The sequence below is a fragment of the Oryctolagus cuniculus genome, chromosome 13 (genome assembly GCF_964237555.1).
Source record: "Oryctolagus cuniculus chromosome 13, mOryCun1.1, whole genome shotgun sequence".
NCBI lineage: Eukaryota > Metazoa > Chordata > Mammalia > Lagomorpha > Leporidae > Oryctolagus > Oryctolagus cuniculus.
This window is the reverse complement of record NC_091444.1, coordinates 17,239,824-17,299,920: the sequence shown is the minus strand read 5'-3', so window position 1 is coordinate 17,299,920 and position 60,097 is coordinate 17,239,824. Positions and strand designations below refer to the sequence as shown.

The 60,097-nt window shown below is 61.3% G+C and overlaps 1 protein-coding gene across 1 annotated transcript; it reads right to left on the bottom strand.

The window, feature by feature from the left end:
• Positions 1–28,402: 28,402 nt before the first annotated feature.
• On the bottom strand, positions 28,403–58,544 carry IGFN1 (immunoglobulin like and fibronectin type III domain containing 1). The gene is made up of 25 exons (XM_070056216.1): positions 58,407–58,544; positions 56,328–56,386; positions 55,722–55,841; positions 53,965–54,101; positions 53,101–53,200; positions 51,803–51,847; positions 51,549–51,591; positions 51,099–51,276; positions 49,912–50,025; positions 48,139–48,307; positions 46,507–46,779; positions 43,364–45,970; positions 40,469–42,115; positions 39,928–40,052; positions 39,228–39,369; positions 38,564–38,863; positions 37,776–38,075; positions 37,343–37,516; positions 36,447–36,575; positions 34,490–34,792; positions 33,749–33,837; positions 31,705–31,900; positions 30,904–31,200; positions 30,337–30,663; positions 28,403–28,813 (listed from the first exon to the last, which is right to left on the bottom strand). Exons 2-25 carry the CDS (start codon positions 56,332–56,334, stop codon positions 28,800–28,802), a joined length of 7,836 nt encoding a protein of 2,611 aa, XP_069912317.1. The 5' UTR covers positions 56,335–56,386; positions 58,407–58,544; the 3' UTR covers positions 28,403–28,799.
• Between the last annotated feature and the right edge of the window lie 1,553 nt (positions 58,545–60,097).

Sequence of the window (60,097 nt, the reverse complement as noted above, 5' to 3'; positions counted from 1 at the left end):
TCCGTGCGCACTGATTATGCAAGGGCCCCAGTGTACTGTAAAGTATGCATGGCAGCATATAAAATACAGGCCATTGTATCACACATTCGGCCTATCTAGCGCCTTCTGTGCTGGCTATAATAAAAGTTAATTAAGTCTTTAAATAGTGATAATTTTGCTGCCTTCCAGGATATAGAAAGGCCCTCAAGGAGGCGATTGGAGTATCCCCTGCTCCTATAAAAGGCAAGCCCGTGGAAGTGGACACTGATCACCTTTAAAACTATTGCCACGTGAGAAGCTCAGCTTTTTTTTTTTTTATTTGACAGGCAGAGTGGACAGTGAGAGAGAGAGACAGAGAGAAAGGTCTTCCTTTGCCGTTGGTTCACCCTCCAATGGCCGCCGCGGCCGGCGCACCGCGCTGATCTGATGGCAGGAGCCAGGTGCTTCTCCTGGTCTCCCATGGGGTGCAGGGCCCAAGGACTTGGGCCATCCTCCACTGCACTCCTGGGCCACAGCAGAGAGCTGGCCTGGAAGAGGGGCGACCGGGACAGAATCCGGCGCCCCAACTGGGACTAGAACCCGGTGTGCCAGCACCGCAAGGCGAAGGATTAGCCTAGTGAGCCACGGCGCCGGCCGAGAAGCTCAGCTTTAAAAACGATTTCCTGACTCTTTGGTCAGGAAATACCGGTGCAGTTGCCAGCATTTCTTATGCTCCTACTAACACCATGCCTACAAGCGGGTGGTTTACGCCAAGTGTGGCATTTGACTCTGAACGGTGACTCTGTGACAGGCGTGCTGACAGCCCCATCTTTTTTCCAAATAGGGAAACTGAGGCTCAGTGCGCTCACTCTGCTGGTAATTGGCAGAGACAAGCACAGGAAACCGGGACCCGGGGCCTGTGCACACCCCGTGGCCGTGCCAGTGTCAGAGCCTCATTGGCACGGCCAGCCTGCCTCCCTGCCGCTGCCTGTGACGGCAGTGACTTCAAGCCTCTTGTGTGGATTAACCTTTTGGCAGCACCCATTTCCATCCCTTGGCGTGAATGTCCGGCCAGCTGGGCTCCGGTTCCAGCGTGCTGTGGACTAGCTTTGTGGTGCCAGCCCCGTCCTCGGTCCCGCACCAGATCTGTCGAGAGAGGGAGTGGATCTGATGGCTGCAGAGTGCACGCTGGCCTTCACACCCTGGTTCTCACGCACGTGTCGGGGTTGCAGAGCAGGAGAATCTTTTTACTTTTTATGATTTATTTATTTTATTTGAAAGGCAGATCTTCCATCTGCTGGTTCATTCTCCAAAAGCTCACAATGGCCAGAACTGGGCCAGACTGAAACCAGGAGCCAGGGGCTTCTTCTTCAAGCATTTGGGCCATCTTCCGCTGCTTTCCCAGGTGCATTAGCAGGGAGCTGGATTGGAAGTGGAGCAGCCGCGACTTGAACTAGTGTGCATATGGGATGCTGGCGCTGCAGGAGGCAGCTTTACCCGCTATGCCACAGCGCCGGCCCAAGCAGGCCCACTGTGCACACACTGCCCTGTCTCATGCCCTCAGCAGTTCTCTGGAGGTAACTAGCAATGATTTTTCAGGTGAGGGAGCTCATCGACAAAGGTGAAGCCGAGATTGGGCCAAGGTCTGACTTCTGACCTAGGAGATGGGGTGAGGGCGGAGTTGGGGGGGGCAGGCCAAAGTCACGCACTGTGGGCCCAGGTGAGGGGGATGTGTTCAGGTGGAAGGATTGGTTTAGGGCTCAAGCGTATGCTGCAGAGCCAGCAGGCTAAAGCTCTTTCCATAACCTCTGTAAAAAATTTTTGTTTAAAAGTTTATTTTCCTCTATTTGAAAGGCAGCTAGAAAAGGGGAGGGGGGAGAGAAAGAGAGAGAGAGATTCTATCTCCTGGTTCACTCCTCAAATGCCCACAACAGCCAGGGCTGGGCCAGACTGAAGCCAGGAGCCAGGAACTGCATGTGGGTCTCCCATGTGGGTGGCAGGGGCCCAAGCACTTGAGCCATCTCCTGTGGCTTCCCAGGAAGATGGAACCAGCCCTCCGATATAGGATGTGGATGTCCAAGCACCAGCTTAACCCACCACACCTCGCCTCCATCAGCTCTTTGTTCTGCCTGCCTGAGCCCTCCTCCGTGTGTGGCAGTGCCTCAGAAACCAGCCAGAGGCGAGGGGAACCCTCCTAACGTGAGGACAGACGTGAAGGAGGTGCTGCCACAGGAGCCGAGCTGTGAAATGCCGAGTATGCACTGAAATGGTGAAAAATTCCAGTGGGTGTGGGTGAATTTGAGTTTGGAGGGTGCAGGGGTGGCCCAGACTCGATTCTGAAACAAGACTCGCGGCACGAGGGCCCCCGTCTCCGGAGGGTGCAGCCTCCCATAGGCCCAGCGTTCGCTCAGCTGAGGGACCTGGATTCTGCCGGTCAGCGAGCTCTTACTGATCCGAGGCACCCAGGAGACAGCGCTGGAGGAGACAGACCTCCCGCCCTGTGGGGGCACCTGCTGGAGACAGGGGCCGGGGAGGGGAGGGAGGACCAGCCTGGTGGAGGCGGATGGGAGGACTCTACAGGTCCTGCTTCTTCCAAGAAGTGTCTCCTAGATCAGTTTCCAGTCCCCCTGTCTCCCCCATCGGGACCCCAAACTGCTACCAGAGCTGGAAGAGGGCGCCTCCCCATCTGGATCTCTGTGCTTGCCAGGACGGCCCCGTGTCACTGCCCAGTCCCTCTGCAGCTGACCTCTGCTCCGGGCGCCACTGAACTTCCAGGACAGCCCCTCGCCCCGCCCCCGCCCCGCTGTGCAACCTTTCCCAGCTGAGAAGCCTGGGTCCTGTGGCAGCTTCATCGAGGCTGGCCCACCTGGGAATCGGACAGCCTTCTCCATGGCCCTGCACCTGCCCTCCCCACTCGCTCATCAGCCTCGGTGCTGTCTCCCGCCTCCTTTCCTTTCCCTGCCAGCCCTCACCCCCTGCTGATGCTTGCCAGTGCCCGTGTGGACCCACCCAGGGGGTCGCTCACAGATCGAGTGCCTGAGTGGGCAGATATCACACTGGCCCCTGGGGATAAAACAGTGAGCAAAGACTGGATCTTATGCAGGGCTCGTGTTTGAAAGGGGTGGACAGGGAGCAAAGTCACACGCGAACTACTGGGATGCTCACGCCTGGTACCTAGTGTGTGAAGGAAACAGAGGAGAGGCGGTGGAATGCAGAAAGGGACATGAGACCTGAAGCGGGTCAGGGAGCTGCCCGTCCGAGAGAGGGGAAAGGTGCTCGGGGCAGAGGGCACGGTGAGTGCAAAGAAGCTGAAAGCCTGGCATGACCTCTGAGGCCACTGGCCAGCGCACAAGATGGGCAGGTGGGCAGCAGGGTGATGCACGGCCTTCTGGGATGACAGAGACGCTCTGTGTGCGGTGCTCAACTCAGCCAAAATGATGGGACGGGAAATTCCTTTCTTCGACACACCAGCCTCATTCCAGGGGCGCCATGTCCACATGTGCACTGAGCGGAGCCGCCGTCTGAAGTCTGAATCTTATTCCAAGAGCAACAAGAGGCCATTGAAAGGCCTTAAACACGGGGACAGGACCTGCCCACTTCCTGTGCCCTGGCCCCTGGTCCCGGCTCTCAGTCCTTCAATCCTCAGCACCTGGTCCATTTCATCAGAGCCGCGCGTCCCTCTGACTTGAGCGACCCCAGGGACAGGATTGTGTGCTCATCTTTCCTGCCTGCCTGGTGGAGTGGGTGCCCACCGGCGTGTCTTGCCGGACTGAACCCTCCTCAGGCTTGCTCTGGAGCAAGGCTGGGGTTAAGTCCTCCGGGCTCAGTGCATCCTGGCCAAGCCTTTGCCTCTCTGAAGGTCAGCCTCTCCTTGGTCCTGCCGGGAGGGGCAGCCTGGAGGTGCACACTCAGCCCATCCCTCCACCTTTCTCACTTCTTGAAGGACAGCGACCCCAGGAAGTTAGGATTCGTTCAACCTCCTGCCCCGTCCCGGATGTCCCAAGAACACCAATGTAGGAAGCCATCTTCCCAGGGATCCCGGCAGCCGAGGCCTCAGAGCAAGTGGCTCCTGTCTCCACCCTGGACCCTCTCTGCCATCACAGTACTAGGGCCAGGAATGGACCAGACTCCCCCACATCCTTGATGCCCTCCTGGTGTGACCCTTGGCCACCTGGGCTCCATCGAGCCTGGAAGTTACAGAGCAGTGCACGGAGAGGCTCCCAGCCATGGGCATGGCGGTGGGGGGTGGGTAGGGGAGGGGACCAGCAGAGGCCTCTCCCCCAAGCTCTTTGGGCAGCACCCCCGTTGGAGCATCACAACCCTAGTCCCTTCTTCCGGGTGGGGGCCCTAGCCAGAGGGCTGGAAGGAGCTGGGGGCAGGGCTGGCAGCGGAGGGACAGACAGCAGAGGAGCTGGGCATGGAGGCCCAGGGAGGAGTGGCAGGCGTGTTGGGCTGGGCCAGCTAAGGGGCGAGGCTGGGGTGCGCCCGGGGCTCCCCCGCCCGACCCACCAGAACTCTCAGGCTGCAATTCTGGTCTCTCTGGGCGGGGTGGGTGGGGCTGCGGGGACGAGGAAGGCGATGAGTAGCGCAGCGGGGACCCAGCCCCTGCTGCAGGACTGCTGTCAGCACCAGACCGGCACCGAGCCCCACCCCTCGGCCGCCCCACGATGTCCTCGCCGTCAGCTCTTTCTTTCTTCTTCTTCTTCTTTTTTATTTTTAAGGATTTATTTAATTATTTGAAAGGCAGAGTTACAGAGAGGCAGAGGCAGAGAGAGAGGTCTTCCAACCACTGGTTCACTCCCCAGATGGCCACAATGGCCAGAGCTGCACCAAGAGCCAGGAGCTTCTTCCGGGTCTCCCACGAGGGTGCAGGGGCCCAAGCACTTGGGCCATCCTCCACTGCCCTCCCAGGCCACAGCAGAGAGCTGGATCGGAAGTGGAGCAGCCAGGACTTGCACTGGCGCCCCTTTTGGGATGCTGGCACTGCAAGCAGTGGCTTTACCTGCTACGCCACAGTGCTGGCCCCAGCTCTTTCTTCTTCTGTTTTGCAAGTACTCAGGCCCCAGGGCCCTGCTCGGTGCCCAGCTCTCTCTGGGCCCACAGCCACTGCAGCACGGAGTCCGGCGAGAGCCAGGCAGGTGGCTGGGGCCCATGGAGGCCGCAGGGCCAGAGCCAGGTGTGCAGCCCCACTCTGCCACTGCTGGTGCGCAGCCTGGAGTGTGCACCTCACCTCTCTGCACCCCAGAGTCCTCATTATAACGCTGAGTAGTAGCACCCACCTCACATGGACAGGTACGAGATATAAACTGCCGAGCCCGGGCTTCTTCCTCCCTCCACAGCTCCCAGCCACCTGCCTCGTGGCCCTCTGTCCACACTGTGCACTCTGACATATTCTCCAGGCCTGGTTCCCCAGCCCAGGCCTTCACACCTCCGTCCCCACCTCCCTCTGCTCCCCAGCAGTCCTGGGCACAGGTGTGTCTCTGTTCTTCCTGAAATTGCCAAGCTGGCCTTGGAGGTGAGTGTTCCTGGAGGCAGGCTCATGGCTAGCCCTTGACTCGTCAGAGTGAGCACCTCAGTGGGGAACGGCCTGGCGCCTTGGCCTGGCTAAGGCCTCCGTGTCTGGGCCCTGCCTCCCCCACTGTGGGGACTTGGGTTCCTCCTCCCTCTGGGGCAGGTGGACGGGGTGGGGTCTGGGTGACAGGCTTGAGGTTTGAAAGGGAAGCTGAGGCAAGAGAGGCCCCAGGAGGCGGCTCCTGGAGGTGTTGCCCTGCCCTCCCGTGCTGGGACAGCGGCCAGGGTTTGGGGGCGGAGCGGCAGCCCAGGGGCAGGCTGTGGGAGCCGCATTGCAGGGAAGGGGCGCGGGGTGTGTGGCTCTGAGCAGGCCGCTGAGCCCTCAGTCTCACCGTCACCTGCCAGGCCGAGCCCCAGCCCGGCACAGCTTCCATGGTAATTTGATGAGTCACCCGCCCTTGCTCCAGGGCAGGACAGCCACACCCGGGGCCCTGGCACCCTGTGCACTGTTTCTGCTCTGAGCTGCTGGGCAGGCAGCCTGCCAGGCCGCAGATGGGCACTGATGGGAGGTGAGACGCTCCAGGGACTCAGGCCAGGAGAGGGACCTGCCGAGTGGCAGGGCCTCGGACTGCACGGCCTTGGCCATGGCCACAGCCAGGGCCTTGTTTGCAAGCCCTGGCCAGGGACCTTCTCAGTACAATGGCCGGGTGTCCCTGTGCTCAACAAGACCTGGGCTTTAGGCCATCCCCGAAGGGTCTGTAGCCACCACCACGTGGGCCTGAGTTGGGGAGCCACGACCGGACACCTGAGCTGTCTCTCGGCAGACCCAGCTGCTTCCTTGTCCTGGCCCATTCAAATCCAGCACAGCGCTACCCTCTGGAGCCAGCCTCCACGCTCTGCCCTCCCCCACGGCCTCCCAGCTGGCCCAGCTGGCGGGAGCTCCTCCCCCTGACCTCCTGGGTGAGCTGTCCCACTCTCCCGGGTGCGTGCGGCACCAGCCCATCTTTGCATCACCAGCAGGCCTGCTCCAGTGCCCTCAATGTAGAAATGGCTCCAGAAAGGCCCACCTAGCCAGCCTGCATTCCATGCCCGCCCTCTGCCACGCCATCCCCGGGGCCGGACGTCCCTTCCTGTCCCTGTCTCCCCCTTTCCCACACCTTCAGGCCCTGCTGGGGGTCGGGCTGGGCCTGGAGCTGTTTTGTCAAAGATCCCTTGAGGAGTTGGGGTCTCTGGCCTCAATGCTCCCTCCACTGGTCACCGCCCGCGCCAAGGAAGCGGGGCGGAGGGCAGGCAGCTGGGGTCGGGCCACCCTCTCTCCTTTCCGGCGGGGCCGCCAGATGTGCCTTGCATCTGCCAGTCCTTCTGCAGGGGAGGCCGGGGGCCTTTACTACAGGGCATTCTGACCCCTGCCACTGTCCCAAGAGTCGGTCAGAGAAACAGGGACCACTGGGAGTGGATGGACAAGAGGGCTGGGCGTGGGGCACCCTTGGGAGCCCCTGGAGCCCAACTTAGATGAAACCATGCCTGCTCTCCGCTCGGGATCTCAGACTGGGGATAGGGAGGGCAGGCAATGGGACAGTGGGGACAGGACTCAGAGGCCTGCCAGGGGCCCAGAAGCAGTGGGACACTGAAATGGAGGCACCACGTGTTTACCGCATCCGAAGGACCTGGGCACCGCCTGTCTTGAGTGGCACCTTGGGCACCCTCGCGGGTCTGATGCTTTGCCTCTGCTGCCATGTCTTCCCGCACAGACTCACGGGAGTGCTTCGTGTCTGTCTAGTTCTCCACAAGGCTTCCTGCCCTCATCCCTTGGGATCTGCCTGTGGCCTCCTTGAGAGTATGGCTGCCGCTGCTATTGCATCATTTAAGGGTGAGGTGGCTGGGGCTCAGGGTCGGTATGGGAGGCACCCAAGTTAGCGGGGAGCAGGGCTGCCCATGACCCCAGGCCATGGGTTTTTTGTCCCTGCCGCAGACGTGTCCTGGGTGGGAAGGGCTCGGGGTGCAGGTGACACTTGAGTGGGTTTATTGGTGTCCCCCTAACGAAGATGACTCCACGCCCTGCGCTTCTGCCTGCAGATGTGATACGTCAAGGGTGCTGAGCTGAGGTCACCCTGGATTCAGGGTAGAACCGAACTCCGATGGCCGCTGCCCCTTCCGAGAGACGAGCAGGGGGAGATCTGAGACACAGAGGAGGCCGTGGTGAGAGAGAGGCAGAAGCTGGCACGATGCTGCCACCCGCCAAGGAACGCTGGAGCTGCCAGAGTTGGAAGAGGCAGGTTAGGGAGCCTCGAGAAGGCGCTGACCCAGCCGGCACCTCCACCTCGGGCTGCCGACATGTAGAGTGGTGAGAGAATACAGTCCTGTTGTTGTAAGACGCCGAGTTTATGGCCATTTTTTTGCAGTGGCCCTAAGAAACCAGCGGAGACATCAGCTCCGAAACTCAGCCTGTCTCAGCTCCCGCACTCGGCACGTGGCTCCCGGGGGTGTGAGACCTGTGACCGGCCGGGGAGGGGGCGGCGGCCCGGGGATGACACCCCTGCCCTGCGCTCTGCCGCCCACCTCTCTGCTTGGTTTCACTCCACGCTGAGAAGACAGTGGCTTGGGGAAGAGGGAAGCGGCTGGGGGAGACGTCACTCTGTGCCAGGAGGAATTTACGAAGCCAGTTACGCCTCTGCCAGGAAGTCGGAGGGGCCCGGGTGCCCCTCATTTTCATACTTCCCCGCTTAATGGGATGTCTGCAGGCGGTCAGAGGCGGCACAGTCACAATTAAACACCACAGGGAAGCATAATAGGACTGTGTCTTATCCCGGGGCCGCTCCTGCCAAGAGCTCGGGCAGTTTTATGAGCCTTGGGAGGCCCCGGCTACTCCCTTAGAAATGGGTAAACTGAGGTACTGCAGTCCAGGAAGACAGCCGGGACAGGGCTCCGGGGAGCGGGGCTTTCAGGGTTTGCTGTGTCTTCTCTGGGACCTGCGGCTCCCAGTTTGCTGGGGATCCCTGCACTGGCCTGGCGAGGCTGCCAGCCGCCGTGCGACTCTGACAGCTCTCCGGCTGCCATCTCCCTTGCCGGTGCAGCGAGGGGTTGGAGTAGATGCTCCGAGTCAGGCCGGCGCAAGTCTCACTGTGCGATTCTCATTCTGCAGGCTGGGGTGGGTCCCAGGCTCTGCACCTCTACCGCACAGGCAGCCCTCGGGGCTGCTACCCACGGGGGTGTGCAGGACGCCGTCACCTTGATGTCCCCCGGAGCTGCTGACAGATCAAACGGGCTCCCGTGGAGGAGCACGCTGTAGATGTGAGGGGCCCTACAAACTCGTGTGGTCTTAAAAACACCCCCGGTAATATGATGTAGACACGGTAGTTGGAGCCAGTGGACTTCATTCAAGACCAAGTGTTAGGGGCCGGTGGTGTGGCACAGGGTGTTAAAGCTGCCGCCTGCAGTGCCGGCATCCCATATGGGCATCAGTTCTAGTCCCGGCTGCTCCACTTCCCATCCAGCTCTCTACAATGGCCTGGGAAAGCAATCAAAGATGGCTCAAGTGCTTGGGCCCCTGCACCCACGTGGGAGACCTAGAAGAAGCTCCTGGCTCCTGGCTTCTGATTGGCTCAGCTCTGGCCATTGCAGTCATTTGGGGAGTGAATCAGCAGATGGAAGACCTCTCTCTGTCTCTACCTCTCTCTGTAACTCTTTCTAATAAATAAAGTTAAAAAAAAAAAAAAAAAAGACCAAGTGTTAGCACTGCTCAGCAGCTGGGCACCCACTGAGGACAGCATTTCGTCTCCCAGAGCCCGAGAGAGGGGACAGGGAAACAGCTCCCGGGCCTGTTAGGGGCATCAAGTAAGACCACTGGGAGTGGTCATTGCTTTCCTCCCTAAGCCATGTCCAGTTTGCAGGGTGGGACCTGGCCAGCTTCTGCCTAACTAGCTTGCTGGGCTGTGGGGTATGGCAGCACCTGCTCTCTTCCCACTGTCCTTGAGGGGGACCTCCAGCCCCCGCCCTGGTCCCCTGATGGCGCTTGTGCCTCTGCTTGGAGCAGCTGGGGAATCTGGATGCCGGCTGGAGGCGGCCGCGTGGCTCAGCTCCCGGGAGCTGCATCTGGGTCCCCTGGGAAGGGCCTGGCGCCTGCGGGTGCTCGGGCTTTGGCGCAGTGGCGATCAGTCTCTGCGGGTGCAGGTAGAGTTCCCAGCCCCAGCCTGGGCCCAGCAGGGGGCTTCCTCTGAGCCCTGGCTGTTCCTCCCTCCTTTCCTGCCTATCCCCCCACCTCCTGCCCTGGCAGGAGCCTCAGAGGTGTGTCTGTAGGGGGTGGGTGGCAGTGGGGGGACAGCAGAGAGGGCTCCAGGTTCAGACTGTCTCCCAGCCCATGGCGGTGAAGCCCGGTTATGTCCAAACAGAACAATTACCCTAATTGCTGTTTGTGCGAATTATCCTGTCATCACAGGTCCGACAATGGGACAAGCGTTGCTCATCCCGCCCGGCAGCCGCAGAAGAGCAAGTGGCCTGCTGCAGGCAGAGCCCGAGCCACTGGGCAGGGAGGGCCGGCGCCCGGCAGAGTCCGCTCAGAGCCCGGATCTACAGCGGCTCAGTCTCCAGGCCTTGGGGGGGTGGTCTCTGACCTCGAGGAGGAGGCCTGTTAGGTGGTCTGTATGACGGTGGAGGTGTGCAGAGGTGCCAAGTTGACATCATACCTGGCAAAAACATCCCCGACTTGCCCGTGGGGGTCATGGATCACTGGGGAGCTTATTTAGGTCTCTGGGCTCTGTTCATCCCAGGAAGCGATCACGTCAAAGCTGCAATTCTGTATTGTGTCCATGGGAATGGGGCTCTGGCCTGTGGGCGCGTCGGGTCTACCTGCTGGCCTCTGCTCTCTGCCCAGGACAGAGGCGAGGCTCTGGGTGGCTCCCAGAGACTGTGGCCGCCTCCCCTGCCTGAATGGACCCATCCCCAACTCACGCCTGCTGGCCCTGGGGATGTCCTGAATCCTGGCTGTGACAGAACTCCACCCCATACTGGGTGTGCCATGCTGCAGGCTGCTGACTGCTTTGCTGGCCCCGATCTTGACTCCCTGGTGAATCTGCCAGTCAGCACTCTCGGGCTCTTTGGCAGAACTTTCTAGACGCCCTGCATGTCTTGCGAAGGTCTCAGGCTCCTGCCAGAGGCAAGAGCTCAGGACCTTCCCTCTAGATCCCTTTGTCAGCCATTTAAAATGTTTAATTTATTTATTTTAAAGGGAGAGAGACAGAGAGAGAGAGAGAGAGAGAGAAAGAGAGAGATCTTCCATCCCTTGGTTCACCCCTCAAATTCATGGTTCATGCCCACAACAGCAGGAGATGGGGGCCAGGCCAAAACCAGGAGCCAGGAGCTCCATCTGAGTCTCCCCTGTGGATGACAGAGACCCAACTGCTCAAGCATCACCCGCTGCCTCCCAGGTGCCTCCCAGGAAGCTGGGATCAGAGGCACAGCTGCGGGGCTGGTGTTGTGGCCCAGTGGGTTAAGCCACAGCCTGCAGCACGGGCATCCCAGATGAGCGCAGTTAGAGTTCTGCCTGCCCCATTTCTGATGCAGCATCCTGACAATACAGCAGATGACCCGAGTGCCTGGGTCCCTGCCCCCCAGGTGGGAAACCAGGATGGAGTTCCAGGCTTCTGGCTTTGGCCTGGCCCAACCCCGGCCACTGTGGCCATTTGGAGAGTGGATCAGCAGACGGAAGATGGCGCGCTTTCTCGCTCTCTCTCTCTGTCTCTCCCTCGCTCTCTCTCTATGATTCTGATTTTCAAAGAAACAGAGAAATCTTAAACAAATGACAAAAACAAAGAACAGGAAGCAGAGCCGGGACTGGAACCCAGGCACTCCAACATGACATGCGAGAACGCTCACAGGGTCTCCCTGCTGGGCCAGCGCTCATCCCTCTTACTGATAACCTCATGCCCTGGTTCCTTTTGCCTCCAGGCCCGTGGCGACCACTAGACTCTCCCGAGAGGCTTCGTTTTCCTGGCCCAGCTCCTGACAAGCCAGAGGCAATACTCTTGTGCAGGGCTCCCCACCCCCGGCCCCTGCGAGTGTCCCCACCCCTAGATGGTACTTCCTCCTCCCCTTGCCTTGAACGCAGCAGTGGGAGAGGAGTGCAGAATACCCACCGTCTGACCCCTTGGTCTTTCTCCTCTGGCTGGTCCTGTCCCCTCTGTCCCTCTTCCTGACATCACCCCCCTTCTACATCCTCCTCGTGGCTCTAAGCCTCCTGGCTTCGCCTAATCCCACCAGAGCTGCAGGGAAAGGGAGTGAACTGAACCACCCGCAGGAGAGCTGAGAATCCCAACCACAGCACGCAGACAGCTCGTCACCGCCTGCGGCAGAGGGACAAGAGGGACCTGGAGCCAGGAGGACTGGTTTATGTCCCAACGCCGCTGTAGGCAGCAGGAGCTTGTGCAAAGGGGACACGTGGGATGTCTGGGGACACTTGGGGGCTAGGAGGGCCCGGTAGAGCTTGGAGAGCTCTCGTGAGCCGGGCAAAGCAATGTGTGCTCGGGAACCCAGGAGCCGCCCCAGAGTCTCGGGGCCATGGCGCTCCCGCCCACCTGGCTGTGTTTTGAGAGTGCCTCCCCGCTGCCCCTGAGCTCACCGGGTTCCGGCTGCAATGGGGACACCAGGAGCCTTGCTCGCGGAGTGTGCCTCTGCTCCCATCTCACATCCAAACGTAACCCTGGTTACGGACTTGGGGGTGCCCGAGAACAAGTGGTGGGAGACCATCTGCCCGCCACGTGACCAAGCACTCAGAGAACTGGGCAGACTCATGGAAAGGAGAGAAGAGAGAGAAACCAGGCTGGCGCCGCAGCTCACTAGGCTAATCCTCCACCTGTGGCGCCGGCACACCGGGTTCTAGTCCCGGTCGGGGCGCCGGATTCTGTCCTGGTTGCTCCTCTTCCAGTCCAGCTCTCTGCTGTGGCCCGGGAGTGCAGTGGAGGGTGGCCCAAGTGTTTGGGCCCTGCACCCGCATGGGAGACCAGGAGAAGCACCTGGCTCCTGGCTTTGGATCAGTGTGATGCGACGGCCGCAGCGGCCATTAGAGGGTGAATCAATGGTAAAGGAAGCCCTTTCTCTCTGTCTCTGTCTCACTGTCCCCTCTGCCTATCAAAAAAAAAAAAAAAAAAAAAAAAAAAAAAGGAGAAACCAAAAGTCCCTGCATAGCACCAGCCCCCTGCACACCGCCAGCCCCCTGCACACCGCCAGCCCCCTGCACACTGCCAGCCCCCCGCTCTGTCCCAACAGGTAGCCTCTCAGCCTTCTAATGCTTGGGGTCCCGAATGAACATTGTTTCAAGGGGGCATTTGCCTGTGGGGAATAAAACAAGGACATCGGCGCCCCCAGGGGACTGCGCCCTCCTGGCCACTGGCCAGTGGCCTCCCTTCCTAGTGCTCCCCGTATGAGACTGCTATGAAGGATGAGCCGTGCCAGGGCCCGGACGTGGGAGAGCCAGGGCACGGGGCAGTCTGACAGCGAGGGGAGGAGAGCCAGACAGCAGACCCTGGGGGAGCAGCTCCAGGTGGTGCTGACTTGGGTCAAGGCACAGCCAGTCCTCTCGCAGCTTCTCCGGTTCCCAGGGTGGGCAGGCTGCCCAGGGGAGGGTCCAGGGCCAGCAGACGTGGGGGGACTCTGGACTTTTCCAAGTACTCCTCCATCCCAACCTGTGGTTCTCGCCCCAGAGAGCATAAGGCCATCTGGCAGGCTTTTCTTAATTTATTTATTTTTATTTTGACTTCTTTGAAAGGCAGAGAGACAAGCCGAAGAGATGACAGAAGGATCTTCTATCCTCTGGTTCACTTCGCAGATGCCGGCAACAACTGGGGCCGGGCCAGGCCGAAGCCGGGAGCCAGGAGCTCAGCCGAGGAGCTCAGCACTTGGGCCCTCACCACGGCCCCTCAGCAGGAAGTTAGGATTGGAAGCAGAGCTAGGACCTGTCCACAGGCACTGCTGTACAGTCTGTGGGCTCCAACTGCTGCCCCCAACGCCCACCCCGGTTCTGAAAGACCCATCTCAGGGCCCAGCATCGCGCCACCATGGGTTAAGCTGCCTGCGGCCCCAGTATCCCATTTCAGAGCACAGTTCGAGTCCCGGCTGTTCTGCTTCCCATCCAGCTCCCAGCTACTGCGCCTGGGAAGGCAGTGGAGGATGGCCGAGTGCTTGGGCCCCTGCACCTGCGCGGGAGCCCCGGATGGGGTTCCTGGCTCCTGGCCCGTGGCTCAGCCCTGATTGTATTCAGAAGCCCACAGAGCTATGGACTCAGACTCAGGAGTATGAATTTTCAAAAATTTATTTATATTGAAAGAGCTACATAGAGAGAGGGAGAGGTAGCAAGCAAACAAGAGAGCGATCTTCCACCTACTGATTCACTCCCCAGACGCCTGCAACAGCCAGGGCTGGGCCGTCCTCCGCTGCTTTCTCAGGGCATTAGCAGGGAGCCAGATCAGAAGTGGAGCAGCCGGGACTCAAACCAACCCCCAGTATGAGATGCCGGCATCGCAGGCCACAGCTCTCCGTGCAGTGCCACAATACTAGCCCCAGGAATATGAATGCTTAAGGAGCACTTGAAAACAGCTAATTTTGTGGTACATTTGAAAGAACCGTCATAAAGTATTTGTAACATGAAATGCACCGTTCTAATCATTTTTAACGTTGAGCGAGTTGCATTCCTGCCATCCAGGTCCAGACTCCGTCACCCCCCAAACAGAAACCCTGTAGCTGCAAGAAATCGACCTCGGTCTCCCCTCCCCCAGTCTCCACCCCCCCACACTCTCTGCCATGTGACCTTGACCCCCTGGGAGCATGACATTAGTGGAACCACACAGCCTTTGTCCTGTTGTGTCTGGCTTATTTCGCCCAGCACATCACCAGGGTCCATGCATCTTGGAGCATGGGTCAGAATCTCCCTCCTTTTGAAGGCTTGGTGATACAGGTATGCCACTGTCTGGATAGACCGAGGTTTGTTTACCCATTCGACCGTCAGTGGGTGTTTGGGTTACTTTCGTCTTTGGGTTATTGTGAATAAGGCACTATGAACTTGGGTCCTACTTTTACGGTTTTGTGGTAAACACCCCAGACCCTTTTTTATTTATTTATTTTTGACAGGTGGAGTGGACAGTGAGAGAGAGACAGAGAGAAAGGTCTTCTTTTACCGTTGATTCACCCTCTAATGGCCACTGCGGCCGTCGCATCGCACTGATCCAAAGCCAGGAGCCAGGTGCTTCTCCTGGTCTCCCATGCGGGTGCAGGGCCCAAGCACTTGGGCCATCCTCCACTGCACTCCCTGGCTGCAGCAGAGAGCTGGACTGGAAGAGAAGCAACTGGGACATAATCCGGCGCCCCAACCGGGACTAGAACCCTGGGTGCTGGCGCCGCAGGTGGAGGATTAGCCTAGTGAGCCACGGCACCAGCTCCTTCTCTCACTTCTGCCTCTGTCATTTCATCCTTTGGACTCACATGACCTAAACCCTGCTTGATTGCTACCTTCCAAGTCCCATCCTATCGCCTACTGCCCCCAAGGCTTCCTAACCTGCCCACACGTCCTCATCGCCAGCCTGGGAGGCAACACGGGCCAAGGGCACGGGCTTGGGGCTGTCCCGGGTGGGCTCGTTGGGTTCCTGCCTCAGAGTTCCGCGGCCTGTGTTCTGGGACCATCAGCACCTGCTCTGAACTCAGTTTCCTGTCTGTAACAGGAGCTTAACGATAATTGGACAGGATTAGCGGGCGCTAAGCTCAGAGGAGCTGGCTCAGGGCAGGCATGCAACAGTGCTGCTGGTGGCTGGAATCACTCGAGAAAGCTTGTCCTGACAGGGCGGAGGCGAGCTGCAGCACTCTGCGAGTGAACTCGGGTGAGCAAAATCCCCTCTCCTCGTGGAGCTCACCCCGGGCTTTGCTACTGCAAGGGCCGTGTCAGCGCCAGCAGGCAAACCCTCAGAACCAAGCACGTCTTCTGAGTGATGGCAATTTCTCCTGCTGTCTGTCCAACACCTGTCACCTTTTGTATTCCCAGGAAGCCCCTGGGGCTACTGTTCAGAGCCCTCAGTTACCAGAAAAAACACATCTTTCAGAACCTGCAGCTTAAGATAGCCCCAACTGCCACCCACGACAGCAAAAACGCAGACACCCCGGGGACAGCACTGGGCCGGGGTGGGATGAAGCCCAGCCCTGTGTCTGGGGAGGCGCAGGCGTGAGGGCAGGATTTACATGCATGAGGCAATCCAGGGAACAATACAAGACAGATGTGAGTCATCCGCTTTATATCAAAGCAAACGGAGGGTGTGGACAGAGCTGCTCATGTTAGCATAAGCAGTATGAAAAGAAATAGCACAGCGACTATGAAAATAGACCAAGGGGGCAGAGGGCAGGAGGGGAGGGGTCCAGCACAAAAGTGAGGGGGGAAGAGCCCGGTCTGTGCTGAAAACAGAAGCCCCCTGCCCCCCGCGCCCCTGCGCCTCTCACTTTGCAGCAACACAGTCTTGCCACACGAATACAAAGAGCAGATCATTAGACAACTGGGCATGATGAGAAAAAAGATTGCAGGGTTAGGAAAACAAACGGAGAGCCGAATCCAGGTGCGCGTCTGGTGAACCATTCCGAAACAGCAGCGCACAAGGCCAGAAGTAGAATGGCACCGAGGAAAGACTCGAGACCGTCACCATCCACGGGGGAAGAGACGTGTACGCTCAGGTGGCCGACGTGCAGGGCCGAAGAAGCAAAGCCCAGCCAACGTGAGAGCCATGGACGTCCCCCACGTAGAGGACCACACGGAAGACAAGCCGAGACACGGCCCCGACACAGTGTTTCTTCAGTCAAGGACTGAATTTGCAGATAAGAAAGGCACCTGGCACGCCAGGGGCGAAAAAATACCCACAGCAGAAGTAGATGGAGACAGAGGCGCAGCGGGACGCGTCCTGGGGAAGCTGCTGAGCTTCAAGGGCACCCAGGCAGAGAAAACAAGTCACTGCAGGAGGAAGACTCGGGTCTACCTCAGGCCTTCCCACAGTCAGCACCAGGAGCCGGCAGAGCCGGGTCCACAGAACGCAGAGGGGGAGAGAGCGAGACCCACGCGGGCTGTGTCGAGGTTGGAAACACTCGCTGGGAACGGTGGCTGCCTCCAGCCGAAGTGCGGGAGCAGAGGGCCAGGGAAAACGGCTGGGGGTGCCTGCTGGGTCCACACCAGGACCCAATGGCCCTGCAGAATAGAAACACTGAAACTCCCCCAAAACAAAGACGATGGAAGTGACCCAACAACCCAGGGCGGGCTGATCAGGCAGCCGCACCTGATCGCCGGAGTCCACGACGCGTACCGGCAGCTGCTCTTCTGCCTAAAGGCATCTTACAGGCACAGAAACCGCGCGAGGCTGAGAAACACTTAACCGAGCTGGACAAACGCCCTCAGCTTTGTTCTGCTGTTTTATGTATGTACAAATGAACATAATGTCCTGTTTAAAATATGATAATGTCCTATTTAAAAATTATGTAAATGTGATCCCATTCTTTTTAAAACGATTTATTTATGTCTTTGAGAGTCAGAGTGACGTCGTTGGGCTGTCCGCTGATTTACTCTCCAAATGGCCTCAACTGGCTGGTCCAGCCAGAAGCCAGGAGCCAGAAACTCCATCTGGTCTCACACACAGGTGCAGGGGTCCAAGCCCTTGGGCCATCCTCCTCAGCTTTCCCAGGTGCATTGGCAGGGGCTTGGATTGGAAGTGGAGCAGCTGGACTCAAACCAGCACCCAGGTACTGGATGCCGGTGTCATGAGTGGTGGCTTAACCCACTGTGCCACAGCACCTGCCCCAATCCCATTCTTACAAAATCAGTTGCCAGGGCTGATATCCAGGAAATATTTCTGCTGGTTTTTGCCGGGTGGTAGGGTTTGGAGCGATTTTCTGCTTTCTCCTTTGCAGATTTCCAGGTTGCTTGGATTTTGATAATACCCATGTAGCATTTTGACAGCAATCATCCAGTGATGGCTCAGGGACATTATAAGAAAGGTTTGCGTCCAGCTGTGGTGAAACACACGTCTGACCTCCTTCTGGGGTCTACAGAGCTGGCGGAGGTCCTGGAGCAGATCCGGGGTGCGAGCTGGGCCTTGGAGAACACACAGGGCTCACAGAGCATCTGCTTTGCCAGGTGTTCCACGGGCGACCGAAGTTAACCTGCCGTGGAGTAGCGAGAGGGGTACGCACTCCATCTGATGGATGAGGAAACCGAACCTGCTGGACAGAAGCACGAGGCACGGGGAAGCCAAGTGGCAGAGCCCAGCCGGGGAAGGGGCTGTGCAGAACTCTGGGTGGGGAGTATGGCAGCCGGAGCTGGGAGGGCCCCCCACAGAGGCTGTGAGATGAAACCTTGAACCGCGCGTGTGTGTGGAAGCAACGTGGCGCCCCATCCCCGTGATGAGCCCACGCAGGGGCCGGGGTCGTGCCTGGCGCTGAACCAGCAGATGTGGTGCTGCTGCCCCAGGCCACCGCGCCCTGGGGGAGGGGCAGCTCCCCTCCCCTCCCCCTGCCAGCCTAAGGCTGCAGCTCCTGCAGCAAGATCGGCCCAGAGAGGAAGGGGCAGGCAAAGGTCAGGGTGGTGGCCACACCCACGGGAGCTGCAGGGCACCGGGCCGCAGCTCTCCACAGGGGTCAGGCTGCTCACTGTGCCTCCTGGAAGGTCATTAAGTCGCTAATTACACAGCAGGTGGCAATAAAATGGCCTGGGTCTTCCTCATCTTCCTCACCTTCCCCCTGCCCCGGGACTGCTGCTTCTGCCCCGCTGCCTTGCTGACCTCCAGGTCCCTGGCCTGCCTGATACCACCTCCCTGGCAGCAGCACTCTGGGGGGATCTCGACCCGGCCTGGGTCCTTCTGGGGTCCTGGGTAGGATTCCAAACCCACTCGCCATTCCTGTCCCAAAACTAGCTTGTGGTCAGGCCTGGTTGAGGTCCAATGACTTTGCTTGGACCTGGGGCTCCGACGCGAGTTGTGTGACCCAGGCTGAGGTTGTTAGCATTCCAGGGCCCAGTTTCCCTTCCCATTCCTGCTCAGCTCTGCACAGACCCGCTTCCCTCGGGGCTCCGTGTCTGGCACAGCGTTCTGGGCTCTGGCCACCCGACCCTGCACACACGCCTGGGGCTTCGGCGCCACGTCTCTGCTGGCCAGCTGGGTGGGGCTGAACTGCGTGCTGGACAGAGTGGTAGAGATGGGTGCAGATCACCGTGGTCCAGCAGAAGCGGAGTGTGGGGAACGTGCAAAGTTTTACATTTTCTAGGAGCTGAATTTTAAGAATGAAAAAGAAACAGAGGCCGGCCCTGTGGCGCAGTAGGTTAATCCCCTGTCTGCAGTGCTGGCATCCCATATGGGCACCAGTTCAAGTCCCAGCTGCTCCTTTTCCAATCCAGCTCTCTGATGTGGCCTGGGAAAGCAGTAGAAGATGGCCCAAGCCTTTGGGTCTCTGTACCTGCATGGGAGACCCGGAAGAAGCTCCTGGCTCCTGGCTTCGGATTGGCCCAGCTCCAACCATTGCAGCCATTTGGGGAGTGAACCAACGAATGGAAGACCTTTCTCTCTGCCTCTCCCTCTCACTGTCTGTAACTCTACCTCTCAAATAAATAAATCTTTAAAAACAAAAAAAGATGAAAGAGAAATTCCCTTCAGTAGTGCATTTTATTTGACTAGATAGATGCCAAGTGTTACCACTTGTCAGCATTTGATTGACAGACACATTAGTGAGATATTTTATGTTCTTTTCTCCCAATAAAATGTTGGAAACCCATGTGGCATTGGGCAGCCCAGATGTTCAAGACAGCAAATCCGAGAGACTGGGGTGGACATAGGAAGCTGTGCATTCATTCTCTTGGTCATTCATTCATTCACCAGACGTGAGCTCCTTCCTGCTGCCCCCGGGTTCTCCTGCAGAGGCCTCTGCCCTATGTGAACCCCCGGGAACCTCATCGGCCACTGCCCCACATTCCTCCTCCCACTCCCAGCGCCTTAACAGGTGCATTGCCCAGGGGAAGGGAAGGGAAGGGAAGGAGAGGCAGGCAGAAGGAAGGCCTTGGGAGTTTGGGGACTGGGCTCCCGCAGCCCCCCGCAGCCCCTGTCCACTGCAGCAGCCCCTCGCAGCCTCCACCAAGGGGTCCACAGGAGCTCTTGCTGCTCCTGGGCTTCCGGGGAGTCTGAGAGCAGCTGGGACTTGGAGAGCCCCAGGGGACCTGAAGAGCCCCCCCCCCACTTCCCCGGGCATTCTTGCCCAAGAGCAAACAGGCGCAGGAGCCCAGCCATGGTGAGCCCAGTCCACCTGGTCCCAGGATGGCGCTGCTGTCCCGGCGATGGGCAGACACAGCGGCTGGGGAGCCGGCCACGCCTTCCAGCGTGAAAACACGCTCTGCTTCGTGCCTGGCATGCTTGTCCAGTGACTGTCGGTGACAGAAGTCTCGCCACGCAGCAGGGACGCCCACCAGGCCTGGGATCCTCCCTGCCGTGGGACTCCGGGCTGCGACCTGAGCTTCCTGGGGGAGCGGGGGTTTTGGCACAGCCAGTTCCGTCATCCTGCACAGCTTCCTGTCTGTGCTCTGAGCACACTCTCCGGGCCGTAAAACGGGCATAGTAACACCACGCCGTGGGACGGCTCTGAGAATCCAGTGAGCTCATGCATCTCAAGACAGCGTGCATAGAGCCGGGTCAGCAGCCGCCACTGCCCCAGCGCCCCTACAGAAACTGCCCTGAAGGAGACCCCGCCCACTCTCACATCCCGCAGCCGGGGGAGCCCAGCACAGAGCCTGGGACCCATGCACCCCTCTCCGGGGTGAGGTTCCCCACCAGGAGCTGTGTCACAGGGCCCGGAGTCTCACCGGAGCTATGGGGCACACGGGAGACGGCTACTCCTCTGGGTGAGATTCAGGCCTCTTTGTGCTCGATTCTCTCAGTGGCTCCACGTTCCCTGCTTTATGGATCAGGGTTCCAAAAATCATCGTTCAGAAAGAAATGCTGGTGCCCACATTTGAATCCTCATTGACAGACTGGGGAGCAAATGGAGGCAACGGGAGCGGAAACCGACAAGGGGGCCACGGCTCTCATGGCTACGGATGGGCAGATTCCAGCCCAGGAGCCGTGCGGGCGGACCCTCGGGGGTCAGGCCCTGCCGCTTCCCCGGTGGTGTGCACACTCAGGCCTCCGCTTGCCATTCCCTGGGCCCAGGGTGGGCACCACAGCCAGGCTGAGGGAGCTCAGAGACAGGGACGTAGGCGTCACCCAGCGTCAGTCCAGCCCAGAACCTGTGAGCTCGGTGGGGTTCTTCAAGCCTGCAGAAGGCTCTGGACACAAACGTGGGCACCAGAAGACCCCTCCTCTAAGGAGGGAGGGTGAGGGGTGTCTGTGCACCGGGAAAGCCAGTTAATCAACAGAGGACCTTCCCTGCACAAACTGGTCCCTGGCCCCGTGTGTTGGAGTAATGGGAGGGCGACATGGCCCAGGGAGGGGCTTCTGGGGGTGATGGGGTGTGCTGGGTCTTAGTCTTCATACATTTACCAAAACGCATCAGAACGTACATGTGAGGTCTGTGTTTTACCAAACAAACCAACCTGAGCGGCCGAAGGCGATCTGAGAGAGAGATTCCAAAGAAGGGAAGTGACGCATCGGGGCCATTGGACAGGTGCCGCCTCCCCCACAGAGGTCTGGGAAGGGAGGTGGGTGTGGCCCCTTGTCCCAGCTGTCCAGAAGCAAGGCTGGCCACACCCACCTCGTGTGCACGTTTGTATGTGCCTCTTGCCTCTGCCCAGACCTCGCTCCTGTGTGGAGGCTGCACCAGGCTGGCACCCGCCGCATCCCGGCTCCTCCTGGTCCCTTTCCAGCATTGGCCCTGCCCTTGGGGCTTGTGGGGGGTGGGGGGAGCATCGGCCCCAGCGTCTGCCTACAGTCCACCACTGGGACCCCTCTGGCAGAGGCAGTGGGACGTTGTGGTGGGGAGAGTGAGGGCCACTCGCGAGGAAGGCTCAGGACCACCCTGGCCGCCGCTGCCCCGGATGACAGGGCGTGAGCCACCAGCGTCTTGGGGAGCAGGCTGGGAGCCGTGTCTCATCGCTTGGGAAGCTGGGGGCAAGTGCGGACAGCTCCCCTGACGCAGGCGGGGGGCGGGCAGGTGCCGCTGCCAGAGGACAGCCCCTCCTGCCTGGCAGCCACGCCAGCCCCCGCCCGCGAGGCCCAGGGGCAGGGAAGTCCCGCTGTGAGCCATCCACGGACCCAGTGCACTTTCTCGGGGCGGGGGGAAGGGGGGTCCGGGCCCTGCGGGACCCTCGTGGGCCTGGCCTCCTAGCGGGGAGGCGGTTCTGGGGTAGGAGGGCTCCCTGGTGACAGCTCCCTCAGGGTGGGGTGGGTGTACCGTCTGCCGTCTGCCACCCCAGGAAACAAGCAAGCTGCACTTCTGTCACCTGGAACCGGTGACACTCCCCAGCCCGTCCTCCCTCCTGGGCCAGAACAGGACAGAGCCGCGCTGGCCGCAGGAACCTGCTGACCGCCATGGGGAAGCCCATAGAGAGGGGACAGAGTGGCCCCGGGGCGGCCCCGGCTCCAGGGCTGCTCCAGGACCTGGCAGGGCCTGACGTGGTGCCAGGAGGAGCCCACGGCGAGCAGCTGCCCGGTGGTGGAAAACCAGAACCACAGGGCTCTCGGGAGCTTGCCGAGCACGGCTGCTCAGCGGGACCACGCCCTCCTCTCCCAGCGCCAGGGAGTGGCAAACCACGGAACGGGGAGGGACTCAGCCTCTGGGGGCCTCTCAGCCGTGCAGCCCTCCCCCTCCCCGCCCCGTGGCCCTGCCTCCGTCCTGCTCTGCACCCCCCTCCTCTATGCCCGCCGTGCCCAGCTCCAGCACACGCCCGTAGTCCCGCCATGGATGTCCCTGGAGTGGGAGCTCTTGGCGGGGTTGGGAGGAGGAGGGGACAGGGCTGTGTTTCCCGGGTGTGGGGGTGTCCACATGGTAGGGAGGTGCACAGAGCTCGGCCTGGGGGTTGGGGTATGGGTGGAGGGGTCTTGGTTTTGCCGTGCAGAGAAAGGCTGCTTTCCTCTAAGGGGAGTGGGTAGTGGGGGGCAGCAGGTGGGGTGGGAAAAGCCACCCGATTACGTGCTGGCAGCTGGCAGTGGCTGCCCCTGCACACCAGTGGCCGCCCCTTACCCCTGGGCACCCCACCCTCACCACTCCTGTGCCCCAAAAATGCCAGGTGCCTCACCCAGGACATGGCGACGGAGGACTGTGACCGAGCTGTCAGCAGCCCAGGCCGCACCCCTGAGGGGCCGCTCCTCCCGCCCGGCCAGCCCTGCCTGCTCCCCCAGCTGAGATGCACGCAGCGAGAAGCACGTCTTCCCAGGGGGCCCGATGCCAGCTCCTGGCCCGAGCTGCTGGTCAGGCCTGGCCTCTGACCCCTCTGTCTCCAGCCCTGTCCATGGCCATCCCCAGACCTTGCATGGGACACTGTGGTCCTGTCCCGGCCATCCTGCACTCTGGCGGTGCCCTGGTGGTGGCCTGGCTTTGGTTCTCTGGGATAAGAGAGGGCCTGGCCTCTGCTCTCCCTGCTCTGCCCCAGTGCCCATGGGTTGCAGAGGAGGAGGAGGAGGAGGAGGAGGAGGAGGAGGAGGAGGGCTGGATCCTGAGGGAGGCAGTAGGAGAGGAGCTGCAGAAGAGGGCCAGCAGGTGCGAGAGTGCCGGGGAGGGAGGAGGGTACCAGGCTGGGTCCTACCCAGGGCCCCTGTGCACCTGCCTCACACACCTGCCACCCTGGATGCCAGACCTCCCGGGCCCTGCCCCTGGACTCCCTTTGGAAGCCCCTCTCAGCAACACTAGACCTGGACTCCCAGCCTCCAGGGTCTTCCAGGCTGATGACCATGGAAGGCAGAACGGTGAGGGGGGCTGGGGAGTGACACCCCTCGCCCAGGACCAGGTACAGGGCTCCTGGGACCAGCATCAGTTCTCCCTGGAGACCCAGGGGAGAACAGAGGGGGAAAGAGAACCTGATGGTGTCTGCGGTTCCCACCTTAGCACTGGGGCTGCTCCGCGGAGCCTGTCCCCAGCTTCTCCTAGGGCAGGGCCAGGATAGCTCTGGCTTCTCCAACCTGGCCTGTGGCTCCACCTGGTGGTCACATGTGGAATGGCAGGAAGTTGGCACCCGCTTCTGGGGCCCCTCCTAGCTGCTGTGGCCCCCACCCGGGACGGGGAGCGGCGGGGGGGGGGGGCGGGGGGGGCGGGGCGGGGAGGCTCCTGGGCCATGATTCTGCTCCAGCTGAAGCCACAGCGCCCGCGGCTGCTCTCCCGGGGTGGTGGAGAGCCGGGCCATCCTGGCCTCCACCTGATGCGGGAGATTTAGGGTCCAGCTCTCTCTGTAGCTCTTTCAAATAAATAAATCTTTAAAAAGAAATCATTCCCTATCTCAAAGTAAGACATTTTACTAAAACGTCTTCCAAGAGTTCTACTTTTACTGCTTGTCTGTGAACTTTTAATAAGCAAGAATGCATTTTTTAAAAAAATTTTATTTATTTGAAAGGCAGGGATAGAGAGAGAGAGAAGAGGAGAGGTCTTCCCTCCGTTGGTTCACTCCCGCAACTGGCTGCAATGGCCAAAGCTGGGCCAATCCGAAGCCAGAAGCCAGCAGCTTCCTCTGGGTCTCCCACGTGGATGCAGGGGCCCAAGCACCTGGGCCATCTTCTACTGCTTTCCCAGGCCATAGCAGAGACCTGGATCGGAAGTGGAGCAGCCAGGACTCCAACTGGAGTCCATATAGGATGCTGGCACTGCAGGCAGTGGCTTTACCTGCTATATCACAGCACTAGCCCCAAGTTCTATAATTTCTACACATGGTTTTTGTATCTCTTTTATTATATCTATTATTAGGCATTTCATAAAATTTTTAGTATCCAAAATAATATCTTTTTAGAGCTGTATTTTTGAATATGAATGATTTTTTAAAAAAATTATTTGGAAGGCAGATAAAGATGGAGAGAGAGAGAGAGGGAGAGAGAGGGAGAGACCTATCCACTGGTTCATTTCCCAATTGCCAGGGCAAGTCAGGGGCCACAAGTGCAATCCCCGTGTCGCACGTGGGTGGCAGGGACCAGGTACTCGAGCCCTCAGCGGTGGCTCCCGGCGCCTGCCTTGCTGAGAGCTGATGTCGGAAGCCAGGGAGGGGAGCAGAGCTCAGGTGCCCCGGCGTGGGATGGGACTCAGCGTCTGAACCACTTGGCTAAACCCCGGCTCCCCTCACTTGAGCCTTGTGTGTGGATTACCGTATTGGCAACTCTGTTACCCCCGTGTGTGTGTTTGCATTGTCTGTGTGGGCAACCGTGTCGTCTGCTATCATGCCAGCTTCCTGCCTAATTCTTACACCTTTGTTCATGTTTCGTGTGCTAGCGGGAGCCCTGGGACAGAGGCGAGGAGGAGCGGTGGCGCTCGGCGTTCTGGGAGGGACAGACGGCTTCCAGCAAGTCCACGTCCATCACGTTGGCTGCGGGTTGTTGGCCTCTCCCAGGTGGTGGCCACTTTCCTCGACTGTTATAAAGAATAGACAAGTAATGTAATGGAAATACACCACAGTATACCAAGAGCAAGTACTAGTTACCAGGTTCAAGGACTGTTCTGAAGGCTTCACAGGCCTAAACCGTGTTTGTCCTCACAGCGGGCTGGGAGGCAGCTTCCGTGCCAGCTTCGTCTTGTAGATGAGGCGGTAACCGGTGCGCTTTGCCTGTCGCAGGTGGTGAGCGCTTGAAGCCAGGCGGCCCTGCGTGTTGGATTTCACTGAACGCTTTCTCTACACAGGTCAGCGAGTTATGCACGTGGAGAGCCAGGTGGATGGGTTTTCTAAGGCTGACCTGATACTGCAGCTCTGGGACACCTGTCTTGGTCCCGAGGTGGGGGCATTTCCCCCGTTGCCTGTAAGAGTCAGCGGCGGTACTGTGACAGGACACGGACTGGGCCTCTTAATTGGCAGCCATCAACATCTCACGGTTCCAGGGCTGGTCGGCAGGACCACGGTGCTGGCTGGTTTGCTTCCTGGCTGCCTTCTTCCTTGGGGGCTGCTCCAGCCTTCCCGGATGTGCGTGGTGACAGGCAGCCGGCTCTCTGGTGTCCCTGGCCCCATTACCCCGCCCCCGAAGGCCCCACCTCCCGACACCATCACGGGGGATTTGGCTTCAGCACAGCTGTTCTGGGGACACAGCAAGTGCCCTGCTCTCTGCAGACTTTTTATTTTTTTAAAAGGTTTATTTGAAAGGCAGAGCTACAGAGAGAGAGAGAGAGAGAGAGAGAGGGAGAGGAAGGTCTCTGGTTCACTCCTCACATGGCTCTTGGACCATCTCTTGCTGCTCTCCCACGAGCATTAGCAGGGAGCGGGACTCCATCCGGGGCTCAGAGACGATGCCAGTGTCACAGGCGGCAGCCTTGACCCGCTGCGCCACGGCGCCGGCCCCGGAGACGCGGGCTTCCGTGAGAGACGTGGCAGGTGCCGGCTCAGAGCTTCAGGGAGGAGCGGCCCCTGGCGGGTGTGGGGCCCCTTCCTTACGCTGCCCCCACCTGCGAGACCCCTGTGACTTCTCTGTGTGCTTGATCCGCTGACGCCGAGAGAAGACGTCGGGCAGCTAACGTGTGATTTCTCTGGCAATTCTCCCGACACGCCTTCGACATTTGGGGTCTGTATGCTAACGACGGGGGAGGTGCTCCCCTGCCAGCTGCTCGCCAGCTCAGAATTCTGTTATTTTTTTCTGGCAAAATAAACGTCGCAACCTCTCGTCTACAATTCCGGTTGTCTCTAGTGATGATGTTTGAGTTACAGATTTGTAAGCTGTTACCAAGGCAGTTATACCAGGGTGGTTGTGGTTGTTGTTTTGTTTGTTTGGGGCCAGCAGGTCCTTGAAATGTGTTTCCCAAGCTGCAGGTCTGTCCAGGTGCTTGCGTTTAAGCGCGTCTTTATAAGCAGAACATAACTGGCTTTGAGAACATTTGCAGAATTTTCTTCTAGCCGGGAATACGACTCAGCTGTGCTTTGGGACAGATTTGTTCCTGACAGTCGGCCTCCTCTTCCTCCTCTTCCTTTCTGCTTGTTCTCGGAGAGGTCGCAGGCTTCCACAGCCGCACTCTCTGTTGTGACGAAGAACGTGGTCCCCTCCTCTGGGGAGGGAATGGGACGTGCAGCGCCAGACTGAACGTGAGACAGGAGTGTGCGAGGACGCCAGCTGCTGTGCGTTGGTAGCCTAACTTACTGGTGTTTTTAAGATTTATTTATTTCAAAGACAGAGTTACAGAGAGAGAGAGAGAGGGAGAGAGATCTTCCATCCACTGGTTCACCTCCCCCCCCCCCCCCCCCGCCAAATGACCACAATGGCTGGAGCTGGGCCCATCTGAAGCCAGGAGCCAGGAGCTTCTTCTGAGTCTCCCATGTGGGTACAGGAGCCCAAGCACTTGGGCCATCTTCTACTGCTTTCCTAGGCCATTAGCAGGGAGCTGGATTGGAAGTGGCCCAGCCGGGACTCAAACTGGTGCCCATATGGGATGCTCAACCTACTACGCCACAGCACGCTGGCCCCTTGATACGCTATTACATAACTGTCAGCTTTCCCCAAAGGAACTTAGCAACGGCGTGGGGTGGGGGTGATCGGGCCAGCAGGAGCAGACGACACACCTCAGGCGTGGGCTCTTAGAAAGGCTGGGTTCACCCCCCACCCTGCTACTGCAGTAGGCAGGAGGCCCTCCCACCTCACCCACACCCACCTGCCCGGGTCCCGCCTCTCCGTGGAGCTCAGCCTGCAGTGTCCCTCCTCCCCTGGGACTGCTCAGGCTCCCACGCTGCCCTGGAGCGGGGCTGGCTCTGGGGTGGAAGGGAGTTGGAGCCACGTGTCTCCCTGCATGGTGAGCCATCACATGGGTTAACCCTTTGTCCTTGTCCTCCCTGGGAAGGGCAGATGCCCCTCACCTCTCCTTGCTGTGCGAGCCTCTGCTAGGACCCGGCATGCCCCGGGCTCGGGCTCACCCCCTCTTCTCCCCACTTCTGAGGCTGCAGACCCTCGACCTGCAGCCCTGTCCCCTGCCCCGGGCCCTGACGGCATAGATGGCACCGGAGGGGCTGAGGCACGCCCCGGGATGGTGCCTTCCCTGTGTCCCCAATTGTGGCTGCAGCCATTGGTGAGGTGGCAGTGGCAAGAGCCATCCCAAGGAAACTGGTTCTGGGGAGAATGAGCCACGGGCCGGGGAGACAGAGGTCATCTGGTCCATCCCCCTGCCTCTGGGGGACACTGGTCTGTTTGGGGTGGGCGATTCTCTCCAGGTCCAGGCTCCCTCGGTCACACAGTCCTGCTTCTGGGAGAAGTGTCTGGATCCGACCTCCCCCGCTTCTGTGAGCTGTGTTCTTTCCTTCCTGGGTAGGAAGCAGGAGCGGGAACCCACGGGGTCTCAGAGCTGGTGGGGCTCAGCCTTCCCCGGGGGCCCCAGGAGCATAACAGGTGCAGGGGCCACAGCTGGAGGCCAAGGAGGGTGCGAAACCGGGGAGGGGGTGGCAGGTCACACAGAGGGACTTCTGGGAAAGGGAGACCCCGTCCCACCTGTTGCCCCCGGGCAGGGGTCTGTGGCAGAGCAGGGCGGCCCCCAGGTCCCCGAGCACTTGGTGGTATCAGGGGCCTGCAGAGCCCGCCCTGGGCTGGGGCTGTCTCCACCCAGGTAGGGACAGGCCGATGGCAATCCTGGGCGCTCCCAGGCCTGGGGTCCCCACACGTCACACCCAGGGAGGCCCTGCCCACAGACAGGGGCGAGGGGCCGGGGTGGCCCTGCAGCGTCTCTGGGCTCTTCAGCCCTTGCTGTCAGCTCTGCAGTGACGAGACCCCCCACCCCCACCCCCTTCTGCCCTCCAGCCGCACCTCGCCCTTCCCCCACCTCCCCAGATGAACACACAGGAGATGGGCCCGGATTCTCTCACCCATTTAATGGGGGACATGGGGCACCCCCCCAACAGTGCCCTGGAAGCCCGCGTCCTCACCCAGGTCCGTCGCCTCCCCCCATTCTTTTCCCTCCCTGCACACAGCAGGTGCCCGGCCCAGGCAAGCAGGTGCCGGCTTCCGCCCTGGACCTCTGCAGGGCAGGAGGAAGCCACGCGGCCGGGTCCTGAGGGTCCTCGCTGTCCTCCTGAGTGGTGACTTCATTCTTTCCCTTCCCCAGGGACTCCATGTCCCCTGCGGGACCTCCCTGGGGCTCTGGACTCTCTGCCCTTCCAGACTGGCCGAAGTGGGCATCAGTGGTGGAGCTTCCGGGGCTCTGTCTTCCATCACGGCTGTGGGTTTGGGCGGGACCATCTCGGGTGAGGAGGGCTAGAAGCTGGGTTCTGTAAGAGACAGGAAGTCCAGGGGTCAGGCAGGTAGCCGCCCCTCCCTCACCTGCGCAGTGGGGAAGATGCGGGCTCAGAGGCAGGACCACCTCATGGCCCAGACAAAGGCCAACACCCAGCCCCCACCCAGCCTCTTCTGAGGACTGGGGTGCACATGGGGGGACCTGGAGAGGGCTCCCCAGTGCTTGGCGTGGAGGCCAGGGAGCACAGAGGTGCCTTGGCCAGCGCCGAAGGCCATGTTCACACAAAAGCTCGATTCTGCGTAGCTGCAAACATGGAGGGGTTCTGTTACTGACCGATTCTGGATATAAGATACGGGGACGACTACAGGAGAAAATGAAAAACTATTTCTTATTAACATGTAGTAATTGTTACTAATGTAAGTAGGAGGGTTTTCAAAAAGTTTGTGGCAAATAGAATGAAAAGATGTGTTTTTTTTTTGTAAAATATTCTTTGACATTCATGCATGTAAAGGGGTCTTAAAAAAAGTTCCCAGGGGCTGGTGTTGTGGTGCCGTGGGTTGAGCCACTGTCTGCAGCCCGGGCATCCCATGGTTCTGAGTCAGCTCCCTGCTAAGGCTTCTGGGAAAGCAGTGGGTGGTGGTCTGCTTGGGAGACCTGGGTGGAGTTCCTGGCTTTGACCTGGCTGTTGCAGCCTCTTGGAGAATGAACCAACAGATGGAAGACCGATTGCTCTCTCTTTCAAATAAATAACTACATGAATGCATCTAAAAATATAATGAAGATGCAGATTATGAAAAAATTAAGCATTGGTTTCAAAATTATTTACATCAAAATAAAGTTTCATGTGCTATGAACTCTTTGAAGTTCCCTCATTATTGGTTCTTTTTTTGTTTTGTTTTGTTTAAAGATTTATTTGTTTGAAAGAGTTAGAGAAGCAGAGGCGCAGAGAGAGAGAGAGAGAGAGAGAGAGGTCTTCCATCCGATGGTTCACTCCCCAAACGGCTGCAATGGCCAGAGCTGGGCTGACTCGAAGCAAGCAGCTGGGTCTCCTGCATGGGTGCAGGGGCCCAAGGACTTGGGCCATCTTCTGTTCTCCCAGGCCATAGCAGAGAGCTGGATCGGAAGTGGAGCAGCCGGGACTAGAACCAGCGCCCACATGGGATGCCAGCACCACGGGCAGCGGCTTTACCCCTACACCACAGCGCTGCCCCCCCCCCCCCCGTGTATTATTGTCAATTATTGGTGCAAAGGAGACCAGCAGGGAGAGACTCTGCTCGGTGTCTCTGGGATGAGTGTCCAGGTCTGCAGGTCTGTGAGGGAGCAGCACAGGAGGGCACAGCTCATCCCCCATCCTGACCGTGCTGCAAGATGACCCGGGCAGCGTAGGTGGCCAGCGCGCAGCCCCTTCCACCACGTGCTGCCCATCCCATCTGGGCCCCGAGGGCCAGGTTGAACAGCAGGGAGTCCGTGCTGAGTCGGCCAAGCCTGGTCTCCCAGCCCGCAGAGGGGGACAGGCCCTGGGGGCACCCTGCAGGTGGCGCTCCTTCCCGCCCTTACCTGTGACGATGAGGGTGGCCATGCTGACCGCCTGGCCCAGCGGGTTCTCGGCCACAGCCTTGTACTGGCCGCTGTCCTCCGGGGTCACGCTGGTGATGATGAGGGAGCAGACGCCCTGCACGTCGGTGCTGTACATCCCGGGGTTCCTCTCCAGGCTCTGGCCGTTCTTGTACCAGGTGACGCGGGGCCGGGGCGAGCCCTGCACGGCGCAGGTCATGCGACACTCACAGCCCTGCGGCAGCAGGTGCACGCGCAGACCCACGAGGAAGCGTGGCTTCTGGCGCAGGTCGGGCTCCCGGTAGCTCGGGGCCTTCACCGTGAACTTGTCTGCAGGGAAACCAGGTAGCAGTCAGCAGAGGAAGGGGCCCTGGGCAGAAAGTCCGCGGTGCCGCTGGGCCTGCTGCCGCACGCTTCCTGCAAACGGGGGCCTCCAGGCCTTTTTATTTTCAATCCTTCTGTTAATGTTCACTTTTTTCTTTCACTGCAAGTGAATGCATATTCCCTGGGGACTAACAGCACCGAGAGTCCAAAGGGGAAGGAAGAAAATGCGGCCACCCAGCCTCTCACCTCGCTTCCGGGGGGTGCACCAGGGCTGGCTCTGGGAGGGCTCGCTGGCCCCCAGCTCGTTCTTGGCCAGCACACGGAAGTAGTACTCGTGGCCGGGGAGCACGCCCAGGAGGGTGAAGTGGTTGTTGTGGATGCGATCGGCCACCTCCTGCCACGGGCCGTGGTCCGAGGAACGCATGAGCACCGTGTAGGTCAGGGGGAGCCCCTGGGCCTCGTCCGGAGAGGGCTCCCACTCGGCCGTCACCGTCCCTGGCACGTTCTCCTGCAGGCGGATGGCACCGGGGGCCTGCGGGCGAGCTGCGGGACAGGGGCCGGGGGAGCCCAGGTTGGAGGGGGCTGGGCAGGAAGGAGGTCCTCGCCCCAGGCTCCAGGGCTCCTGGGCAGTAAGCCTTGCCAGGCAGGGGGCCGGGGCCAGAGGGTGGGCCCAGCTCCACAGTCACCCCTGGAGACTGGGCAACAACCCGAATTCTCTTCAATTTCCCAGAGCTGGGATGCAGAGACCCCTCCCAGGTGGGGGGCGGGGCCGGAGCCGGGGGGGGGGGTTGGGGGGGCACAGCCTGGAGCTTGCACAAAGGGCCATCCCCCTCGACCCCTCCCTGGGGCCTCCGTGGTCCCTGCCTTGACTCAAAATAAAATGCAACCCAAGGCTGGGGTGCAGCTGGGAGGACCTGTCCCCGCGTCCCCGACTCAGAGGTCGCTCGCGGGCCCCTCCTCCTTTCTGTCTTCAAGCACTCAAGTGGGGCAGGGGGTAGGGTGGGGGCACGCCTGGCGCACACAGGCCTGGTGGGACGCCTGCCGCACCTGCCACCTTGATGAGGAAGCTGTAGGTGGCCTCCTTCCCGTCCTGGGTCCTCAGCACCACGGTGTAGCAGCCGCTGTCCGAGAGGGTGGCCGTGGGGATGAGAAGCCGCGTGAGGCCGTCCTTGGTGGTTGTCACACTTCTTCTGGGCAAGGGGGAGCCGTCCTTCAGCCAGACCACCTCGGGCTCTGGGGCAGCCTGGGAAACAGGCGGAGCAAACGTTGCAGCGGGGAGGGTCACGACCAGGGCAGAAGCAGGGAGAAGGACTTTCTCGAAGGAGAGAGGGCTGGGCCCAAAGGCAGAGGCGGGGCGGTGCCGGCTCAGGAGCAGGCGGTGAGAGCCGGCAGGGAGGGCGGGGCTGGTGGCTGGGTGTGCACGGGCAGATGGAGCAGTGGACCTCACGAACAGCGCCACGCTTCCTCCTGTGAGCCCTGAGCTGCGGGGCCGAGACCCAGCCGGGAAGCATAACTGGCTTTGGGTTCACAGGGGCAGGGGGCCGGGTGGGAGAGTGAAGGACTCCTGGGGAGGGGACTGTCGCCCACCCGTGCCCAGGACCGAGTAGGGCATCACTTGGGAGCCAGGCAGTAGTCCCGGAGGACATCACGGTGGCCTGGCCTGGAACTGTGGCGACCCTGACCGGGGTGGGGTGGCCAAGCCAGCTGCTCAATACCCCGTGCTGCCACTGCCTGAGGGACCTCAGAGTGGGCACGCTGGGCAGCAGAGAGAGACGGGGCCGCCGACCTCACGCCCCTCGTGGAGGGCTCTGAGGGTTCGAGGGGCTGACGCGTGGAGAGCGCTGTGCCGTGTGCTGAATGCTTTCATCATTATCGCTGTCACCATGGTCAATAGCTAAGAACATGTAATTATTTTAAAAAATATTTGTTTATGGGCCAGTGCTGTGGCACAGCAGGTTAAACCACTGTCTGCAGTGCCAGCATCCCCTATGGGCACCGGTTCAAGTCTCAGCTGCTCCACTTCCGATCCAGCTCCCTGCTAAGGGCTTGGGAAAGCAGTGGAGGATGGCCCAAGTATTTGGGCTCCTGCCACCCATGTGGGGGACCCAGAAGAAGCTGCGGGGTCCTGGCTTTGGCCTGGCTCAGCTCTGGAGAGTGAACCAGTAGATGGAAGACCAATCTCTGTCTGTAACCCTGCCTCGCAAATAAATCTTAAAAAAAAAAAAAGAAAATATTTATGTAATAGAGCGTGCGCGCTCCTATCTGCTGGTTCACTCCCCACATGCCTGTAAGGCCAGGGCTGGGCCAGGGCTGGGCCAGGCTGAGGCTGAGAGCATGGAACTCAACCCGTCTCCCATGTGGATGGATCCAACTCCCTGAGCCATCACTTCTGCCTCCGCACACACTAGTTGGGAGCGGGAACCGGGAGCAGAGATGGGATTGCCCCAGGCACTCTGATGTGGGACATGGGCATCGTGGCCAGCGTCTTAGACTCTTAGCCAAACGCCCACCACGAGAACATATGATTCAGAGTCAGATGGGGCTGGGTCTGTATCTGGCTCTGCCACGGACGGGATTTCCTGCCAGAGGCCAACCCTGAGGTTTGTTATTACTAACATGGGTGCTTGCCGAATGCCAGGCACTGTGTATGGACTTCCCATGAGTCCTCAGAACAAGCCTTTGGGACAGGTCACCATTGTCCCCATCCGAGAGACAGATTGAGGCACAGCCAGTGAGTGATGGCGTCCCAGCTGGAGCCCGGGCAGTTTGTGCTTCTAACCATACTACTGCCAGACGGCACACGGCGCAGGTGTTGCTGGTGCTGGCTGCGTCACCCTGGGTCACCCTGGGTCAAACGCAGGTCGCGGGTTTATCCACCCTGCAGCTGCCTCCAGCGATTCTGACTCGCAGGTGGAGAAAAATAAGTCCCGCCTGGAGATGCAGTACCAGAAATTGCCACTAGAGGGCGCAGCAGACCTGGCACAGCGTGGCCACCCAGGGGCCAGCCAAAGGCTGTGCCTTCAGGTCACTGACCAGGGCCCAGAAAAGAACAAGGAAGAAAGAGAACCGCGGGCCTGAGGGGGATGCTTACCTCAAAGGTGACAGGCACACGGATGGTGTCCCCAGCCTTGAATGTCAGCGTCTCCGTTGTGCTGGTGCCCGTGAGGAACCTGGGACCGACTGGAACACACCAGACCGCTGGGCCCCGCCCCCATCGCCAACCAGCCAGGGTGGAGCGCAAGGCTGGGCCCGGCTCCCGGGTGCCAACCCCAAAGGGCTGGGAGCTCTGGAGGGATGGCGGGGGAAGCCCCAGGTGCTGGTGGGAGATGGGGGGTGGTGGGAGCAGAGGAAGGGAGAGCACTGGAGGGTATAGGGCTGGGGGGAACAAAGGTACCTTGGCCTTGTCGCTGAGGTCACATGGATCTCACCGGAGGCAGGGAATGCCTTGCCGAGGCCACGCCAAAGTAGGGGAGGAGCCGGGATCAGGGGCCCCCAGGGAGGCCGAATCCCCTTTCCCATAATGGGAGCTGGAGCCGGGCAGGCTCCACTCTGAACAAGAACCACCTATGCCCTGGTTTATGTCCTGGCTCTGCCACAGACCAGGGGCGAGACCCCAGCAAAGCACCTTGGTTTCCATCTCTGAACTTGGGCTGGAAACGCTAACCTCACTAGAACACGCTTCTGAAAAGGGCCTGCCCAGCCTGGTGCCGTGCCCAGCCCATACAGGTGCATAACGAGTGGTACTCTGCTAACCCGGGGAGGACGTCCTGGCTCAGCAGGTGCACACGGCTGCTGCTCAGAGGCACCGCTCAGGGAGGGAGGCAGCACTCACCAGCAGGGGGCTTGGCGTGCACCAGCGTGGCCAGGGCCATGGGCTGGCTGCGGCCCCCGGCATTGACGGCTGTCACTCGCACGAAGTAGCCCTCTTGGGGCCGCAGCCCCTTGGCGGTGAAGGTGGTGGCTGGCACGGTCCCCGTGTGGCACGGGCTCCACTGGACACTGTCTGAGTCACACAGCTCCACCACGTAGCCCTGGGCCTCATCCCCGTCCTGGGTGTCGGGCCCGGTCCAGCTCAGGGTGATGCTGGTATTCGATGTGTCCGTGACACGGAGATCCCGCACGGGCCCCGGCGGTCCTGGCGGGCACAGCGGAGTGGGGGGCGGGGAGCGTCAGCAATGGCACCACCACTGGGGAGGGCTCTCAGCGTGGGGAGCGGAACTTTCTCATCTGCCTCTGGGTGTCTCAAGCCACGGGCACCAAATTCCTCCTCTCTGGGTCACACGCAGAGCCCAGGCCGCCTCCCCCGGGAGGCCCTCCTCCTCTCTCCTCTCTCGCCAGCCTTCCGGCTCCTTCCCCCGACTGTCAGCCCCGTGACTGATGCCCTGCAGGGCTCCGTCCTTGCGTCCTGAACCCTGAGCTCCTAGCACACGCTCTGCTTTCGGGCACTCAGTGCAGGCTTCTTGTTCCCCACCTGGCGAGTGGGACGAGGCCAACAGCCCCTGCCCACGGAGGGCTGGGGTTGGGAGAAGCAGAGGACCTGAGAGAGAAAGGCCGCAGGCCCCACTGCTCACTGGGATCACCTGGGGGGCTTGAAATCCAGGCCGAGACCTGATTTTGTCGCTCGGATGCAGCCTAGGGATCCCTATTTATTATTATTATTTTTTATTAGAAAGGCAGAGAGAGAGAGAGAGAGAGAGATTTTCCATCCATTGGCTCACTCCCCAAATGCCTGCAACAGCCAGGGATGGGTCAGGCTCCAGAAAATAGGCAGGAACTCCATCCGGGTCTCCCATGTCGGTGGCCCGAACACTTGAGCCATCACCTGTTTCCCCCGAGTCAGCATTGACAGGAGGCTGGAACTGGGACCAGAGCTGGTACTCCAACCAGGCACTCGGATACGGGCGTGGGTGCCCCAAGTGGTGACAACCTCTGTCCCAACGCCCGCCCCAGCATCAGGAGTTTCAAGAACTCCTAGGTGTTTCTAAATATGCAGGAAGTTTGAAGTCCAGGGGTCAGGGCCGGCGCTGTGGCATAGCAGGTCAATGCTCTGCCTACAAGGCCAGCGTCCCACATGAGCACTAGCTCGAGTCCTGGCTGCTCCACTTTGGATCCAGCTCCTACTAATGTGCCTGGGAAGGCAATGGAAAATGGCCCAAGCGCTTGGATCCATGCCACCCACACGGGAGAGCCGGAAGAAGCTCTGGCTTTGGCTTGGCCCAGCCCTGGCTGTTGGCAGGCATCCGGGGAGTGAACCAGTGGGTGGAAGATGGAAGTCCCTCCTTCCTCCCCCCTCCCCACCCCACCAAGTTTCCAATTTGGATTGGCATCGAACTCGGACAGCTCAAGGGCTCGGGTCGTGCGCATCTTGGGTCACAGAACTTTTTTTGCCATTCCTACCGCCGCCTTGCTGATGTCCAGAGACCACGGGCAGGGCAGTGCCATCGCAGGCTGGGAGACTGACGCCTGCCTGGGCTCACCCAGTTCCAGGCACACCCAGCAGGTGAGCAGGGCTCCTGGGCAGAGAGTCACCCAGGAGGTTCCCCTGCCAGCCTCCGCAGAGGGAGGATGACTCCCACGGGGGAGAGAGGATGGGAAGACAGGGCCAGGTGGGCCAGCCAGGGGCCTGAGCTGCCCAGAGCCACTGGGCACTGGGACTGCTGCTGTCTTGGGGTCTCCCAGCCCCACAGCTGGCCTCTGGGCCGTGGCATGTCGACTTCTGACCTGTGCTGCCCCGCCTCTCCGACTGCTTCTCTGACCCATCACCTCCAGCCCCGTCCCACTCCACTTACTCATGGGGTCCCGAGCGAAGACAGCCTCCGAGGGGGGCCCAGGCTCCCCGGGGCCCACGGGAGCCACCGCCGTGATGCGGAACTCGTACTGACAGCCCTGCCGCAGGTCCTCCACCGTCCACTTCCTCTCTGTGAACAGCCCAGCCCACGTCAGTCCCAGCAGGCCGTGGGGGACAGCTCGGCACCTCTGCACTCCTGAGAAGGCCCAGCTGGGGTCGCAGCCCCTCCCCCCAACCCCCCCCCCCCCCAGCTAGGTGTCCCTCAGTCCTCCCCAAGGTGAGGGAGCCGAGCTCCGGGCGTCAGGCCCCAGATCTCTGGCCCCTGCCATGGCCTTCCTGGTGTCCTTGCAGAGCCGGTGCTGTATGTGAGTGAGGCAGAATCACCAAACAGCGACCATGGACGGCGCCCGTCCGTAGCTCACCTCCCTCTGCAGAGGCGAGGCGCTGACAACCTGTTCCAGGCCTGCACCTCCTCCCCACAGGCAGAGCTCAGAGACCCAGAGGGCCCCTGGCGGGGGGGGGGGCACCCCGCCTCGGGTTTGTCCAAGTTCTTTCTGACCTCAGGAAACAGTGCGGCAGGAAACACTTGCCTCCACTTTACGGATGAACACACTGAGCTCCAGAGAGGACAAGGCTGAGCCGCCCAAGGTCAAGGCCAGCATTCTGAACCTCAGCATTCTCACTTTTTTTCTTGCTGGATCATTCTTTGGGGTCATGTGTGTGTGTGGGGGGGCCGTCTATGCCGTAGCCTTGGCCTTGCCAGACTAGGTGCCAGTGGCTACCCCCGCAGCCCGATGACAACAGTTGAAACTGTCTCCTGCGGCATTGCCTATGGGGGCTGACACGGGTGGGGGAGGGGGAGGGGAGGGGGAGGGGAGGGGCCCACCCACTGCTCACCGGGCACGGGCTTCTCGTTCACAGGCGTCCAGGTGTTGCTCCCCTTCTTGCGCTTCTCGATCAGGTAGCCCAGGATGTGGGCACTGCCTGGGCCCCGGGGTGCTGTCCAGGTCAGGGTGATGCCCCGGCTGGAGGCCGCCTGGATGGTTGGGCTAGAAGGGGGCCCGGGGAGGGCTGGGGCGGGGAGGGTGCGTGTCAGTCAGGGGACGGAGCCAGCCCTGCACCCTCTGAGGTGGCCTGCGCTGCAGGGAGAGCCTGGTCTCCACCTGGGTCCAACCCTCACTGCAGAGACCCCGTAACTCACCTCCCCGTCCCGCTGCCGGCTGCCATCTGCACAGGACTTGGGCATGAGCCGGCGTCCCTCTGCCCCGGGGGCAGCCCTGCGGGAGCCCAGGAGTGTGTCCCCTACCCCAGCCGCAGGCTTTCCCCTCACCCTCGGGCGCCACCAGCAGCTCCTCGGATTCCAGGGCCTCGCTGGCCCCCTCGGAGGTCACGGCCCGCACGCGGAAGGCGTACTTCCGGCCCTGCTCCACGTCGCTGTCCGTGAAGGTGGTGCTGTCTGCGGGGGGCTCCCCCACCTTCAGCCAGGTGCTCCTGCCGGCCTGGCGCCTCTCCACCACGTAGTGCTCCACGGCCCGGCCCCCGTCATCCCGTGGAGGCCGCCAGCGCAGGCAGACCCCAGCCCCACGCAGATCTTGTACCTCCAGGGGCCCCAGCGGGGGCTGAGGCTTGTCTGGGACCCATCGAGAGGGGCAGAGAGAGGAGGAGTCAGGACAGCCACAGGGCACGGGGCTGCTCTCCCCACCTCACCAGTGGATGCACCTGCAATGGGCCAGGCTGTACAGAGGGCCCGAACCCTGCCGGGGTTGGGGGGAGGCCATGGCTCCTGAGACACCCCCGCCCCCCAGGGATGTGCTGTGGACCCACCAGCCGGAGCCCACAGCTGCTTAACGCCTGGGACACAGGCGGTCAAATCTTGCTGCATCCCTTAGTGCTCCGAGCAGTGGGACCAGCCCCCAACCCCCACACTCCGAGGGCTCCAGCACTTCATTCGCCCCAGATGCCTCTTACTTCATCTATGCAGGGGACACAGGGCAGGTAGGGGCGGGTGGGCTTCTGTACAGCGTGCAGGTGAGGGTCCAAGCCGGCAGAGGCCACCCCGGGCCCTGCCCCCAGCCCCGGCCCACCAAGCCTCGTCTCGGGGATGGGCTGGGGCTGCACCTAGGACTTGCAGGCTGAGCTGGGCCTGCGCGCAGCCTCCGTGGCTCCGCAGCGTCACGCTGTACTGGCCGGCGTCCTTCCTGCTCGCGCTCGGGAGGCACAGGCGCGTGTAGTCGTCCCCCAGGGCCACCTGGGCGCCCTTGCGGCCGCTGCCCCCCACCTCGGCCCCGTCCTTCCTCCATTCCGCCTGCACGGGGAGGCGGCTCTGGAAAGGGACCTTCATGGTCACCGGCTTCCCGGCCTTGACCACCAGGGGCTCCCTCAGCTTCTCCATCACATCTGGAGCGATGGTGGGGGGATCTGGAGAGGAAACGGGGGTGGGGGGACAAGGAGGTCAGTGACAATCAGGGCCAGGGGCTCCAGGGGAGCAGAGAGAGGGTCCAGGGAAGGTACAGAGCCCCCTACCCCAGCTCCCGAGCACCTGAGCACTAACGAGGGTACAGGACCTCAGCAGCAGGAGGCACCAGGGTTAGACCTCACCAAGGACTTCCCAACAAGGGCAGAGAGAAGATGCTCGAATAGGGAGGTGTGGGTTGGCTGTTTCAGGATCTTCCCCTATGCAGGGTGGGTGAGCCACTGGCTACAGCCCAGACTCAGTGTGGGGAAGAGGAGACGACTGCTTGGTGCAGATTGTGGGTCAGGGAAGGGTGGTGCTGGGCCTCACCCCGGACGGTCAGGGTGGCTTCACTCTGCTGGTCACCGGCTACAAACATGTACTTCCCAGCGTGGGTCCCCTGCACGCGGTCAATGAGGAGTCTGTGCGTGAGGCCGTCTTGCTCCAAGATGACTCCATCCTGGCCAGTGAGCTGGAGACAGGGGCCACAGCAGGAACCGGTCACTCCCACCCCTGCCCTGCAGGTGACCTGGGCTCTTTACTGCAGCCGCAGGGCTTGAACACTCCCCGGACGCCAGGCATGGGCACAAGATCCCTTGCTTGGTGGCTCCTTTAACCGTCACAGCAACCTTGTAAAATAGGCTCTATTATTAGTCTCGTTTTATAGGTGAGTTCGCGTAACCGTAGCAGCAGCACTGGGATCTGAAGACAGAGCTGGCTGATGCCAACATCAGAGCTCTGGGGACCGTGCTAGAACCCTGCTGACCCGACAGCTGCCACGGAGCAGGGCGCGGCTGCCCAGCGACCAGAGATCCCATCTGCTTGGCATCCCAAGGCTTCGGAGGATGGGTGGAGTTCGGTGGGTGAGCGTGTAGGGGAGGCATTTGGGACGGGAACGAGACTGATTCTATCTTAAACGCACTGCACATTCTTGGCTGTTTAACTTCCTACCGGCGGGATCCAGCCGCACCGCTTCCCTGGTCTGGCCCTGTCCCCTCCCTGGTAAAGAGAAGGTAGACGGTGATGGTACCTTGATGCCATCCTTAAGCCAGGTGCCAGGCCCCAGGTCCCTGGTGAGGGTACAGGAAAGTGTGGCAGCTTCCCCCTGCTGCACCTCCACATCAGCCAAGCCTCGGGAGAAGTGGCCCAGGCGGCCTAGAGAGACAGAGACAGAGAGAGAGTCCCCAGGGCCCAGCTGCCCAGGCCAGGGCCTGCACTGGGCACTGAGAGGCCACCCCGGGGCTGTCAACCAGGCCCAGCTGAGGCCAGCAAGGCCGTGTCTCCCATTTCCTCCTGGGCTGGCATAGGAGATCTGGGGTGTGAGGTCAGTGAAGGGTCACACAGGTGGGAGGTCCGGGTACACCTGAGAGTTAGGCCAACAACTCTGGGACTTTGCATGTAGGGTTGCAAGGCTGGACATCTGGGAGCCACCTGCAGCCTGGAGAAAATCCCTGGGGGGGGGGGCACTAGCAGGGACAAGCCCCTAGGACTGCAGGCAGCCTGGGGCCCGAGCCCAGCATCCCAGTACACAAGGAAACCCGTCCCCTGGCACCAGCCCCGCTGACACCTACCTTGGGCCTCCGCGGAGAAGTGGCCAGCACCAGCCTTGTCTCTGGACCTGGGGCTGCGGCTGGCATCCCTGGGCGCACCGTGGGTGTCTGAGCTGTCGCCTTTGCCGCCTCTCCTGTTGCCAAGGTGCCTCGGGGACTCCTGGCTGTGATCTTCACTCAGAGACTCCTCCAGGTACCCTCTGGGCTCCCCGCTAGGTGGCTGGCCCTTGCCTCTGGGCTCCTCTGCACCCCTTCTCTTTGGTACCCCAACTTCAGCCCCCGCCTGAGCTTTAGACCAGTTTATCCATGCTCCAGGCCTGCTGTCTAACCTGCCAGACTCTTCAGCTCCCTGCCCCTCATCCAGGCCTTGGGCCCTGCCATCTGCAGCCTCCAGAGATCCCTGCCTCCCAGGGGACCCCCTGCCTCTCTGCCCCTTGCCTGGCTGAGAGCCCAGACCCCGAGTCCTGCCTGATGGGTCTGCAGAGCCTTGTGAACCATCTAAGCCACTCCAGGCTCCCCCAGCCCCTGCCTCCCCCGGTCTCGGGGACAGGCCATCCCCCTCGTCCAGGACACTTGAACCCCCTGCATGACCAGACTTGCCCTTCCCAGGGCCTGATCCCCTGCTATCCAGCAGCCGTGAGCCTCGACGTCTGCCGGCCACCCCTGGGCCTGCTGTACCCTCTGTGCCCTGAGAGCCCCCTGGCCCTTCGTGAGGCCCATTGGAAGTGGCTTCTTTCTCCTGGAGGGAATGGGAAGCCCTGGAGCCTGACAGTTGGTCCCCAGCACCCACGTCGCCGTGGCCAAAGCCCTGGTCTTCCCAGCCTGGGGCCCCTCGCCCACCTGTAGGCCCTGCCGTTGGCTTGCCCCTTCCTCCCGCCGCCAAGCTGCCGTCTGCACTCTGGCCTGGCCCTGCTGAGTCCCAGGAGCCTGCTCCCATCCTGCCATCTCCCAGCCGAGAGTCCCCGGCCCCTAGAGGCGCCACTGCCCCCTGGCCAGCAGCTCTGACCCCGTCGGTCATCCCTGGGCCTGTCTTCCCGAATGCCCCCTCGTGTCCAGATGCCTGAGCAGCTGGCCCTGCCCAGCTCCCATCTTCCACTGCCCCCTGACCACCAAGAAACCCAGAAGCCCCCATGCCCCCGGCGTGGCCTGCTGACCTGCCCTCCTCCCCGGGAGCCCCCGGCATCCCAGAACCATCAGGTCGTGCCTGGACACCTGCTTGTCCCTTGGAGCCAGCAGCCCCCCAGGCCTCGGGGCTCCCAGAGGCTCCATAGCCCCCAGGACCATTCTTGGAGCCCCACCCATCTGCAAGAGTCTGGGAGCCTCCCTGAGCCTCCAGCGCCCCTGGGCCCCCAGAGCCGTGCCTGTGTGCTGTGCCATCTGCAGCACCCAACATTCCAGCTAGCCCAGAGCCCGTCCCAGGTCCTGCCCCATTTACCAGCCCCGTTCCTCCAGCTACACCTGGGCCTCCTCTGTAGCCTCCCTCACCCCCTGCTCCCACTCCCCCTACACCTGGGCCTCCTCTGTAGCCTCCCTCACCCCCGGCTCCCACTCCCCCAGCACCACCTGGGCCTCCCCTGTAGCCACCCTCACCCCCTGCTCCAACTCCCCCTACACCTGGGCCTCCCCTGTAACTGCCCTCACCCCCAGCTCCAACTCCCCCAGCACCACCTGGGCCTCCCCTGTAGCCACCCTCACCCCCAGCTCCAACTCCCCCTACACCTGGGCCTCCCCAGTAGCCGCCCTCACCCCCTGCTCCCACTCCCCCTACACCTGGGCCTCCTCTGTAGCCTCCCTCACCCTCGGCTCCCACTCCCCCAGCACCACCTGGGCCTCCCCTGTAGTCGCCCTCACCCCCTGCTCCAACTCCCCCTACACCTGGGCCTCCCCTGTAACTGCCCTCACCCCCAGCTCCAACTCCCCCAGCACCACCTGGGCCTCCTCTGTAGCCACCCTCACCCCCAGCTCCAACTCCCCCTACACCTGGGCCTCCCTTGTAGCCGCCCTCACCCCCTGCACCTGGGCCTCCCCTGTAGCCGCCCTCGCCCCCGGCTCCCACTCCCCCTACACCTGGGCCTCCCCTGTAGCCGCCCTCACCCCCTGCTCCAACTCCCCCTACACCTGGGCCTCCCCTGTAACTGCCCTCACCCCCAGCTCCAACTCCCCCAGCACCACCTGGGCCTCCTCTGTAGCCACCCTCACCCCCAGCTCCAACTCCCCCTACACCTGGGCCTCCCTTGTAGCCGCCCTCACCCCCGGCTCCCACGCCCCCTACACCTGGGCCTCCTCTGTAGCCGCCCTCACCCCCTGCTCCCACTCCCCCAGCACCACCTGGGCCTCCCCTGTAGCCACCCTCACCCCCTGCTCCAATTCCCCCTACACCTGGGCCTCCTCTGTAGCCGCCCTCACCCCCTGCTCCCACTCCCCCTACACCTGAGCCTCCCCTGTAGCCGCCCTCACCCCCTGCTCCCACTCCCCCTACACCTGAGCCTCCCCTGTAGCCGCCCTCACCCCCTGCTCCCACTCCCCCTACACCTGAGCCTCCCCTGTAGCCGCCCTCACCCCCTGCTCCCACTCCCCCTACACCTGAGCCTCCCCTGTAGCCGCCCTCACCCCCTGCTCCCACTCCCCCTACACCTGAGCCTCCCCTGTAGCCGCCCTCACCCCCTGCTCCCACTCCCCCTACACCTGGGCCTCCCCTGTAGCCGCCCTCACCCCCGGCTCCAACTCCCCCTACACCTGGGCCTCCCCTGTAGCTGCCTTCACCCCCGGCTCCAACTCCCCCTACACCTGGGTCTCCTCTGTAGCCGCCCTCATCCCCTGCACCCACTCCCCCTACACCTGGGCCTCCCCTGTAGTCGCCCTCACCCCCGGCTCCCTTTCCCCCTACACCTGGGCCTCCCCTGTAGCCACCCTCACCCCCGGCTCCAATTCCCCCTACTCCTGGGCCTCCCCTGTATCCGCCTTCACCCCCTGCTCCCACTCCCCCTACACCTGAGCCTCCTCTGTATCCGCCTTCACCCCCTGCTCCCACTCCCCCTACTCCTGGGCCTCCCTTGTAGCCGCCCTCACCCCCTGCTCCCACTCCCCCAGCTACTCCTGGGCCTCCCCTGTAGCCGCCCTCACCCCCTGTTCCAACTCCCCCTGCACCTGGGCCTCCTTTGTAGCCACCCTCACCCCCTGTTCCAACTCCCCCTACACCTGGGCCTCCCCTGTGGCCTCCCTCACCCCCTCTTCCAACTCCCCCAGCACCACCTGGGCCTCCCCTGTAGCTACCTTCACCCCCTGCTCCAACTCCCCCTACACCTGGGCCTCCCCTGTAGCCACCCTCACCCCCTGCTCCAACTCCCCCAGCTACACCTGGGCCTCCCCTGTAGCCGCTCTCACCCCCTGCTCCCACTCCCCCTACACCTGGGCCTCCCCTGTAGCCGCCCTCACCCCCTGCTCCCACTCCCCCTACACCTGGGCCTCCTCTGTAGCCGCCCTCACCCCCTGCTCCCACTCCCGCTACACCTGGGCCTCCCTTGTAGCCACCCTCACCCCCTGCTCCAACTCCCCCTACACCTGGGCCTCCCATGTAGCCGCCCTCACCCCCGGCTCCAACTCCACCTACACCTGGGCCTCCCCAGTAGTCGCCCTCACCCCCTGCTCCTACTCCCCCAGCTACACCTGGGCCTCCCCTGTAGCCGCCCTCACCCCCTGCTCCAACTCCCCCTACACCTGGGCCTCCCATGTAGCCGCCCTCACCCCCTGTTCCAACTCCCCCTGCACCTGGGCCTCCTTTGTAGCCACCCTCACCCCCTGCTCCAACTCCCCCTACACCTGGGCCTCCCCTGTGGCCTCCCTCACCCCCTCTTCCAACTCCCCCAGCACCACCTGGGCCTACCCTGTAGCTACCTTCACCCCCTGCTCCAACTCCCCCTACACCTGGGCCTCCCCTGTAGCTGCCCTCACCCCCTGCTCCAACTCCCTCAACTCCCCCCCAGCCATTCCTGTCCCCTGTCTCCTCTGCTGTTCCCATTCCTCTGGGGCCCCCTGAGCCCTGGCCCAAGATAGCATCACCCCCTGGCCCTGCCCTCCCAGGCCCCAGACCCCTGGGCCCTTGTCCATAAGCTGTGCTGTCCACAGCTCCTAGAGACCCTGGCCTCTTAGATGCCACCCCATCATCCCACACAGTGCCAGAGCCGGAAGCCCACTGGCTCTTGGAGCCAGCCCCAGCCTGAGTAGGTACCTCGGGGGATCTGGTGTTACCCCAGGGGCCAGCTCCAGCTGCGGAGGCCTGCGCACCAAGGAGCCTGGCCCCAGCCCCATCGCCCATTCCGCCCCCTGCCCTCAGAGCCCCAGGGCCACCTGAGCCTGGGCCCTGATTAGAAGCAGCCCCCTTGCCCTCAGACCCTGGGCCCGCGGAACCTCCTACTCCTCTCTCACCCGCTGCCCAGCCCTGGGAAGACAGGGAGGTGTTGGAGGCCTTTCCCCCAGCGACAGAGTCCCCCAGCCCTCGCCCACCTGCCCCCTGCACGAGACCCTCGCCGTTGGCTGCAGAACCCCCAGCCCCCAGGAGAAATTTTCTGCCACTGGACATTGCTGGTTCTTGGGTGTCCTCACCTCCCCATGGCTGTCCTGGATAGCCCTCTGACCCCCAGAAGCCGCTGGCTCCACCATGGTCAGCACCGCCACCTCCCGGAGCGCCCCAGGACTCTGGGCCGGTGCCTGTCATGGAGCCAGAACCTTCTCCTCCAGTGGACCCCAGGGTGCCGGGCCCTCCTCCTCCAATGCCCTCTCCAGCTTGCCCCAGGCCAGCCCTGCCGCCCCACCCTGCTCCTGCTGCTCCTCTCCCTGTCTCTCTGCCCAGACCACCCCCTCCCTCCACCTCGTTCAGGCCATTGCCCTGAGAAGCCTCCATCCCCTCCTCTCCGGGCCAAGATCCTGCAGGACCAGACTGGGCGCCCTGCAGTGCCCTCTTTCCTGTGCCCCGGGGTCCCAGGTGAGCATCCCCGAGCTGTCCCTGGCCGAGCCCGTCCAGCTGACCCCCACGGTCTGCTCTGTGCCCCCCGCCTTCCTTGCTGCTGCTCCAGCCTCCAGCCTCCCAGGCCCCTGCTGGCCCCCAGTGTCCATTCCTGTCACCATCACTGCCACCGTCTTGCTGTCCTCTCTCTGCAGCCCCCAGGCCTGATGCTGGGCCCCCTGCCCCCCCCTGTGGACCAGACCTCCCTGCAAGCCTGGCAGCCCCGCCCCCCTCTCTGAGGAGCTGATCTTTCCCGGGAGCAGGCACTCTGTCACTCACCCCTGCTAGAAAGCCCCCTGTCTCCTGCCCAGAGCCCCAGGCTGACTTAGCTGTCCCCTCATTGCCCACTAAGGAGGAGCCCTGCTGGCCAAGGCCACCTGTGTCTGAGCCGGCCATGGGGCCCTGCGCTCTGCCTTTCCCTGCCTGGGCACCGAGGCTCTCGGAGTCTGCGGCTTCCGCGGCGTGTGCGCCCGGCCTGGGCGGCTGCTGGTCAGTGTCAAGGCCTTTATCCTTCCCGGCTTCTGCGAGGTCAGTGCCACACGGAGGGACGAGGGGAAAGATGGAAACGCCGTGAAATCAGGGCAAAGCCCCCGCCGACTCTCACTGCGGCCCTCTGGGCAGGTCCGTGGGTCAATCCCGGCACTGCCTTGGCCAGTCCTGCAGCCACAGCCGTGCCAGCTCAAGGTGGCTCGTGGGGATTCTGACACATGAATGCCTAGGCTAAAGTCGTTTGCTTAGCAAACTGCCATGAGAGCTACGTGCTCTTTAAGGGACTTGCTCTGCCACCTGCCCTACATGTGACCGATTTATAGTCCCTTGGGATGTCCTTGAACCTACTCCCAGGCGTCATGAGGGTGCAACAGTCCATTCCCACTGGACCCAGGCCACTGGCCCAGGCCATCTCGGATCTGTGCCCCCGCCGGGCTGGGTAAAGATGCCACCTCGAAGCACAGCCCTAAGAACCTTCCCTGTTCTCCCCCAGATAGGGAGAGCGGCTGCCTCGCCTTCCTCCCGCCCTGGGGGCTTGTCTTGGGGGGCGGGGAGGGGAGCCACTCACCTTCAACCACCAGCCTGGCGCTGGAGGCGTGGAGCCCGATGCCGAGCGAATAGAGGCCCCTGTCTGAGAGCCGAACCCCTCTCACCAGCAGCCGATGGGTCAGCCCGTCGGGCGACACAAACACCTCGTGTCTGTCACTGGGCCGCAGAGGCCGGTGCTGGAAGTGCCAGGTGATGTCCGGGCAGGGGCTGGAGAACGTGCACTCGAAGACTGCGTCTCCCTGCTCCTCAACGTGGACGTCGGCCAGTGGGACCACCACCCGCGGCGGGATGGCTGCCGGGAAGCAGGGGCAGGACCGTTAGCCTCCGGGTGTGACACAGCAGGACTTGGTGCAGGGGGGCGGGGCTCAGGCCGGCTCAGCCACAAACACCCTGCGACACCTCGGACCAGTCACTGCCTTAACCAGGCAGTTATAATCAGGCTGTGACGAGGAGGGCAATTTTGGTACACCCTGCAGGGCTCAGCCAATGAGGACCTGGGGGAGGGGCCTGCTAGGTTATAAACTGCTCCTTGAACTGCTGCTCAGATACCTGATCTTTGAGGACCGTTAATAAAGTCTGGCTTCCCCTGCACTTGCTGTGTCTGATTCCGGGTGGACAGGTGAGGCTCTCTCCCACAGGTGGGGGGTGGCTGTGGGGGAAGCCGACACCCAGTGCTCTGCTCTATCCCCGCCCCCTCTCCAAGGGAGGTGTGACTCATTCCCTTCCCAGGCCGACACGGGGAAATGAGGGGCGCATGTACAGCCCCGTGTTCAGATGCCCACATCCCATAGCCACGTGCCGGGATCCTATCCCCTGTCGGGCCCCTGACTCTGACTAAAGCTCACCCTGGGAGGCCACAGTGACAGCTCACGTGCTTGGGTCCCTGCCACCTACTTGGGGACCTGGATTGAGTACCTGGCCCCTGGCTCCTGGTTTCAGCTTTGGCCCAGCTTTGTTCTTGTGGGCATTTGGGGAGTGAACCAGTGGGTGGAAGAGCTCCTCTCTCTCTCTCTCCTCTCTCTCTGTCTCCCCCTCCTCTCCTTTCTCTGCCTCTTAAATAAATGAAATGATAATTTTTTGGAAAGTAAAGTGACTTGCTGCAGCCTTGGCAGCTAAGGGGTGACTCAGCCAGGACTCACACCCAGGCCCCCCACCGCCCAATTCCAAGGCACAGGTTCCTCTGCCCTGCCCCCAGGTTTTCAGGTTTCTCCAAGCCCCGTCTGGGTGCCCCCGGCCTGTTCTGTTCCTGGTGGGGTTACCTGAAGTTTCCTCCCCAGGGGCATCGGCGTGGTGTGGACCCAGGCACTGCTGGGTGTGGCACAGAGTTGGATGGGGAGGGGGCTCAGGAGGCAGGAAAGGAAGAGGCCTGTACCAGGGTGGGGGTCTCGCTAGGGGCAGCACAAGATGAGGAGGTACACCGGAAGTCATGAGCTGCAGGCTCTGGGTGAGTATGCACCTGCTCTCAACTGACCAGTGGCTGCAGAAGGCCTGCAGGCTGGGGCGTGGCCTGTGGGGAGGCTGCACTGAGAACACAACGACCTTGGGCCATCCTCTCCCTAGCTGTCCTCGCAATGGCGACCCCACTCCCAGCTCCTCGCCCCCAGCCCCCTGCCCCGACGCGGACCCCACTCCCAGCTCCTCGCCCACTCACCGCTGGCCTGCAGCTCTGTGGAGAAGACCACGGCGTCCTCCACCCGGACCTGGTAGATGCCGGCGTCCTCGGGCCGCAGGTCCTGGATCTGGAAGTGGTAACGCCTCCCCAGCCGCCGCAGACAGTGCCTGGTCTGGTTGTCGAAGCCGTATGGCACCATCTCGCCATCCTGAGGCCGGGAGAGGAGGAGGGGGCGGCTTGGGACGCCATGCGTTCCCAGAGCCTCCTGCCCCAGCTGCACTGTGGCTAGCCCCAGCGGTTCTCGCCCACTGCCCAGGCAGCAGACACAGTGCTGCAAACCCTTATGTGGACAGGGGTCTGGGAGGAGCCGGGCCTGGTGCGCGTGGGAGCAGTGATTGTGAGGTGGGTGGGAACTGGCTGGGAACAGCGGGCACTTGTGTGAAAATCTGCAGGTGTTCTGCAGACACCTGAGCCGGCTGGGGGAAGAGGCACTGCCCCAGCGAGGGTGGCAGGGGCGGCAGGGGCCGGGACCAGTGGCCCAGGGCCGCAGCTTGTTCAGTTACCAAGGGGAGATTTCCAGGGACACTGTGAGATCTCCCTAAGGCTCTGCAGAACCCAGCAATCCTTACACACACACTTCAATCAAACCCTAGAAAGACTTGCAACTTGCTATACAGTAACCAGGGCCGACACCTAGCAGGTGCCCACCGGGTGCCAGGCTGTTTTAGGGGCTTGGGACACATCTGCGTATACAGCAGATGAGGATTCCCGCCCTCGGTGGAGGAGACAGAACATTCATGAACATCACAAGTAAAGTGATTTATGTTAGAAAGACAGAGCTGGGGTGGTGGGGGAGAGGGGCCGGGAGAGCCAGGATCCCACACGGGCTGGGTCTGCGGGACGGGATTCCTTACGTGGCTGCCAGAGCACACCAGGCAGGGGACGGAGCAGTGACGCGCCAGGCTGTGGATGTGGTTGTCTGAGACGCGGGTTCAAATTGAATTCCCGTCAGGAGCTATCGAGAGGTGGGCCCAGGTGGGCCTCTAAGAGGGGATTAGGGCTCTGCCCCAAGCATGGGTCAGTCCGCCCTTGTGATGCGTGGATTCACAGCCAAGGGGTTACCCCAAGAGTGGGGCTGCTATGAAAGCCAGTTTGCCCAGGTCTCTCGCCCGCACCCTGTCCCCGGCCTGGTGTCCCGTTTGGACTTCGCCAGGAGGAGGGCCACACCATCATGGGTCCTCAACCTTGGGCCCGCACATGAGCCAAGATGGGCCTTTCTTGTTTATAACTCGCCCTGTCCGTGGGCAGTTTCCTGGCAACAGAGTGGATGGAGACGCGAGGGGCAGAGGGGACGGGCGGCTGCCCACGTGCACTCAGCGTCGCAGCACCCACAGTGAGACGGGTCTGCCTTCGTCCCCATTTCACAAGGGAGAAGACTGAGGCACAGGGTCTTGTCTGGGCTCACTCAGCTCGTTGTAAGTGAGGAAGCCGGGTCGAGCCAGGCCTCCCACCACACCCTGCCTGTTGACAGTCAATTTCCCCTTGGAGTCCAGGTGGCACAGGTGCACAGCCTCAGGACTGCCCTGACATTGGCCACCATTTCGGAGTCCCGGGCCCAGCGGGAGAGCCAGTTACTCAATGAGAAGAGCGAGGTCCCGGTGGACGCTCAATGCCAGGGTCGGACGCAGTCAAGCGGGAACTCCATGGGATGAGGGGCTCACTGGTTGTTTCCACAGAGGGATTCACAAGACCCAGGTCCTCCCAGGACCCGCAGCCTCCAGCCACGCCCCCTCCCCAGAACCTACACCTCACCTTATACAGGTAAATCTTGCTCTCAATATCCTTGAGCTCCATCTCCAGATCAAACGTGGCGACCCCATCCTTGGTGACTCTGATGTGTCTCAGGTTGGAGATGACGTTGACGTACTAAGAGGCAGACAGGAGCAGGGTTTAGCCTGGTGATTAAGATGCCAGTGCCCCATGTTGGAGAGCCTGCACCCCGCTCCTGGCTCCAGCATCCTGCTAATGCAGCAGACTCTGGGAGGTAGCAGGTGCTGGCTCAAGTCGTTAGGTCCCTGCCACCCACATGGGAGACCCTGGATTGAGTCCCTGGTGCCTAACTTTGGCCTGGCCTAGCCGTAGCCATTATGGGTGTTTGAGGAATGAAACAGTGGATGGAGTCTCTCTGCTGCAATTCAAATTTAAAAAAAAAAAAAAAAAAAAAAAAAAAAGCGGAGCGGCGCTCTCTCTGCAGAGGCCTGGCCTGCAGCCTCCCTCATCCCTGTGCAGCAAGGGTTTGCCCTTTGCACAGGGGAGACTGAGGCCCCGAGGGAAGGAAATGCGCCAGGCTGAGTCGTCAGCTCTGGAAGGCACCCACGAAGGGGGCCGGCTGCTCTGAGAACACAGACAGCTCCCTTCTAGTAAACATTAGCTGAGCACCTCCTGGTCTCGGTGGGAGGTTGGAGGAACCACCCAGGTCACCCAACATGACTTTCAACACAGTGAAAACTGCATGCCATTTCCAGAAGGAAACCTGACTCGTCCTCTAGTTGAGTTAGATGCAGGAAGGAACCTCCTAGAAGGAAGCACGGGTATCAGAGTGCTAAGGCGGCCGTGGAATGCCCTCCCCCGGACGCCTTGGCAGGGACAGGTGCTCCCTGTCTCGCCTCGGCGCTGGTCAGCCAGGCACTAGACCAAGCACATCAAGTGCATGCTCTCGCTCGTCTTCTGCATGGCCCCACCGGGTGGGTACGTCTACAGTCCCCATTGGATGGCAGAGGGAAACCAAGGCACAGAGGCCCTGACTTCTCCAAAGCCCAGGGTTTAGCAAGCAGCAGAACCAAGTTGCAAAGCCAGGAGGCAGCTTGGCAGCCTGAGTCCTTAGCCCCACGTGGGGGCGGGCCAGTGCCTGGTCCGTGCAGAGGCCTGCCTGCAAGCCTAACCCCACGTCCGAGGCCGGGCTCCAGGGTGCATGGTGGGCGGGCGGGCAGGCGGGCTACCTGCGCCATCTTGTCTTCCTGCTCCTTCTTCATCACCTGCAGCTTGCGCAGCATGCCGCGGAAGTCGACGATGCCGTACCGCACGCAGATCTGCTCGTAGTCCTTCCTGTCTGCCGTCATCAGCAGCTGCCACACCTGCTCCAGGTCGACCTTCTTCTTGGGGGCTGGAGTCGGGGTCCTGGGGAGCAGAGGAGCCCCAGGGCTTTGGTCACTGAGGGGTCCTGGGAAGCTGCCGGGAGAAACTGCTCCGAGTACCTTGGACTTGGGATTTCTGGCCGGATGTCTCGGCGCTCCCAGGGGGCAGAGCGGGATCCACAGCTCCCAGCCCAGGCCTCCCACCCACCCCTCTGCTGCCCACAGCCTTGCTCCCCGCCTGTGCCAGGGAAGTGGCCAGGGGCCGGTGCCAGGGGAGCGCCCCCCGTAACCTCCCGTCGACAGGGCCACACCCACCTCTTCAACATCTTCCGGAAGTCCATCAGTTCTTTCTTGAGATCTAGAAAAGGAGCAGGAATGAGGCGCCCACCCTGGGTGGGATGCCTACGGCTGACCCAGGGCTTTCTGCTGGGCCCGGGACTGGCGACCAAGCTTCTGAAAGGGGCTCTCCTGCAGGCCGGCGATGACCCACCAGGTGAGCGAGGGGAAGGTCAGACGAGGAGCAGCCCAGCCCCCCAAGGCCCCAGGAGGTCTCAGACAAGTTCACCTACCCTCCTGGGGTTCCGTCTGCCTCTTCCGGTTCTTCCGAAAGCCAACTGGACCATCCAGGGAGGAGGGGAAAAAGCCGACATGGACAGGCAAGGAGAGAGCAGACACATTGATGGTCTTCTTGAGAAACCCACTGGGTCCCCGAGCACCCACTGCCCCACTGTCCTCTAAGGCAACAGGGATGGGGGTGGGGGGGTCTGTCCATCAGAGGCTTTGATACCCCAGGGCCCTAGCACGACCTTGGGAGCAAAGCTGAGTCTCATGTCCTGCAGGAAGGCCTCTCGCTTGTGCACATGTCCGCAGGGACTGAAGTGGCTCTGGCGGCCACAACAAACGGGGCCTCGTCTAGAGGGACAGCTGCCCACTCCCGCTGCGGCCCTCTGTTTCAGCACAGGGGCCCAGCATTGCCGAATCTGTTGGCCACTGCTGCTTGGCTGATCCTGCGCCATTCAGAGCTTTCTCATCACCTGCTTCTACTGGAGAGGATGGAAAAGCTAACGGCTTGCCTTCCCAGCTTCCCTTGCAACTAGCAGTGACCACGCGACACTGCCTTGCCCCGTGAGACAGCAACAAAAACTCCAAGGAGTTTCTGAGGAAGAGGGGCAGACAGACCCGGGGCCACTCTTTCCCCTTCTTCCTGCTTTGAGGTTGGGGTCTGCAGCCGCCATCCTGTGCCCAAGAGGTAATAAAGCAATGGCTAACGATGGCAGAGCAGAGAGACGAAAAGCCTCCCCTCTCTGATGAGAGCCTGGCCGAGCGTGGGCCCCAGATTCCAGCCTGAGACCTCTCGTGGTATGACGTCATTAAAGAGCTTCACTTCTGAGGACGCTCTTGTAGGGTTTGTGCTACTTATAGGCAAACCGAGTGCAAGTACTGCAATGGAGAGACTGCAAATGCTTCCTCGCAAGCTGCCCACTACAGGCTGTGGGTGAATTTGCAACTTCCAAACACCATGCAAACCTGGCAGAACGCGTCTGCAGGGGCACTCGGCCTTGGTGTTACCTGTTGGCCCCTCCCACACAGGCCTGCACTGACATCCTTTGTACACCGAGGCCCAGAGAGGAAACTGAAGCCCCTTGCATGAGTCAGCAGCAGACCCTGGACTAGAAACCAGTGTGCAGATCCCGGAGAGAGAGGAAGCCTCATTCAGAGCCTCCAGCCTGGGGAGGCTGCCCAGGTGGGTCTTTGGAGGGGAGCCCAGCCTCTGTGGTCCAGGCTCCCCGGCCCCCCCAGCCCCAGAGCTCTCTGGAGAAAGCCAAGGCAGGTGCCCTGAGGAGGCCGGCTCAGGGGACAGGCCCACCTTCAATGACGGTAAGTCTGGCTGAGCACGTGGCCTCTCCGTACACGTTCACTGCGATGCAGCGGTACAGGTCTGTGTCCTCGCCCGTCAGCTTGTTGATCTGCAGAGAAGCCAAGGGCAGGGGTCAGGGCCAGCAGCACCCCCCTGCCCTCCTTTTGCCAGCCAAGGCTTTATGTTGGTCTAAACATGAATCAGAGCCGGTCTTAATCCTTGGAGAGCTCACGAGCCCCCAACACACACGGGCTCAGGGCTGAGAGTGATGGACCAGCTCCTTGCCCGCAGAGGCAAAGCGGGGTGTCAGAGTTCGCTTTGTGGGGTCAGATGCATTGGAGCCTACAAACTGTCTCTGTCCTGAGAAAGCAGCCACGAGGCCCTGGGCACGTTACCCAAGCTCTCTGAACTTGTGTTTCCTCCCTTGTAAGATGGGATTCATCACGCCTCAAAAAGGCACGGGTGATCAGGGTGAAATCTATGATGGCCGTAGAGGGTTAGCCCAGGACCCAGCACACAGCAGGTGCTCCCTGACTGGCATCTGTAACATTACCAAGATCAACCAAGACTAGACACGCCCCGTAACTCTAGGATCCTCCCAGCAGTGACTCCAAGTAGGGGCTGCCCATCGCCCCACCTTACAGACAGGGAGACCGAGGTGAGGGGCTTTCCAAAGCCACGAGGGGGCGTGATATCGTACCGCAGATGTCTGGCTTGGAAGCTAAAGCTTTTTGGGCCCAAGGCTGAGCTGCTCCCCCCACCACACACACACACTCCGGGAACCCACAGGGAGGTGTCCCTGAGAGCCCAGGGACACCCGAGTGGGTTTGCTGTCCACCTGCTACGTTTCTTCCTCCTCTGGGGGCTCCCTACCTGTAGCACGTGCTCCCTGCTGCCGGCGCCCAAGATCTGGTACTTGCTGGAGCTGCTGAGGTCTCCTCTGGAGCTCTGCCAGCGCACCCTGGGTCTGGGCTCCCCGCAGACCACCGCCCGGAAGACGGCATTTTTCCCTGCAGCAGGAAGAGGCGGGCAGGGAACCGGAAGTTGGCAGAGTGCTGAGGCTGTGTTCTGCTGAGATGTGCATCTGATGCGTGTCACCCTCCGGGAAGGGTGCTGGCCACAGGGCGGGCCTCCTCAGGTGGGAAGCGGCAGTTTCTGGGGCACACAGAAGACAGCCGCAGAGGCCCGGGCTCCCCGCGTGACAGCCGCAGGGCCTGGAGGACGGGGCGAGAGTTTGTGGGTTCTGCTTCTACTCTCTAGACAGGCAAGGAATGGCAGCCTTGGAGAGGAATGACCGCTTGGTGCCCGAAGGGCTGGTCCTGACTCACAGGGCGCCTACGCCAGGAAAGACCCCAAGTCCCATGCTCACTCTCAGGGAGCCCCTCCACCTCCCTACAGGAACAGGAGAGCAGAGGGCAACAGAAGGTTCGAGAAGGCCACAAGCCCTCCCGAGCTAATGATGTTGTTTCAGATTTAGACACATGGAGCGCAGTAGTCCCCCCCCCCCCCAGGATGTGTTTCCAGACCCCTGTGGACACCTGCCTAGTACCAAGCCCTGTACCACATTTCCTGTTTATAAGTTGAATTTATAAAAGAGGCACAAGGACCGCGCCTGGAACAGAACAGTTGAAAAATACGCAGCTCAGAGCGACCTGAAGGTGTTCTCGGAATTTCTCCAGCGCCTCCGCCTCTCCACTCGCAGGAGCACTGGCCGTGGGGGTTGCCAGCACCCCTGCTCTCCGCCACTTGATCACAAACCAGAGTTGGGTCTCATGGCCAGAAAGGCTCATGAGTGACTAATGGGAGGGCAGCACGTACAGTGGGGATACCCAGAACCAGGGCTGCCCTGTGTCCGGAGTGAGATGGAGCCAGACAGCACGGGAGGGCATCAGGCTACTCGGAACAGCACCAAAACACCTGAAACGTGGGCATTGCCTATCTCTGGGATTCCCCATGGGACATGCTTGGCCATGGGTAACTGGAATGGCAGGTGAGGGGTGACTGCTCTCATACCAGAGGTGGGGAACTAATATTTATGGCCGGGGCCTGTGCTGGGGAAAGAACACCAACTCCTCTCCCCCTCCAACAGCCTTTGTTCTCTCTGCTTTTAGGACACTTTCTCCTGGGCCCAGCCGTGAGTGCCTGGGGCTTGGCTGCCCAGGCCGGGGTTGGGAGGCGGTGCTAACAGGTAGCTCAGAGGCAGGGAGGGGAAGAAGGGAGTAGGCAGTACCCCAACCTCTCCCTGCTTCCCAATTTAGCACCTCCCCCTTTGTGGCCCCCAGGCATCCCTCACATCGGCACAGCAAGGGTCTCTTCATGCCTTCCCCAGTCCTCTCCCAGGCACCCTCAAGGAGAGGGAGGAGACAGGACTTTGACCTCCATGCACACACGGAGTCTCATGGAAAATGCATATTACGAGAACATTATGCCAGGATCCCAGTTTTGGGGCAACCAAAAGAGACTTATCTTTTATATCCATATTTATACAAACTTTTTGCAGTCCCTCTTGTCCAGTGTGGTAATGGACTTAGAGACTCAGTGCCCAGGAAGGTGGGTGCTGGAGCCCTGCCCCAGTGCATGCTGGGACTCTTGCCTCCCCTGCCCCGGGGCAGCTATCCTGGGGGTCTCACCCTCTTGCAGAGCCAAGGTCACAGGCTTCTGCTCGAAATCAGGCACGCTGCCGCCTTTGGGGATCTCGTCCACCAACTGCCGGATGCTCACTCCAGGCCTGGAGAACTTCGGGGGCTTCCCTGCAGGAGGCAGAGAGAGGAAGATGGGCCTCCCCTTTCCCCCAAGGGCAGCCTTTGGCAGAATGGCGCATCCACCCACGGCCCCAGGAACAGGAGGCCTCCACTCTCCCACTTTCTGAGTTGTCGCTCTGACCTCCCGCCTCTGAGGGGGCTTCCCAGGGCCCTAGTGGGAGTTGGGTGGTGGCCCTACAGCGCTGTGACTGGAGCCCCGGGGAGTGGGCAGGGGTGACCTTGAGCCTGTCCCTGGGAAAGAGCTGGGGAAGGGTGAGCTGTAAGGGCTCCTCCCCAGGAAGCAGGGGCCTGCATGGGCACTGTGCACCTGCTGCTCAGGGAAACAAATCAAAGCCCAGAGCCCGAATTAAAAAGAGCAAGGGGAGGGTGAGTTCCCAAAGACCCCGGACCTCTACTCCGCCCTGCTCACCACTCCGGGGAGGAGCCGCAGCGAGGGCCGGGGCTGGGCTGGCGCGGGGCGCTCAGTCCTCATACCTGCCATGATTCTGGCTCCTCTTGGGCTCTTCTACTGGTGGACGCTGGAAACTGACCTCCTGGGGATGGAAGGCAGGTTGCTTCTGAGAGGTGTGCACTCATGCATGTGTACGCCCAGGCACACGCACGCACACACACACACACATCAGCCGACGTCTGGGGTGGGAACTAGGAAAGGCCGCTGTCCCCAAGACCTTGTCCAACCCTGGCTTACAGCACTGAGTGGCTTCCTGAACTACTTGGCCCCAGTAAAACCAGTTTGGCAGTGACCAGGGAGGGGGCAGGATGCTACCCAGCCGGTACCTTTCTTGGTGGGACCCCAGGCCTGACGCCCACGTGGCCTTCCCAAACACATTCCTGGTCTTCCAGCTGTTGGACAGCCTGCCCCTTGGACTCTGGAATGTGAGTTCTCTGGGTCTCCTGGCTCCTCCTGTCACTGAGGTTTTCCCACGGGGCCCAGCATCCCTCTCCCACCCTCGGCCAATCTGGAATCTTTCAGATCTCAAGGTCTGCAGGGGATCGTCCCCGACTTGGCAGCCCTGAAGCTCCTCTTGGCCCAGGCCTATGGGTTCCCCATAAATCCATCTACTCCTCTCTGAAGCCAGTGAGTGATGTGTCAGGTGAACAGGAGTCGCCAGCCTCTCCCAGCATGCACCTGCTCTGGCCGGTGGGGAGCCACACAGGGGAGGGAGGGGTTGGCTCTGGGATGGATGAGAGCCATGAATGGGAAGGGGTCTTGAAAGAATTCTCCCACAACCCCCCTCCCCTGCGGTTGGCCCGCGGCCAGGCGGCTCCATTTTGTGGACTCTATTTCCTGCGGACAGATCCGATTCCTCCTTGAGACTGGCACTTCCATTTCACAGCTGCCCACCCACTGGCACTTCTGGCCCCGGGGTGTCCCCACCGCAGCCCAGCCGCTGCCCCCCGGTGCGCTGGAATGCCACGATGCGCCAACCGCGTGCTGGAGCGGTCACAGGCACCGCAGCCGCTGCGCCGAAGGGTCACGAGGGAGGGGGTGGCAGGGCAGCCACCAATGGGGGCGGGCTGCGCTGGCCGTGGCGGGGGGGTGCGCGGAGGCCCGTCATGCGGTAGACATAGGCGCACTGGCACCCGTCCGCGCCCCTCTGGCTGGAGTGGTGTGACTTCAGCAGAGCTGTCTTAGTCATCGTCCTCGTCGCCTTCCCCGCCATCACTCGCCCCAGCTGTCAGCCAATTACCCGCTCCAGATCACAGTCCCCTTCTCCCCACGGCCCCGGACCACAGATCCCCGCAGAGCGGGTAGAGGGAAGCAGAACCCTGGGTGGAGGGAGACTCTTAGGGGCTGACGTGAAGCCAGCTCACGCCCCGAACCCCGGTGCTGTCCGTGAACGAGCCAGATGTGGGACAAGGTCAATGACCAATTTCTAAGACGTGTGTTCGGCTGGAAGCAAGAGGGCCGTGGTCTCCGTAGGAGGGCCTGGGGAAGGAAGGTGCTGCTTCCCCCCTGCCTCTTTCCCACACTAGAGAAGAACCCTAATTGTCCAGCACCACACAGTAGCTCCCCTCAGCCTATCCCAACCAGACTTTGAACCCAGGGCCCCCAGCCGTGCCCCCTGGCCTCCCTCCAGCACACTCAGCTCCCCCACCCTGTCCGCTTCCCCACTGCCCCGTCCTGCGGATCCAGGCCCCTGCTAACCCCAACTTCAACTGGGAGGGAGTGAGCAGAAAAAGTCAACTGCCCTGGCCGTGTTACCGCGCGGGCCAGCCCCGAGGGCTCTGTTCTGTTGACTGCTAGTGAGATTTTTCATCTGATCGTCATCTCACACTGTAAGCCAAGCAGTGCCCGGCGAATCGGAGTGAGGCCAGAACCGCCCACGCGAGACTCGCCGAGACTCTCCGCGTGAACTGCAGTTGTCTAGAGGGGACCTGCACGCACCCCAGCATCGACCAGCCAGCCGGGGACGGTCCCGGGGGTTAATCTCACACCCGCTGCCTGCCCCTGCCTGAGCAGGAACGTCACAGAGCCGGCCAGTGTCCCCGTCGCGGCCCTCCCTGGCCCAGGGGGCTTGGGGGATGGCCAGGTGCGCAGTGCCCCCTTACCTGGGTGTGCAACCGGCCTCCTGCCTCCTGTCCTCTCCCTCCTGTCCGTTTCCAGCTGCTGCTCACTGCCAGAGACTCTGCATCAACTGGTGGTGGCCAGGCAGGCTGCAGCAGATGTAGGTCACCGCAGCCTCCCCTGGCTCCGCCCCTCCCACTCGCCCCGCCTCCCTCCTGCTCCAGCCCAGGCTTGGCAGGGCAGGGCCCCCCAGGGCTAACGCCCCAGCCTCAGAGGAGGTCCCAGGGGCAAGGGTCCCGAGACCCCTCGTTCAGCAGAGCTTTAAGCTCCCGACATATTGGTTCCGTGGCAGTCTGTTTTTCATCACCCAGAGCTTTCTGTTTCAACAAAACTGGTCTCTGGGGCCCCTTGGCCCTGTAAGTCACATGGGTACGCGAAGCCGGGTTCCTTTGGAGAATCCCACCCCAAAGGCCACAGACCGGCAGGAGGGCATTATCCCCAGGGCTCTGCTTTGGGGCTGCTCTCCCCCTGAGAGTGGCAGGGAAGGGGACACCCCGGGACTGGTGCAGCCAGGAGGCTCCCAGACAGCGTGAGCTTGCCTGGGACAGAGGGGTGACCCAGCCCTGTAGGCTGATGGCTGGGGTTTGAGGGGTGTGGACAGAAGGTGGAAACTGGAGACAGGGTGGCAGGGGACAGACCTTCGCAGGGCGGGGAGGACAGTCGAGGCACCGAAGATGAGGCCACCTGGGCTCCTTGGGAAGTGCCACTCTCTGTCTTCCAGGTTGGTGACCACCGACGAGCAAGGTTGGGGCCCGAGTGTTTGCCTGGGTCGTCGGCGCCTTGCTGGTCCCGCAGCAGCTGCTTCTGTGTGTGCTGAGAGAGGAGGTGCTGGACCTCTTATGCCCGGGTGTGTGCACGTGTGTGTGCACGTGAGTGTGTGGCTGTTGTGCAAGCACGCACATGCGCTTCTGTGTCTTCCCTGTGTGTTTCTCGGTGTCAGAGGCTGGTCTGTCATTTATTCGACAAACATGAGGTCTGTGCAAAAACGGAATGAAAAGACAGGCTTATTTGGTGCAAAAAGTTTTGAAATGCATGCGTAGTCTTTTTCATCATACGCATTTTGCATAATTTTTGGCAAAATTGTGTATGCAAGGATTTCTATTTTTTTTCTTAAATCCAGATAAACTTACCTTTTCATTCCATTTTCCACGAATCCCTCATACAGGCTGAGACCCTACCTTGTGTTGGGCTCTTGGGATACAACGGCAAGCAAGTGACAGGACCCTCCCCTCACGCGGTGTCCAGCCTAACGGGACAGAGAGATGTCAGCCTTCCGGTTACAAACGGCCGCGCAGGTTCTGAAGGAAGTGACACAGAGCGGGGGAGAGTGGCGGCAGGTGAGGTGGGGCAGGTGGCTGTGGACGGCCCTGGAGAGGTTTGGTCTCCATCACCAGGGCTGCTGCTCCCGAGTTTGTGTAAGCTGGAGGGGCAACAGGGTCCGGCTGGCATTTTGCAAAAGCTCATTCTGGCTACAGGAGGAGGCAGGGTAGGAGGAAGGCGGACGTGAGGGGCAGGAGGCTCGCTCCCAGGAGGGAGGCTAACACACCCAGCGCTTTTTCTTAAGGTGGGGCCCCGGCTCCAGGAGGCCTTCTGAGCCACACTGGGGTGGGGGGTGGGAGGGCTACGGCCATGGCTCAGTACAGAGCCCTACGGCATTCTGGGTGCCTCCACTGGC

What these genes read in the sequence shown, in the direction of transcription:
- IGFN1 (XM_070056216.1), bottom strand. An exon ending in CAGACTTACCGTCATTGAAG is followed by an intron (nt 51,848 to 53,100) that starts GTGGGCCTGTCC and finishes TGGATGGTCCAG; the next exon opens with TTGGCTTTCGGAAGAACCGG. An exon ending in GCAGACGGAACCCCAGGAGG is followed by an intron (nt 51,592 to 51,802) that starts GTAGGTGAACTT and finishes CTCCTTTTCTAG; the next exon opens with ATCTCAAGAAAGAACTGATG.